Raw genomic sequence first — 72,089 nt, 5'->3', positions numbered from 1 at the left:
CCCCATGGAGGCACACCACCGCTCCACCCTACCAGCATCCATACCAGCACAGACTTAAACACACAACCCATTGGTTCAATGCTCAGGGCAATCACACAGCATCCAAAGGAATCAATTCCAGATGAGCCCCCACAATTTTAACCCTCAGGTTCGGCCAGAATGTGTTTGTCTCGGGGAAGACAGCCTCTGGGCCAGCCAAACTGAGCAATCTCGTTTGTGTGGATGCTGTGTTATGTGTTGCCCGGTTACAAATGTGAACTGCAAAGTATCAGACAGTACACCATACGCGATTTAATGATTGAACTTTACAAATCTTAATCTGACTATAGGGTTAGTAAAGAAAATAAAAAGAAAAAGGGCCCATTTTAATGAAACAGTGTAATGTGCACGTTGGAGCTCACAAATTCATCCATTCATTCTCCATCGACTTCCTCCCTATGTCACTGACCGTTAGACCCTCGCTCCGGGTCTACTTAGTCTGCTGGTCTACCAACTCATTCCATTCGCCTCTTCGCTTTTCATCTCTCGCTGACAAAAGACCATGAAATCCCTGGCTCTCAGACCCACAAGACCAATATGTCTCTCATTGGATTGCCCACATTCCAAAGCCCCATTATTTTTAGTTATAACCCAAACATTGCTGCTACACAGAAACCATTACCTTAGCAGTGTAACAGTACAGAGAGGCCATTACATTAGCAGTGAAACCTCACAGCGTGTCACACATGGTAACAAAAGTGAGTGGGAACTGGGATGATTGGGACGCTTTTAAAACCCAACAAATAGCAACTAAAAAAGCTATAAGAAGGGAAAAGATGAAATATAAGGACAGACTAGCCAATAATATAATGCAAGATACCAAAAGTTTTTTCACTTATATAGAGAATAAAAGGGAGGTGAGAGTTGATATTGAACCACTGGAAAATGATGCTGGTGAGGTAGTGATGGGGAACAAAGAAATAGCAGATGAACTTAATAAGTTCTTTCCATCAGATTCACTTGATTCTGGCATAGTACTGGAGAACTGGAAGATTGCAAATTTCACTCCACTCTTTAAGGAAGGAAGGCAAAAGAAAGCAATTTATAGGCCAGTTGGCCTAACCTCAGTGGCTGGGAAAGTGTTGGAATCCATTATTAGCAACGAGGTTTTGGGGTACTTGGAGACTAATGGTAAAATATGTCAAAGCCCAGCATGGTTCCTGTTAAGGGAAATTTTGCTGACAAGTCTGTTAGAGTTCTTCGAGGAAGTAACAAGCAGGATGGACCAATGAGAGGCAGTGGATGTAATTTACTTTGATTTTCAGAAGTTATTTGCTAAGGTGCCTCACGAGGCTGCTTAACAAGATAAAATCCTATTGTGTTACACGAAATATACTGACATGGGTAGAGGATTGTCAGGCAATGAGTGGGAATAAAGGGGGCCTTTACTGGTTGGCTCAGGGGTCAGTATTGTGACTGCTACTTTTCACATTGTCAATAATTCAGATAATGGAATTGATGGCTTTGTGGCAAAGGTTGCAGATGATACAAGGACTGGTGGAGGGGTAGGTAGTGCTGAGGAAGCAATGTGATTGCAGTAGGACTCAGATGAATCGAAAGAATGGGCAAAAAAGTGGCAGGTGGAATACAGTGTTGGGAAATGTATGATAATACATTTTGGTAAAGGGAACAATAGTGCAGACTGTTATCTAAATGAGGAGAAACTTGAAACATCAGATGTGCAAAGGGACTTAACAGTCCTCGTGCAAGACTCCCAGAAAGTTAATTCACAGGTTTGGGTTCCATAACTGAGTGGAAAAGTAAATTGTGCTAAAAATACAGAGACACTGCAGGGAGGTCAATTCCGTAGGTATATTCAAAGTAGAAGCTGATAGATTCCTGATTGCTCAGGGCATCAAGGGATATGGTGAGAGGGCAGGTGTAAGGGGAGGCTACAACAGGAGGAGGGAGGATTTGGCTAGTGTAGATTGGGAACACAGGTTTTTTGGTGTGATGGTTGAGGAACAGTGGAAGACTTTCAAAGAGATAGGTTAAGTGAGTGGGCACAGGTCAGGCAGATGGAGTACAATGTTGGTAGGTGCAAGGTCATAGGTTATCCACTTTGGAAGGAAAAGTGAAAGAGCAGGTTATTATTTAAATGGTAAAAAATTGCAGCACGCTGCTGTGCAGAGGGACTTGGGAGTGTTTGTGCATGAATCAGAAAAGCTGGGTTTGCAGGTACAGCAGGCTATCAAGAAGGCAAATGGAATGTTGGCCTTCAATGCTAGAGGGATCAGGGAGGTTATGCTGCAACTGTACAGGGTACTGGTGAGGCCACACCTGGAGTACTTCATGCAGTTCTGGTCTCCTACCTTGAGGAAGGATATACTGGCTTTGGACACAGTGTAGAGGAGGTTCACCAGGTTGATTCCAGAGATGAGGGGGTTAGACTATGAGGAGAGATTGAGTCGCCTGGGACTATACGCGATGGAATTCAGAAGAATGAAAGGAGATCATATAGAAACATATAAAATCATGAAAGGGATAAGATAGAGGCAGGAAAGTTGTTTCCAATGGTAAATTAGACTAGAACTAGGGGACATTGCCTCAAGATTCGAGGGGGTAGATTTAGGATGGAGATGAGGAGGAACTGCTTTTCCCAGAGAGTGTTGAATCTGTGGAATTCTCTGCCCAATTAAGCAGCAGAGGCTACCTCAGTAGATATATTTAAGACAGGTTGGATAGATTTTTGCATAGTAGGGGAATTAAGGGTTATGGGGAAAAGGCAGGTGGGTGGAGATGAGTCCATGGCCAGATCAGCCATGATCTTATTGAATGGCAGAGCAGGCTCGACGGGCCAGATAGCACAACAAGATCATTCACCTTATTCCTTATGCTTTGTGCATTGAGATAACACACTTTGAGTACTGTATTTGCTACCCTTTTTGATTCTGCATCCCTAATGCACTGATAATTACCCTGCAGGCTGCAAATTTGTCCTGTCATCTGCCTGCCCTTCCCGATAGTCTGACTGCTCATGACCTTTGCTTTTTTACCATCCGTTCCATCCCAAGTCCCTCACTCCAGCTTCCACCACCCCTGCCAAACTAGTTCAAACCCTCCCGAACAGCTCTAACAAACCTGCCCGCAAGAATATTGGTCACCCCAATAGGTACGAGAGGTCACTGTGTATGTTTACAGAACCCTGTGATAATTTTTTTAAACTATGTTGTCTCTTAATAGTTTAATTAATTCAAATGGACTTTTTGTTTCTCTGAAAAAGACATGAGCCCCATGACATCTGTGTTTTTTCAACTACATCTGTATGCTCTAAGCCTGAGCAGTTTACAACACCTCCAGCACGCAGACTGCACACCAATAAGTGTTTGAACTGAAGGTGGAGGTGTCTCCTCATCCTGTGAGAATTTGGAATTTACTTTACTCCAAAAGCTTGAACACTCGAGGTTTTTATTTCAGGCAGGCTCTGTTGATTTCAATATGTTATAACGGTTTTGTTTTCCTTTACAAACTCCACAGAGGAAATCAGGAGCAGCATGTTCACGAAAGCAGCTGGGAATCATCTTACTCGCTCCTTTTATTGGTAAGAAAAGAAAACAAGTGGTTTATACAATGCCAGCAGAATTTTCGATTGTCGGGCTTATCCACTATACCTGGTGCAGTCTCCTCTACACCAGTGAGACCCGGTGTAGTTTGGGCGACTGCTTCATCGAGCACTTTCACTCCATCCACCACAACATCTGGGACTTCCTGATGGCCAGCCACTTCAATTTGCTTCCCGTTCCCATCCTGACATGTCAATCCATGGCTTCCCCTTCTGCAGGGGTTCCCACCCTAAGGTCCCCGCACCCCTTGGTTAGTGGCATAACAACGGTTGGGAACCCCTGCTCTGCTGTCCAGGTGAGGAGACACCGGAAGCGGTGTAGCGTGGCACCCCTGGTCGGTTGGGAAGGTGGCCTCTCCTGGCAGTGCTGCCCTCCAGTGTTGGATCTGTAGAACTACAGGCTAGACTGCCGGGAACCATCAATTTGCAGGACCTTGCTCAGGGTCTTAGACAAAGAAATGTGTTTTCTTGCATGACTCTGTATTTTTTTTCTCTTTCTCATTATTTTGAATGCGAGTGTATGATTTTGCACCTTGGCCCCACAGGAATACTGTCTCGTTCAGCTGTATCCATTTATGGATTGAATGATAATTAAGCTCGATTTGATTACTGTCACAACGTAGCCAAACTCAAGTTGGAGGAACAACACCTCACATTCTGTCTGTGTACTATACCCTCCAACCTGATGGCATGAACATCAATTTAGACCATAAGACAATAAGACACAGGAGCAGAATTAGGCCATTTGGCCCATCGAGTCTTATCGTTTTGTATTGCACTGTACTGCTGCTGCAAAACAACAAATTTCACAACATATGTCAGTGATATTAAACCTGATTCTGATTATGTGTATGGTGACATAAATGTACTATGATAATAAATTTACTTTGAACTTTTGAATAGTTGAATGGTGTTTGTTTTTGCTGCATGTCACACCAACACACCACAGCAAATTCCTAATACGTGTAAATGTATCTGGTGAATAGAGATTATCCCTAAACTTTGAACCTTGATCCTAGGATACTGTCTTCACATTAGTACAATTGAGGAAAAGCTACGGGTCCACACTCAGTGATTCAGAAACAGCGTCTTCCCCTCTGACACCAGATCAAAGTTCAAGGTAAATTTATTATCAAAGTTCATGTATGTCACCATATACAACCCTGAGATTTGTTTCCTTGCGAGCACACTCAGTAAATCCAAGAACTATTTCAATAACTATGGTTTGATGTTTTATATTCTGTGTTTTCACTCTTTTTTTGTCATTTGTGTGAATTTTTTGCACATTGGGCATTTGATCATTTCTTTGAATGGGTTCCATGGTTTTTGATTTGTGGCTATCTAGGAAGGTGAATCTCAGGGCTATATACTGCATGCATACTTTGATAATAAATGTACTTTGAATCTTTGAAACACAACGGAGTCAATGAAAGACAGCACCCAACAGGACAAAAGGCTAAAAGTCCATGAATCCATGAACACTACCTTCTTATTCCATTTTTAAATGCTGGTTATATATTTGATGGTAATTTTTATGTATTTGCACTGTGTTGATGCTGTAAAACTACAAATTTCACATCATTTGTGACAATGATAATAAACCTGAATCTAACATACATTTTAGAGCATTTACAGTGATACACACTGAAGTGTGGTAATATGCCTTTTGCCAATGCTCCAGGCTGACCTGGCAATAGGTATCATCGGTTTTGAAGTAATTTATCATTTCAGATACCTTCTTAGGGAAATAGAACTTCATAGGAGGGGCATTGAGGCAAATGGAAGTGTTAGACTTCCTTCATGAAAACCATTACCACCTTTGAATTAACAATGCATTCGACCACCACCAACTACATCTGAGGCAGCATCTGAAAGGCAGTCTAAATTACAAGGTTATTAGATAAACTGTAATAGTAAATCAGCGAGTCAGACAATGGTCTCTCTCTTTCTGGGACCTGGAACAATTCCAACCCACGCTGACAAATGGAATCTCATAGAATTCAAAAGGAAATTAGTTTTAACAATTTCACTTCAGCCCCTACTTGGAGTGAATACACAGGACAAGCCTTACTGGTAATTAAACACTAAGTGACATTCCATTGAGAGAAACCACAAGAAAGGACGGCTGCAAAGTGGAAACGTCAATCTGCCACAATCGGGTTTAGTCTTCTGAGATTGGAGTCATGTCACATGGTTGAAACGGAGTGGAAGATTCTTTACTTTTCATTTAACCCATAATATTCCACAGGACTGCTCCCACAGATTATCTCCTTTAAGCTTTGCTGGCTCTATTAATCCATCACTTAACAGAGGGGATGAACTGTAGCACAGCGGTTAGTGTAATGGCATTACAGCGCTGATGATCTGGGTTCAATTCCCAACGTTGCCTGCACGTCCTCCTCGTGCCCTGTGGGTCTCCTCAGCTTTCTCTAGATTCCTCCCACGAGGTACCATTTGTTGCAGGGGGGAGAGAACAGCGAGGGCTAATACCTGGTAAATAGGGATGGGCAGTGAGACATGGAATGCAGCAGCAATGACACCAAAGAATTTCAGGAACGTGATAATTATGTTACAGTGTGCGCCCATTGTTTTAATAGAAAACTGGATTTACTGTTAGACCTGTAGACAACCATTTTATTCTGTAACCAGGACCTAGTCAGTTACTAAATTAATTCTTCCTGTAGCGACCATTTTATTATCCAAATGTAGTTTTACTGGTAATCTCTTCAACTGAGAATGTAAAAGCCATACCGAATTCACACTCAGGTAGATCAGTCCTGACTGGTCTCCTGGTGCACATCAGTATTTAAATAAATCATCTATCTTACTCCCCACTCACCTGTTCTCTTTTGCTCACCTGTCCATCATCTCCCCATCGTGCCTCTCCTCCTTCCCTTTCTCCCATGGTCCACTCTCCTCTCCAATCAGATTCCATCTTCTTCAGCCCTTTAGCTCTTCCACCTATCACCTTCATTCCGCCTCCCCCACCCACCTGGTCTTACCTATCACCTGGCAGCTTGTACGCCTGCCCTTTCCCAACCTTCTTATCCTGGGTACTTCCTTTCCAGTCCTGGTGAGGGTCTGTGGCTCGAAATGTCGACTGTTTATAGACGCCGGCTGACCGGCTGAGTTCCTCCAGCACCATAGAGACAGAGAGCTCTACAGCACAGAAACGGGACCTTCTATTCAGAGGCAGTGGCCTCTGGTTCTAAAGAACCCCACCCCACCATAGGAAATTATCTCTCTCCACATGTCCTCTGGTCCTAGACTCCCTCACTACAGGAAACTGTCTCTCCACATGTCCTCTGGTCCTAGACTCCCTCACTACAGGAAACATTCTCTCCACGTGTCCTCTGGTCCAAGACTCCCTCAATACAGGAAACATTTTCTCCATGTGTCCTCTGGTCCTAAACTCCCTCACTACAGGAAACTTTCTCTCCACGTGTCCTCTGGTCCTAGACTCCCTCACTACAGGAAATTATCTCTCCACGTGTCCTCTGGTCCGAGACTCCCTCACTACAGGAAACTGTCTCTCCACGTGTCCTCTGGTCCGAGACTCCCTCACTACAGGAAACTGTCTCTCCACGTGTCCTCTAGTCCTAAACTCCCTCACTACAGGAAACAGATGTCCACTACATGTCCAGCAAGGAAAAGTAAGAACATTGAAACTGACCATGAAGTCATGGAGTCATAGACCATGACTGCACAGACTGGCCCTTCATCCCATCTAGTCCATGTCAAATTATTGTTCTGCCTGGTCCCATTGACCTGCACTTGGGCCATCGCCATCCACACCCCTCTCATTCATGCACCTATCCAAACTCCTCTCAAACATTGAAATCAAAATCGCATCCACTGCTTCCACTGGCAGCTCATTACACACTCACCATCCTCTGAGTGAAGAAGTTTCCACTCATGTTCCCCTTAAACATTTCACCTTTCACCCTTAACCCATGACCTCTAGTTGCAGTCCCACCCAACCTGCCTTCTTGCATGTACCCTACCAATACCCATCATAATTTTGTATACTGCTAAAAAAATCTCCCTGCATTTTCCTACGTGCTAACCTATTCAACCCTTCCCAACTGAGATGCTCAAGTTCCGGCAACATCCTAGTGAACTTTATGATTCTGAGTCTCTTTTTCCTGAGAATACCTGGAAGAAAATGACTCTCAGGGATGTATATGGTGACATATATGTACTTTGATAATAAATTTACTTTGAACTTTGAACGTACCACAGGATTCGGGTCAGGAGCACCAGGCCATTGTAGAATATTTCACAATGAGTACAAGTTCTGGGAATGGTAAATGAACTATAACATTTTATTGATGGTAGTGTATCGGTTAGCATAACGCTGTTACAGTGGCAGCGGTAAGATCGGCATTCACAATTCCCACCGCTGTCTCTGCGTTCTCCCCATGAACACAGGGGTTTCCTCCAGGTGCTCCAGTTCCCGCCCACAGTCCAAAGATAAGGTACAGGGTAGGATCAGGAAGGTGTGGACATGCAATGCCCCGCCAGTCACATGGAAACACTGTGGGCTCACTGGTTTGATTTGATGCAAAGACGCATCTCGCTATATGCTGCGATGTGTGATAGTTATTTTACTGAGACGCAGTGCAGAACAGGTCCTTCTGGTCCTTCGAGCCACCCCACCCAGCAGCTCCCTGATCTGAGCCTGATTACCAAGCAGTTTGTAATGAGTAATTAACCTACTCACCGGTACACCTTTGGACTGGGAGGAAACCGCACCACCTGGAGAAAACCCAAGCAGTCACGGGGAGAACGTCCAGTCTCCTTACAGGCAGCAGTGGGAATTGAACCCAGGTCACCTGTACTGCAAAGCATTGTGCTAACCACTACGCTACTGTGCCATCCCACGTGAAAGCTGATCTGTAATCTATTAAATATTAATTCTTATAAGGGTTAGACCCTGCCCTTTGTCTTGCAAAATATGAGCTGGCTTACAATTCATTTCATTTTGAGAGCAACAGATGAGAAAAGATTCCTTCCATCGAACTTGCAGCTCCTCCCGTGGAGGGTCAGACACCCTGAGCCAATAGACTGGTCCTGGACTTATTTTTCTATCTGGTATAGTTTGCATTTTGTTGTCTGATTGTTTGTGGTTTTTGTATTGGTACATTTATGCTCTATTCTTGGTTGGTGCGGCTGTAACGAAACCCAATTTCCCTCGGGATCAATAAAGTATCTATCTATCTACCTATAACCGAATTCTACACTCAGTAGCCACGTTATTTGGTATCTCCTGTACCTCCTGTACCTAATAAAGTGGCCAATGATTGCATATTCGTGGTCTTCTGCTGCTGTAGCCTATCCACTTCCAGATTCGATGTGTTGTACATTCAGAGATGTTCTGCACACCACTCTTGCAACGCTGGGTTCTCTGAGTTACTGTCACCTTCCTGTCAGCTTGAACTAGTCTGACCATTCTCCTCTGAACTCTCTCATGTTTTCACCCACAGAACTGCTGCTCACTGCATGTTTTTTTGTTTTTCGCACCAGTCTCTGTAAACACTAGAGATTGTGGCGAGTGGAAATCCCAGGAGATCAGCAGTTTCTGAGATATTCAAACCAACAATCATTCCACAGGCAAAGTCACTTTGATCACATTTCTTCCCCATTCTGATGTTGGTTTTGAACAAGAACTGAACCTCTTGACCATGTCTGTATGCTTTTATGTATTGAGTTGCTGCCACGTGACTGGCTGATTAACAAGCAGGTGTTCAGGTGTACCTATTAAAGTGGGCCTGAGTGTATAAATCTGTCTGGCTTGCCCTTCAGGAATTCAGGCACACCAGGTCTGATGTGTAGCTATCAATCTGCTATTCCAGGGAGGTTCCTTCATTGATCTGTATTCCACTACCAATTTTTACAGAAACTCATTATCATAGTGACAGAAGCTATTAGAACTCTCCTGGTTTCCTTTGTGATAACACAAAGGACATTTATTATCACATATAGTACTGGCCTCTCATCTTTAATTAAATGCATTCAACTATTGTGTTCTTGCTGAGATGTCTACCTGAGGGTCCCTCTAAAATCCTTTCTTCAGAATTGGATTGTTTAACTGAAAACAGAATGGAAAGGTTAAACTGGCAGTGAGTAGCTTCAAAATGCAATTAAAAAAACAACTTGTCTACTCACAACGCGGTCGCCCTCAGTGAACTGGAGATGGGGTTAGGTATGTGGCTGGGATCACAGCAAGTAGTCTAAAATGCACAAACAAAATAGCTTCAAGCAATGCTCAAGAAGGTAGTGTCCAACATTAAGGACCCCCATCACCCAGGATACGCCCCCTTCTCATGGCTACCATCAAGGAGGTGGTACAGGAGCCTGAAGACACACACTCAGTGATTCAGGAACAGCTTCTTCCCCTCCACCGTCAGATTCCTGAATCGACAATAAACCGATGAACACTACCTCACTATTTCTGCTCTACTTATTTAATTCAAATAAATTAATATATATATACCTGCTTGGAAACTCTAGGAAGGGTGTGTAGATTATGTGCAGTCTAGTGTGACATCTCTTTAGAAATGCATTGCAGAACGTGCCTTTCCAGCCCACCCATTTAACCCTAGCATGCCAAGGATTAGTGGTGTCCTGCAGGACCTGTGTTAGGGTCGCTTCTTTTCATAAGACCATAAGACCTACAATACTGTGCAAAAGTCTTAGACACCCTAATTTTTTTGCATGGTTTCAGATGGACTGGCCTCCACAGAGCCCTGATCTCAACAACATCGAGGCTGTCTGGGATTACCTGGAGAGACAGAAGCAAGCTAAATAGCCAAAGTCTGCAGACGAACTGTGGCAAGTTCTCCAAGATGTTTGGAACAACCTGCCAGCCAGTTTTCGTATAGAACTGCATGGCAGCAGACACAAGAGAATTGATGCAGTTTTAAAGGCAAAGGGTAGTCGCACCAAATCTAGATTTGATTTCATTTTTTACTGTTTACTGCCCTCTACAGTAAATTTTTTGATATTTAGAAACATTTCATTTAATTTTTTTTTGAAAGCATCTTTGCTTTACATAATTGATTTTATACGTGCCTAAGACTTTTGCACAGTGCTGTCGGAGCAGAATTAGGTCAATTGGCTCAACCTGCTCTACCATTCCATCATGGCTGATTCATTATCCCTCTCAACTCCATTCTCCTGCCTTCTCACAGAAACCTTTGACACCCTGATTAACCAAGAACCTATCAAACTCATGCCCAATAACATGGTCTGCACAGACATCTGTAGCAAAAGTTTCCATTGATTCACCACCCTCTGGCTGGTAACCTCCTCATCTCTGTTCAATTGGATGCCCCTCCATTTGAGGCTGTGCCCTCTGGTCCCAGACTGCCCCACTATACCTCACATTCACTCTATCCAGACCTTTCAACATGCAATCGGTTTCAATGAAATCTCCCCTCAGTCTTCTGAATTCCAGCAAGTACAGGCCCAGTGCCATCAAACACTTCTCATGTGTTAACCCTTTCATTCCTGGGATCATTCTCATGAACCTCCTTTGAAACCTCTTCAATGCCAGGTCCTCTCTCATGCCTCTGTAATCCCCTTTACTCCATCATGTAAATGGTACATCTGAATTAGCTTCTTCTCAAACTTCAGAATGAATTCTATCATATTATGATCACTGTCCTTCTAAGGGTTCCTTTACCTGAAGTGTCCTAATCCAGTCTGGTTCATTCCATAACATCCAATCCAGAATTGCTATTCCCCCAGTGGGTACAAATTCCTTCTCTTGGGATCCAGCACCAACCTGATTTTCCCCAATCTATCTGCATATTGAGATCCCCACGATTATCACAACGTTGCTCTTTTCACCTGCTTGTTATCTCTTCAAAGAATTCCAACAGATTTGTCAGGCAAGATTTCCCCAATAGAAAACCACGCTGCCTGCCTTTCCCCACTGTCTCATTTCACACTGCCTCTGCTTGTAAACAACTGCCCATCCTCAGCCCTATCACTCTGATTCCCATCCCCCTGCCAAATTAATTTAAATCCTCCCCAACAGCTCTAGCAAACCTGCCCACAAGGATATTGATCCCACACTCCCCCCTGCCCCCCCCCCCCAGGATTCAGGTGTCACCTGCCCTTTTCGTACAGGTGATACCTTCCCCAAAAGAGAACCCAATGATCCAGAAATCTGAAGCCCTGCTCCCTGGACCAGTTCCTCATCTGCACATTCATCTGCTGAATCATTCTACTCTTACCCTCACTAGCAGCAATCCTGAGATTACGACCCCAGTGGTCCTGCTTTCCAATTTACTGCCGAATTCCCTAGCCAGGGGGTGGTGAGACTATGGAATTCATTGCCTCAGATATTTAAAGCAGAGGTTGTTAGGTTCCTGCTTAGTCTGGGTGTCAAAGGTCATGGGGGAAGGCAGGAGAATGAGGTCAAGAGGGAAATTACATCAGCCATGATGGATTAGTGGAGCAGACTCAAAGGGTTGAATGGCCTCATTCTGCTCCTTTGTCTAACGATCTCATTGCCTTATGAAACATCAAAACGTGGAGTGAAATGTGTTGTTTGCGTCAATGACCAACACGGTCCAATTATATACTGGGGGTAGTATGCGAGTGTCTCCACGCTTCCAGTACCAACACAGCACGCCCACACCTCACTGACCCTAATCCAAACGCGGGAGGAAGCTGGAGCGCCCAGAGGAAACTCATGCTACCTCCAGGAGAACACACAAACTCTTTACAGACAGCGGCAGGAACTGGAGCATGAAACATTACAGCACGGTACTGACCGTCCGGCCCCCTGTCGGACACGGTACTGACCGTCCGGCCCCCTGTCGCACACGGTACTGACCGTCCGGCCCCCTGTCGCACACGGTACTGACCGTCAGACCCCGTCGGACACGGTACTGACCGTCAGGCCCCCTGTCGCACACGGTACTGACCGTCAGGCCCCCTGTCGCACACGGTACTGACCGTCAGGCCCACTGTCGCACACGGTACTGACCGTCAGGCCCACTGTCGCACACGGTACTGACCGTCTGGCCCCCTGTCGCACACGGTACTGACCGTCAGGCCCCCTGTCGCACACGGTACTGACCGTCAGGCCCACTGTCGCACACGGTACTGACCGTCAGGCCCCCTGTCGCACACGGTACTGACCGTCAGGCCCACTGTCGCACACGGTACTGACCGTCAGGCCCCCTGTCGCACACGGTACTGACCGTCAGGCCCACTGTCGCACACGGTACTGACCGTCAGGCCCCCTGTCGGACACGGTACTGACCGTCAGACCCCGTCGGACACGGTACTGACCGTCAGGCCCCCTGTCGGACACGGTACTGACCGTCAGGCCCCCTGTCGCACACGGTACTGACCGTCAGGCCCACTGTCGCACACGGTACTGACCGTCAGGCCCCCTGTCGGACACGGTACTGACCGTCAGACCCCGTCGGACACGGTACTGACCATCAGGCCCCCTGTCGGACACGGTACTGACCGTCAGACCCCGTCGGACACGGTACTGACCGTCAGACCCCGTCGGACTGACCTTTTAACCAATCTGACTATTTCCTCCTACAGATGCCTCCATCTTTCTATCATCCATGTGTCTATCCAAGAGTCTGCCAAACGCCCCTCATGTCTCTGCCTCTACCATCACTCCTGGCAGGGTGTTCCACACACCCACCACCCCCTGTGTAATAAAGCTTCCTCTGCTATTCCACCCTAAACTTTCCTCCGGTCACCTTAAAATTATGCCTACCAGTCCTGGACACTTCCACCCTGGGGAAGAGTGTCCATGCGTTCTGCGCCTCTTATCATCTTGCACACCTCTGTCAATTGAATCCCGATTGCGGGTGCTGCAATGCGTTACACTGGCTGGTCCGCTATCATGCAGCACATGATATTGAAACTGGTTTTGCAATTGGTTTATCACTGTTGCATGTACCTTGATACAGTGAAGAGCTTGTCTTGCACACAGTTCATATGGTGGACTTCAGAAAGAAGAGACACCAATCCTCAGAGAGGGATCCGAAGTGGAGGGGATGAGCTATTTCAAGTTCCAGGGTGTCAATATCTGAGGACTTAATCTGGCACAACACATTGATGCAGCTATAAAGAGGGCAAGACTGTGGCTATATTTCATTAGGAGTTTGAGCAGATACCGTATGGTAGCTCACTTAAAACACTCACAAACTTCTACAGATGTACCGTAGTGAGCGTTCTGACTGGCTGCATCACCGTCTGGTATGGGGTGAGGGTGGCTACAGCACAGGATCGAAGTCAGCTGCAGAGAGTTGTAAAATTAGTCAGTTCCATCACGGGTACTGGCCTCTGAAGACACCTTCAAGATGACCAAGGAGCAGGTCTCGTTGGCGGCTCTCCTCGGGGGTTCAGTCCTATCAACCTCGAATCAAGTGTAAACAACATTTAACTCGTCCGGGAGCGAGGCAGCAATATTGGCTGTACTGCTGCGTTTCCTCTTGGAGTCCATGATGGTGTGCAGTCATAGTCATACTTTATTGATCCTGAGGGAAATTGGTTTTCGTTACAGTTGCACCATAAATAATTAAATAGTAATAAAATCATAAATAATTAAATAGTAATATGTAAATTATGCCAGGAAATTAGTCCAGGACTAGCCTATTGGCTCAGGGTGTCTGACCCTCCAAGGGAGGAGTTGTAAAGTTTGATGGCCACAGGCAGGAATGACCTCCTATGACACTCTGTGTTGCATCTCGGTGGAATGAGTCTCTGGCTGAATGTGCTCTTGTATCCAACCAGTACATTATGCAGTGGATGGGAGACATTGTCCAAGATGGCATGCAACTTGGACAGCATCCTCTTTTCAGACACCACCGTCAGAGAGTCCAGTTCCATCCCCACAACAACACTGGCTTTACGAATGAGTTTGTTGATTCTGTTGGTGTCTGCTACCCTCAGCCTGCTCCCCCAGCACACAAGAGCAAACATGATAGCACTGGCCACCACAGACTCATAGAACATCCTCAGCATTGTCCGGCAGATGTTAAAGGACCTCAGTCTCCTCAGGAAATAGAGACGGCTCTGACCCTTCTTGTAGACAGCCTCAGTGTTCTTTGACCAGTCCAGTTTATTGTCAATTCGTATCCCCAGGTATTTGTAATCTTCCACCATGTCCACACTGACCCCCTGGATGGAAACAGGGGTCAGCGGTACCTTAGCTCTCCTCAGGTCTACCACCAGCTCCTTAGTCTTTTTCACATTAAGCTGCAGATAATTCTGCTCACACCATGTGACAAAGTTTCCTACAGTAGCCCTGTACTCAGCCTCATCTCCCTTGCTGATGCATCCAACTATGGCAGAGTCGTCAGAAAAGTCCTTGTCATACTCTGCGTGTGTCATTGTCACAGAACTGTGACTGGATTATGTCCGTATTGCCGTTTTGCCAAGTTAGTGGCTCTACGTAAATCATAGTGGCATCTCTTGAGCTCCTGTTGGTCTGCGGAGAAGAAGGCTTTATCCCTTGTGCTGAGAGCCACACACTGAACTACTTATCCAAGGATTCTGGTTTGGGTAGACCCGAACCGTTTTTGGGAAATGATGTCTTCAATCCACTTCTGAATGAAGCTTGAGACCACCTCCGTGTATTCGGAGATGTTCTCAGCTGAAAAAACCTCCCAGGTGACGCTATCAAAGCTATCTTGTCACATTGAGTCAGTGGATGGTTTTCACTATGGCTGCTTCCAGCTTCAATGTCTGCCTGTAGGCGGTAGAAGCAAGCTGGAGCAATGGTCAGACTTTCCACACAGACAGTGGAGGTGTGCTTTGTAGGCATTGCGGAAGGGAGAGTAGCAGTAGTCAAGTATGCTTTCTCCTCGTGTGCTCGCCTACTTAATAGATATATACTTTCAGTAATCCAGTTTTTTACTATATTATCATGTATTGCATTGTACTAAAGCTGCAAAGTTAACGAATTTCGTGACATATGCTTGTGATATTAAACCTGATTCTGATTAGGCATCAATTTAAAGCCAAGATTCTCGGAATACTTGCATCAAATTTCTGCCCAGAGAAGGTCACAACCACCAGAATCAGCCTGTGCCTCTCAAACAAAACATGGTACTCTTATCTGTATGGCTTTTTGTAGACTTTGGTTATTGGATGTGTCAACAGCTCTGTAACATCCACCATGAGCTTCTGGCGTGTTATATCAGATACAGTACCAGGCAGTCATCGGGTAGCACATCAGTCAAACTGTGGTCTGCAGCATCACCCAGTGGCCGCATGTAAAACTGCTCCTCATTTCACTGAGTCGGGGTTAATTAGATAGAATGATTAGAAACTTGCCAGGACAGCCACCTCGATGTGACCACAATTCCTATTGAAATGTTATCCCCATCGTCAGTGCAGACATAGATCATTTGAATAACCAAATGACGACAACACCAACATATATTTATTTGGACCTCGAAGGCCCTCCAGAAGAGTTTCATTAACCAAAATTTGTCTCAGAGCTACAGAAGGACACAACAGGAAGGCAAGACAAAACCTTCATAAAGACACTGGGTTTGTAACGCTTCTCAGAGAAGGAGAGATAGAATGAGAGAACGAGAGAGGAAGATAGAAATAGAGAGAGGAGTAATAGAGAAGGAGGGATAGAATGTGAGAGAGCAAGAGAGAGATATAGAGTGAGGGAAAGGTAGAGGGTGTGAGAGAGAGGTAGAGTCAGGGAGACAGAGAGGTAGACAGTGAGAGAAAGAGTGACAGGAAGACAGAGTTTAGACAGGAATTCCAGAAATTGGGGTCAAAGCCATGGTCAGAAAATATAAAGCAATTCAAAGCAGGGATGGGTACGGTAACATAAGGGAACGACGGAGATCTCAAGAGCTAACAGTGCTGATGGGTTTATCAGAGATAGTACAACGGACACTGCAAGATTTTTCATTGTAGTTCAGTACATGTGACAATAACACTGGACTCAGCAAATTTAAGATGTATTTACCTTTAAAACACTGGTCAGCAGTTGTGACTGATAATTGCCAGTGTAATACTAAAATATCAGGCGTGAAATTCATTCAGTTCCTCGGCTGAAGTTGGCCTAGAATACAAATGGCCAAGGAAAAGAAAACTGCAGATGCTGAAAGTTTGAAATAAAACTGAAATGACTGTAAATACTCTTCAGTTCAGGCAGCATCAGTGGAGAGGGAATCAGAATTAACTAGAAATGCTAATATCATTTCTCCACAGACACTTAGCTGGCTGCCGGACACCTCCAGTGTTTCCTGCTTTCATTCATTGTGGATTTCTCCTAGACTCAGTGAGGATGGGGATAGAGCAGGTGGGTAGATTGTCCTTAGAGGACCCCCACACCCCGCCAGTCACCATTTGATGAAGCTCGATGTTGGACAATGCTGGATATCAAAGGCTCCGACACAATTAGTGCAGTGACTGGAACTCAGTGACGGTCCAAGTCCAGAGGGAGAGACAGACAGACACATGATGAACAGTTCACTGAGTTTTAATACCAACTGTGCAAAAGATAATCACCAATGTGTTAGAAAAATTATAACTATGTGTTTGATTATGTTAAATTCACAATGGAAACAGAAGCTGAGGGGAAACCTGCTTGTCAGTAGAAACACACACAGTATTTGGGAAACTTGTGTTTATTGTAAGGGAACACATACAGATCAGAATCGAAACTATCACAGCAACCACCCAAATGCACACAAGAGGAGCTGTATCAAAACTTTGTTCCAAAGAGCAGAGACACACTGCAACATTGCAGAGCTGAAGGATAAAAAGGAGAAACATTTCTTTAAAGTATTTGCATGAAACTGATACCCATGGAACTTCATACGAAGATGAACACACCAAGCAAGAAGCAACCAAACAGGTTGTTCTTCATTACGCTCAAAATACCTCAGAAATGACGGCCAGGCTGCTCCAAGAATATAGAATTTCAGTCACGCGTCAGCCAACAGCGACGTTGAGGAGAGGACTTTACAGACCAAAAGAACAAACGAAGATATTAAACAGGACCAGTGTTGTCTACAAAATCCAGTGGGGAGACTGCAGCAAATGTTACGTTGGACAATGTCACAACCACGGATTCGGCAGCGCAGTGGATACAGCAATTGTGCTTGTGAATATGCACATGTTAGGTAATTAGTGATAGTATTTAACACCATATTTGTCATCTTAGTGCTTGTTGAGACTTGGACAGAGCACAGCAATGCATCGCTGCCTGTTTGCATTCGACCTTCCCTGAGAAATCGGACTGTTAAGTCAACTGACTCTGAAGACTAGCGGTATTCATTTAAATGTTTAGATGTTCTTTTCAGCTGCAGCGTAGGCTTCATTTGCCATTTGAGAGTTTTAGTTAACGGCCCTGTTTGGCCTTGCGTTTATTGTTTTATTTTCCCTTTAACACTGTTCTCATTAAAGTCTGTGAACTATCGACCTGCTTCATTGTCTCTCACTCTGCACTTGGGCCATATCCGAACCTGGTAACAGCAAGTCTCGACCACACAAAGGTGGACCCAGCAGAGAGAGAGAGCAGCTGACCTTGGCCATGAGATTCATTGGTCAGGTAGGAGACAAGTTACAGGCAATGGAATCTGTTCTCAGTGAAGTTACGGAGGCAATGAGGCAGATAACCTCATGCCAACAAGCTCAGTCTCACTTGGAGGAACAGGTATCGTCCCAGGCAGCAACTGTACAACAGCTCACCACAGACAATCGGACTCGAGTGTCTGTGATTTCCACACTCACGGCTGCCATCCACAAACTCACTGTGAACAGCCAGCATCAGCTGACAGCCATTAACGTTCCAGCCAGTTCAATTCAGCAGCTTCAGGCCGCCTCAGTTCCACTCCCAGCATCTCGCAGGTCCTCCTTTTCTGCTGCCTCGACAATCTCTGCTACGAACGTTCCCGCCCAGACCAGATCCAACTCCCACAACCGCTCAGGAACTGAGTATTCCACCACCAGGCAGATATTCTGGTGATCCCGATGGTTGCAGGAATTTTATTACCCAATGCGAGCTGACATTCCAAGCCCAGCCTGGTCGTTTTGGTGATGATGAGCAAAAATTGGCGTACATGTTCTTGACGGACCTCCACTCAGCCTGTTCAATGCTTTATGGGAGCAAGGATACCCAGTCATTCCAACATTTCGTGGCGGACTTAAGGAGGGTTTTTGATCTTCCTGTACGGGGTCAGGAGGCTGCCCACCGACTCTTGGACCTGCGCCAAGGCAGAGGAACGGTGAGAGCCTATGCAGTCAAATTCCGTACCCTTGCAGTAGAGACGGATGGAATGAGAGATCTCTCATCACTGCCTTCCAGCGTGGACTGAACACAGGGGTCCGGCATGAGATCACTGTCTGGGACGAGCAGGATAGTCTGGATGACCTGATTAATCTGGCTATTGGAGTTGACGACTGGGTAACTGAGTGGCACAGGGAAAGAATGTTTCAAACTTCCTACACACCACCAGATCACTGTCTTTCCTCGCCCTCTCTCCCCCTCACCTGAACACTGTCTTTCCTCGCCCTCTCCCCCTCCCTCACCACCCAGCACCCGGAGGAGCCTATGCAAGTGGAGTGCATGCGCCTGTCTCCAGAGGAACGAGAGCGGTGCTGGAGAACAGGTTCCTGCCTCTGCTGTGGTGATCCAGGACACTTCCAGTCGGCATGTTCCAAGCGTCCAGTAAAAGAGAATACCCATCAGCAGGGAGGGGAATCCTGACAGGTCGGTTCTCTCTTCAGTCAGCTTCCCCTACTTCTGTAATGCTCACAGCTTCCTTGTCGTAGAGGTCTCAGACCCATGAACTTAAGGCATTTATCGACTCTCGTGCAGCCGGGAATCTTATGGACATCTCTCTCGCTCAAAGATGGAGTTCCAACTCAGGAATTAAGAGAAAAGGTCAACGTCAAAGCGCTGGACGGTCGACCTCTGGGAACTGGCCAGATCCACCTTTCCACCCAAACCCTCCAACTGGTGCTCGAAGACAACCATCATGAAGAAATATCTTTCTATCTGGTTAATTCACCTGAACTGCCACTGGTACTCGGTCTCCCCTGGTTATCCCGACATAACCCACGGATCGATTAGTCTCTGAAGGTACTCCAAGAGTGGGGACTGGCTACCTGTCTACCTGTCTGGGTCCAGCTCAGGCTCCATCCCATGAATCCCCTCCTGTGTCAGCTAAGGATGTGGACCTGTCTGGGATTCCGGCTGAATATGAGGATCTCCTTGAGGTTTTCAGTGAAAGAAAGGCCGCCACCCTGCCCCACACTGGCTACGACTGCCATAGATCTCCTCCCTGGCACTAGTCCTCTCCAGGAGCGAGCTCTTTTCCCTCTCTCATCCTGAAACGGTGGCCATGGAGATCGCCGTAGGAGTTCCTGCTGCTGAACAGCTGATCCAGCGCTACAAGCGCACCTGGAGACGAGGCAGGTCTTCTCTGCTGCGCGCCCACAAACAGCATTCTGGGCAGGCTGATCAGCGCCGTCGACAGGTAAGGCCATTCAAGCCAGGAGAGGAGGTCTGGTTGGCATCAAGGGACCTTCCCCTGAAAGTTGAGAACCGGAAATTGGCACTGCGCTACGTGGCACCATTTGTAGTGGAAACAGCTGTCAACAAGGTGTCCTATAGATTGCGTCTACCAGCATCACTGAAGATCCACCCAATATTCCATGTTTCTGAGCTCAAGCCGGTTACTACCTCTCTCCTGGCCCCAGTCACCCCTCCTCCCCCTCCTCCCTGCCTGGTAGATGGTTCCCTTGTCTATAAGGTGCGTCGCCTCCTGGCATCTCGCTGAGTACGTGGTAAGGTCCAGTACCTTGTGGACTGGGAAGGGTATGGCCCAAAATAACGTACTTCGATCCTGGCGAAGGACATCTCGGACAAGTCGCTGATCCGGGACTTCCAGAGGACACAGATGTGTGGCGCCTCAGGGACTACGCCTGGAGAGGGGGGCCGTGTTACCAGGACGGATTTGGCAGCGCAGTAGATACAGTAATTGCGCTTGTCAATTTGCACATGTCAGCTAATTATTTAATCGTGATAGTATTTAACTCCATGCTTGTCGTCATAGTGCTTGTCGAGACTTGGACAGAGCACAGAAACGCTTCACTGCCTGTTTGCATTCAGCCTTCCCTGAGAGATCGGACTGTCAAGTCAACTGACTCTGAAGTCTAGCGGTATTCGTTTAATGTTTAGATGTTCTTTGCAGCTGCAGTGTCAGCTTCGTTTCCCATTTGAGAGTTTTACTTTGAGTTTTGGTCTAGCGTTTATTTTATTTTCCCTTTAACATTCTTCGCATTAAAGTCTGTGAACTATCGACCTGCTTGAGTTTCTCACTCCGCACTTGAACCTGGTAACAAACGGGGAGACAAATATCCACAAGGATCCAAGAACATGAACTGGCTGTAAAGCAGAGTGACCAACCCCCCCCTCATCACTACCCATGAACTGGCTGTAAAAGAGTGACCAACCCCGCCTCATCATCACCCATGAACTGGCTGTAAAACAGTGACCAACTCCCCCTCATCACTACCCTTGAACTGGCTGTAAAACAGTGACCAACACTCCCTCATCACTACCCATGAAGATCGAGAGGGGCACAAATGCGACTGGGTATCAGTGAAAGTCATGGCATAAGCAAACACAAGGCAGGCAAGAGAATTCCTAGAAGTGTGGTTTTCCACAAACAATTCTGTAAACAAGCACGTCAACCTCAATCCCATCTAGGGGAATACTACTTTAAAAAACTGATTTTCTAAAAAGCTAGAAATGGAATAAATTATTTATTGAGATGCAGCACGAAGTAGGCCTCTCCAGCCCTTCAACCCCCACCACCAGCAAGCCCCCATGTCATAGGACAATTTACACTGGCCAATTATCCTACCAACCAGTACATGTTTGGACTGTGGGAGGAAACGCATGTTGTCATGGAGAGAATGTACAAACTCATTACAGACAGCAATGGGAATGGAATCCTGATCATTGGCAAAGTGTTGTGCTTGTTAGTGGGTGGAGGTATTGATCAGTCTTTACTGCTTGGGGAAAGTAAGGTAGTAATGGGGGACAATGGAATGGTGGATGAATTGAATAAATATTTTGTATCAGTCTTCACTGTGGAAGACACTAGCAGTCTGGCAGAAGTTCCAGGTGTCAGGGGGCATGAGGTCTGTGAAGCTACCTTTACTGGAGAGAAGGTTCTTCAGACACTGGAAAGTTTGAAGGTGGCTAAGTCACTTGGACCAGATGGTGTACACACCAGAGTTCTGAAAGAGGTGGCTGAAGAGAGCGTGGTGTCATTAGTAATGATCTTTCAAGAGTCACTAAATTCTGGAATCATTCCAGAAGCCTGGAAAATTGCAAATGTCTCTCCACACTTCAAGAAGAGAGAGAGGCAGAATAATGTAACCTATAGGCCAGTTAGTCTGGCCTCAGTGGTTGGGAAGATGGTGGAGTCGATTATTAAGGATGAGGTCTCAGGGTACTTGGAGGCACATCAAGGAAAAATCTTGCTTGACAGATCTGTTGGAATTCTTTAAAGAAATAAGAAGGAGGATAGACAAAGGAGAATCGGTTGATGTTGTGCACTTGGATTTTCAGAAGGCCTTTGACAAGATGACATATCAAGGCAGCTTAACAAGTGACGAGCCCATGGTATTACAGGAAAGATTCCAGCAGTGGTTGATTTGCAGGAGGCAAAGAGCTGGAATAAAGGGAGCTTTTTCTGGTTGTCCTTTTTACGTTATATGTCAATGATTTGGATAATGGAATTAAATGGCTTTGTTGCAAAGTTTGCAGACGATAAAAGGATAGGTAGAGGGGCAGGTAGTTTTGAGGAAGCAGAGATGCTACAGAGGACTTAGGCAAATTAGGAGAATAAGCAAAGAAATGGCAGTTGGAATACAATGTCGGGAAGTGTATGGACATGCACTTTGGTGAAAGAAATGAAAAGGTTGACTACTTTCTAAATGTTCAGAAAATACAAAAATAAACTGAGGAGCAAAGGGACTTGGGAGCTCTTGTGCAGGATTCACTAAAGGTTAATTTGCAGGTTGAGTCTGTGGTGAGGAAGGCAAACACAACGTTACCATTCATTTCAAGAGGACTAGAATATAACGGCAAGGATGAAATGTTGAAACTTTATAAAGCACTGGTGATGTCATGGTCCGGTCCATGAAGACCGCATTCTGGTTCACGGTCCGGTCCGTGGACTCAGGACTCCGGGTCTTCCAGCTGTCCCTCGTTTGATTGAGTTAAGCATAGGCACCTGATTCCCATCTTGGGGCTTGGAATATAAGTAGCCTTGGGGTTGAGTGTGGGCTGCTGGTTTGTCTTGTCAAGATCCCCTGGGAGCTAGAGTGGCCATTTGTCATCTTTAGGCTGTGTTGGAGAACCACCACTTCATGAAGCCTTGCTGTCAGTAGTTGGAGCTGTCTTTGCGGTATGGATTTGGCTGTTTCCTGGGCCAGCTGAGTGGCTGCCAGCCACTCTGAGATAGGTAGGGATCTGGCTGTTTCTGTAGCCAGCTGAGGCTGCTGACTGAACTGTGACTTGGAGATACCCTGGAGCAGAGATGGAACTGTCTGAGGCTCTTTGGTGTTTGCCTCTTCTTGTCTTTGCCTCTGTGGGGTAAGTCAGGCCATTTTACTGTTACCCTGCAAGGGGATCTGTCTTGTCTTGGCCTTGCCTCTGTTGGGTAAGTCTGGCTGTTCTGCTGTTACCCAACAGGTGGACCTGTCCCACCTTGGTGTGGAGATAAAGTTGAGTCCTGGCTTGTCTATGGATGAGTCTCAGCTCTGTCTATGTATTGTCCAGTCTCATGTTAGTGTTGAGTTAAAGATGAGTGCTGGCTTTTCGAAGGATAAGTCCCTGCTCTGTTTGATGTTCAGTTCTCAGTCAGTTTCTCAGCTCCAGCCTCTGAGTTACCAGCCTCCGCATTTCAAGACGAAGATCCTGCAGCCAAACTCCAGGAACCCAAGCCTCGAGGATCCACCAGCCAAGGTCCAGGAACCCAAGCCTCGAGGATCTGGCCAGCCGAGCTCCAGGAACCCAAGCCTCGAGGATCCGGCCAGCCGAGCTCCAGGAACCCAAGCCTCGAGGATCCGGCCAGCCGAGCTCCAGGAACCCAAGCCTCGAGGATCCGGCCAGCCGAGCTCCAGGAACCCAAGCCTCGAGGATCCGGCCAGCCGAGCTCCAGGAACCCAAGCCTCGAGGATCCGGCCAGCCGAGCTCCAGGAACCCAAGCCTCGAGGATCCGGCCAGCCGAGCTCCAGGAACCCAAGCCTCGAGGATCCGGCCAGCCGAGCTCCAGGAACCCAAGCCTCGAGGATCCGGCCAGCCGAGCTCCAGGAACCCAAGCCTCGAGGATCCGGCCAGCCGAGCTCCAGGAACCCAAGCCTCGAGGATCCGGCCAGCCGAGCTCCAGGAACCCAAGCCTCGAGGATCCGGACAGCCGAGCTCCAGGAACCCAAGCCTCGAGGATCCGGCCAGCCGAGCTCCAGGAACCCAAGCCTCGAGGATCCGGCCAGCCGAGCTCCAGGAACCCAAGCCTCGAGGATCCGGCCAGCCGAGCTCCAGGAACCCAAGCCTCGAGGATCCGGCCAGCCGAGCTCCAGGAACCCAAGCCTCGAGGATCCGGCCAGCCGAGCTCCAGGAACCCAAGCCTCGAGGATCCGGCCAGCCGAGCTCCAGGAACCCAAGCCTCGAGGATCCGGCCAGCCGAGCTCCAGGAACCCAAGCCTCGAGGATCCGGCCAGCCGAGCTCCAGGAACCCAAGCCTCGAGGATCCGGCCAGCCGAGCTCCAGGAGCCCAAGCCTCGAGGATCCGGCCAGCCGAGCTCCAGGAGCCCAAGCCTCGAGGATCCGCCGGCCGAGCTCCAGGAGCCCAAGCCTCGAGGATCCACCGGCCGAGCTCAAGACCCAAGACGCCAGCCTGCAGCCAAGCTCCAGACTCAAGACTCAAGACCCCAGCCTCAAGAACAAAGACCCCAGCCTGTCTCCAAGCTCAGGCCTCTAGTCCCCTGCCACGTCCTGTCCTGAAGCCATGTCATGTCCTTGCCTGGTTCTGGGGTCCGAGCCCAAGGCAAGACCCAGGTTTTGGGTCCTTGTCCAGTCTCGGGCTCGGTGTCGATGCCTTGTCTCCTAGCCCATGGTTTCTAGTCCTGGTTCCGCTTTTCCTTGCCCAAGTCTGCGTTCTTGTCCCTGCTCCTGGTCTGTATCCTGTCACGTCCCTACTGTAGTCAAGTCCTGTTCCTTGTGCTTCAGTGTCTGTGTCTTGCATTGGGGTCTGTTCCCAGCACCCTATTGTGACAGGTGAGGCCTCACTTGGAGTATTGTGAGCAGGTCTGGGTGCCTTATCTTAGAAAGGATGTGCTCAAACTAGAGAGGGTTCAAAGGGGGTTCACGAAAATGATTCCAGGATTGAATAGTTTGGTATATGAAGAGCATTTGATAGAATTCAGAAAATTGGGGGGTGACCTCATTGAAACCTATCGTAAGGTGAAAGGTCTTAATAGAATGGATGTGGAGAGGATGTTCCCTGTGCTAAGTCCAGTGGACACAGCCTCAGAATAGAGCAGAGTCCTTTTGGAATGAAGATGAGGAAGAATTTCTGCAGCCAGAGAGTGGGAAACCCATGGAATTCTTTGCCACTGGCAGCTGTGGAGGCCAAGTCTTTATGGACATGTAAGACAGAGCTTGATAGATTCTTGACTGGTCAGGGCATGAAGGGATACGGGGTGAAGGCAAGAGATCAGGACTGAGTGGAAAATTGGATCGGCCATGATGAAATGGTGGAGCAGACTCGATGGGCCGAATGGCCTAATTCTGCTCCTATATCTTACGGTCTAATAGCCGGATAACAAAGTTAACCCTAACGTCCACTAAGTTGCCAAATTTACTCCGAACAGAAAGGTACCAAAGTTACCCTTATTGGCCAGGCACAAAGTTACCGCTAATGTCAAAGTACAAAAGTTGTCCCTAATCGACAGGTACTGAAGTTACCACTCTTCGGCGGGTACCAAAGCTACACCGAACGGCGAACTCCATGGTGAAATATGTTTTGTGGAGACCAGTATTTGGTCGTGGAACCCAATGCACTGTGAAGTGCTGTACAATAATCATCGAATAGATTCCAACCGATCTTCGCGGCTTGCGGGGTGTCTTGCTGACTGACAGCTGCGGATATCCAGACACCAGCCCCGTCCCTCGCGAAGAAATACTTCCGCGTTTCACAGGCTCTGACGTAAAATCTGATACCAAGTAAACGAATTGAGAAAGAAAAGGGAGAATCGAAACCGAAGGTTGTTTGTAATTACAGCACTTCGCGGGACTATCGCCGTCTCGGCAGGACAGGGTCTCCTGGTGCCCGGCAGGGCTTTCATCCCCTGTCCCGACGGGTGTCTGTTCCCTGAGCCGGTTTGTACCGCTACCGGACGATGCAGAGTGCCGGAGAAGGACCAGGTGAGCCTTGCGCCTCCTTTATATGACAGAGATTAGCTCAAATGTCTTTCAGTCTCACTTCCTTGGTTATCAAAACACCGGAAATATGGAAGAGCTTCGGACACGACTGCAGGTAGCTGTCAGTGTTTAAAAACGGTGCGTTATGTATGGCAGGGTGAGAGAAGGAGCGTGTACATTACTGTTCATCGTCTCCCTAGTGTAGGAGTGATGAGAATTGTGCGCAGGATGTGGGCTCTTTCCAAAAGGACTTGCACCAAATATCCGAGGGCAGGCAGCGACGGCACTGAACTTGGCTTAACACTGTAGTTCCGTCACTTCCATTGGACCAGGCTTCTCGACTTTATTTTGCTTTCAGTTCCCAAATGGATATGTTTAAGGATGTTTTTAATCCAGTTGTCACATTGAGACCATTAACCATAAAACATAGGAATAGAATTGGGCCATTTAGCCCATTATTTTTGCTCCATCACATCATGGTTGATTTATTTACACACAAAGAACTAGATCATTATAGCACACTACAGCCCCTTGGCCTAGGATATTGTGCCAACTTTTAACTTTCTCCAAGATCAATCTAACCCTTCTCTCCCACATAAACCACCCCCCAATGTTCTACCATCCAGATGCCTATCTAATAGTCTCTAAAATTGTCCCTAATCAATCTGTGTGTGCCACCACCCCAGTAGGATCACAAGCAAAAGAAAATCTGCGGATGCTGGAAATCCGAGCAACACACACAAAATGCTGGAGCAACTCAGCAGGTCAGGCAGCATCTATGTACTCTTTTCCGAGATGCTGCCTGGCCTGCTGAGTTCCTCCAGCACTGTGTGTGTTACCCCTGGCAGGATGTTCTATGCATGCACCGCAAACCGTCTGGAGAGGCGAAGGTTGAGGGGAGCTTTGATTTGACTTTATAAGGTTATGTGAGGCATCAATAGAACAGACAGACATCATTTTCCCAGTGTGGATAGTCAGAGGCTTTTTCTCACGGCTGAGATGGCTAGCACGAGAGGGCACAGTTTTAAGGTGCTTGGAAGTAGGTACAGAGGAGATGTCAGGGGTAAGTTTTTTTACGCAGAGAGTGGTGAGTACGAGGAATGGGCTGCCGGCGAGGGGGGGGTGGAGGCGGATACGATAGGGTCTTTTAAAAGACTTCTGGATAGGTACATGGGGCTCAGAAAAATAGAGGGCTATGGGTAACCCTAGGTAATCTCTAAGGTAAGGACATGTTCAGCACACCTTTGTGGGCCGAAGGGCCTGTATTGTGCTGTAGGTTTCCTATGATTCTATGAAATGTCTAATACCAGAGGACATACATTTAAGATGAGAAGGGGTAATTTTAAAGGAAACGTGAGGAGCAAGTTGTTTTACACTGAGTGGAGGGTGCCTGAACTGTGCTGCCCGGGGAGGTGGTAGAGGCTTGGATTCTTTGAGGTGAGGACATGACGAGGCTTGGGTTCTTTGAGGCGAGGACACGATGAGGCTTGGGTTCAGACTCCAAGCCGGAGACTGGACAAGGACCCAGAACCTGGGTCTAGACTCGGGCTTGGACTCCAGAACCAGGCAAAAGTGGCCTTGGGAGACTGGACTAGGCGAGGCTACAGGACTGAACGAGAGACTCCTGGGCAAGATGAAGGAACTCCAGTACAGGATGAGGGAACTCCAGCACACGACAAAGCACATGGACAGGATGAGAACACAAAGCCTTGACTTGGTACTCAGGAACAGCTGAGCCTTGGAATTGGTACGATAGGATCGCAGAACACATAGCCTTGGTCTTGGGGAGGACAGGAGCACAGAGCCTTGGTCTAGAGCACAGGAACACGGAGCCTTGGACTTGAGAGACAGGAACACAGGGACATGGAACACAGAGCCGGGACCCCTCCTTGGGAGCAGGACTTGGGGCTAGGACTCGTACACAGAACACAGAGCCAGGACCCTCCTTGGAAACAGGACTTGGGGCTGGGGCTCTACATAGAATGCTGAACACGACGAGACAGTTCCCAACACTAGGTAGTGGCAAGCACCCAGACCTACCTAGCAAAGACGTGAACACAGAGACGATTCCCAACACTAGGTAGCGGCAAACAGCCGGACCTACCTCACAAAGGTGTGGACACAGACAGTTCCAACTCAACAATAGACAATTCCTTACCTTGACACAGCGAGGTTCCGGTCTTGTTCCAGTGGTAGAACTTGACAAGGTTGCGGGCAAGTCTCCAGAAGGAAGGGGAAGGGAAGGGAACAGTCCAGCCTCAGGGTAACAGCAAAGACAGCCTGACTTACCCAATCAGAGGCAAGGACAAGATACTGACTAGACAAACCAGCAAGCACACACAAACCCAGAGCCACTTATATTCCCAGCCCCAAGACGAGCGTCGGGTGCCTATGATTAAGCCCAAATGAAACAAGGGACAGCCGGAAGACCCGGAGTCCGCAATCCACGGACCGGACCGTAAACCGGAACGCGGACTTCAGGGACCGGACCATGACAGTTCCTGTGCTGGACTGTTCTGCATTCTAAACCCATGGGCTGGGATTTGCAGGCTCAAGCCAACAGTGTTGAGTATGTTCAGTGACTCATTGTCTGAACTTGGCAAATTCAGAGATTCAGCACTAGCTAGGCACAGTGGAAGTCCTGACTTACAAAGTAATTCACTGATAAATTTTGCTGAAGTTCTCCAGACTTTATGCTGAGGAATTGGCACCTGAATCCACTATACATTTAGTCCAGGCATAAAATATAACAACATGCTGATTTATTCCAGCTGGGATAAGAGGCTTCAGGTTAAATAAAAGTGGGTGGGGCATGCTATATTTAGTTTTAAACACATTCAGTAAATGCTGGAAATCCATAGCAACTCAAACAAAATGCTGGAGGAATTCACTGGGTCAGGTTGCATCAGGAAATGAATAAACAATCAATGATTCGGGCTGAGTCCCGACATCAGAATGGAAAGGAAGACAGAGGAGAGCCAGAATAAGAAGGGAGGTGGGACAAAGAAAGAAGCTGGGAGGTAATAGGTGAAAAAGGTAAAGGGCTGGTCTCCCTTCCCTCTTCTTCCATACCCCACCATGAAACTCCTCTCATCTTTCCTCTTCTACTCACCTCCCCCGGTTCCCCACCTCCTTCCCTTTCTCCCATGGTCCACCTCCTCTCCTATCAGATTCCTTCTTCTTCAGCCCTTTACCCTTTCCACCTATCACCTTCCTGCTTCTTACTTCTTTTCCCCCTCCCCAGCCCTTTACCCTTTCCACCTATCACCTTTGAGCTTGTCCTCGTTTCCCCACCCCTCAACTTTTTATCCCGGCATCTTTCCCCCTTCCTTCCCAGTCCCGATGAAGGAACTTGACCAGAAATATTGACTGTTTATTCCCCTCCATAGATGCTGCCTGACCTGCAGATTTCTTTCACAATCTTGTGTGTGTCGCATTTAAATAGTTTGTTCAGTTTAATGTGTTCATTACTTTTAAGTATATTTGTTTTGGAATGAAGATGATCTTCATTTCTTAAAAAAAATTCACTTACAACGGTATTAACTTTCCCTGAGTGGCAGTGACCTTTAAAAGCACTTGAAAGTCCCAAGCTGCATTAACAGCTGGCAAAACTGTGGGAGGATGCTTAGACTGTAAGGTATAGGAACAGAATTAGGCCGTTCAGCCCATCAAGACTGCTCCGCCATATCATCATGGCTGATCCACTTTCCTCTCAACCCCATTCTCCTGCCTTCTCCCCGTAACCTTTCATGTCCTGACTAATCAAGAATCTATCATTCTCTACCTTAAGTACACCCAGTGACCTGTGTGCATTTAAGGCGGAGCTTGATAAATTCTTGATTTGTCAGTTGTCTGTTATTTGGTGTCTGTCAATCAGGAGGTGTAGGATGGGGCCTTCAAAACAGCCACCTCTGAGCTCATATTAGAAAGTGCTGGAGTCTCAAGTTATAAGTCAAGATATTTTTTGCTGAAGTGAAGAGAATTTTCTTCAATGTGATAATAATCATGTGGAATTTGCTGCCACAGAGTGCTAAAAATATATTTGTTGTAGTGGTTAAGAATTGTGAGGGTTAGTAACTAGTAAATAGGGATGTAGGTTGAGCTAATGTGGTAACAGAGAACCACAAAGCTTAGGACTGTAGACATGGAATGTAGCAGCAACAATACCCAATCAGGAACATGATAATTATGTTACATGTGCCCATTGTTATAATAGAAAATTTGACTTACTGTTAGACCTGTGGACAATCATTTTATTCTGTAATCAGGACCAAGTCTGTTACTTAATTAAGTCTCCTGTAGCCAGCATTTTATTATCCAAATGTAGTTTTACTGGTAATCTCTTCAACTGAGAATGTAAAAGCCATACCAAATTCACACTCAGGTAGATCAGCTTTCGCTGGTCTCTGGGTGCACACCAGATTTCAATAAATTGACAGTTACTTTGACAACTCTGTCTGGCCCTTCTGTTTGCTCTCACAAACCCTTTCAGCAGGAGTTGGAGAAATTTCAAAGATCATCACAGAGAATAGGGACAGAACAGGAATATAGACGCAGTAGCCACTTTATTAGGTACACCAGTACACCTGCTCGTTAATGCAAATATCTAAATCTGCCAACCATGTGGTAGCAACTCAATCCATAACAGCATACAGACGTGGTCAAGACATTCAATTGTTGTTCAGATTAGACATCAGAATGGGGAAGAAGTGTGATCTAAGTGACCTTGACCGTGGAGTGATTGTTGGTGCCAGATGGGGTGGTTTGAGTATCTCAGAATCTGATGATCTCCTGGGATTTTCACACAGAACAATCTCTAGAACAGGGGTTCCCAACCTGGGGTTAATGGTAGGGGTCCATGGCATAAAAATGTTAGAAACCCCTGCTCTAGGGTTTATAGAGAATAATGCGAAAAATAGTGAGCAGCTTTTCTGTGCGAGAAAACACCTTGTTAGTGAGAGAGGTCAGAGGAGAAAAGCCAGACTGGCCTCAAGCTGACAGGAAGGTGACAGTAACTTAAATAACCACACATTACAACAGTGGTGTGCAGAGGAGCATCTCTGAGCAGACAAGATACCGAACCTTGAAGTGGATGGGCTACAGCAGCAGAAGACTCTCTGAAGTTTACTTCAATCCTGTGCAGCAGACCCCAGCCCCATACCAGACAGTGATGTGGCCAGTTAGATTGCTCTCCATGGTACATCCGTAGAAATCTGCATTTTTGGTGACATATCAAATTCCTCAAACTCCTAATAAAATATAGCTGCTGTCTTGCCTCCTCTTAGATGCATTGATATGTTGGGTCCAGGTTAGATCCTCAGCGAAGTCTACAATCAGTTCTTTGGTCTTACTGACATTGTCCAAGGTTGTTGCTGCAACACCATTTAATTAGCTGGTATATCTCACTCCTGTATGCCCTCTCATCACCACCTGAGATTCTGCCAAAATGGTTGTATTATCAGCAAATTTACAGATGGCATTTGAGCTGTGCCTAGCCACATATTCATGGTTGAAATTGGGCTGTTTGGCCCATCGAGTCTGCTCTGCCATTCAATCATGGCTGATCCCTTTTTTTACTCCTCCTCAACCCCAGTTCAGGCCTTCTGCCCATAACCTTTGATGGTGTGTCCAATCAGGAAACTATCAATCTCTGCCTTAAATATACCCAACAACCTGGCCTCCACAGCTGCCTGTGGCAACAAATTCACCACCCTTTGGCTAAAGAAATTTCTCCGCATTTCTGAAAGGGCACCCCTCTATCCTGAGGCTCCGTCCTCTTGTCCTAGACTCTCCCACCATGGGAAACATCCAATTAAAGTTGGAGATATCTTTAATTGTATTAAATCTTGAGTGTTTAGAGCAGTGGGTGAAACATATATCCCTGAGCTGCACCAGTGTTGATTGTCAGGAAGTTGGAGATATCTTTAATTGTTTTAAATATAATAGCCTTCATGTTTCTAATACTTAATGATTTTTTTTTTGAACACAAAGATTGTAAACATAAGAGATTCTGCAGATGCTGGTAATCCTGAGTGATACACACAAAATGCTGGAGGAACTCAGCAGGTCTATGGAGAGGACTTCTGGCTGGGTCCCTTCATCAGGACTGGAAAGGAAGGAGATAGAAGGCAGAATAAAAAGGTGAGGCAGGAGTGCAAGCTGGCAAGCGATAGGTGAGACCTGGTGGGTGGGGGAGGGATGAGGTGAGAAACTGAGAGATAATAGATGGAAAAGGTATAGAGCTGAAGAAGAAGGGATCTGAAAGCAGAGGAGAGTAGACCATGGGAGAAAGGGAAGCAAGGGAGCAGCAGAGGGAGGTGATGGGAAGGTGAGAGGAAGATGGGAAGGGGTGAGAGGGGAACCAGAATGGGGTGTGGAAAAAGAGAGAAAGGGAGTGGAAGAAATGACCAGAAGTTGGAGAAATTAATGTTCACGTTATCAGGTTGGAGATCACCCAACCAGAATATGAGATACTGTTCCTCCAACCTAAGAGTGGCCTTATTGTGGAAGTAGGGAATGCCATGGACTGACTTGTCAGAATGGGAATAGGAAGTAAAATTAAAATGGGTGGCCACTGGGAGATCTAGCTTGTTGTGCCAGGTGGAACAAATATACTCGACGTAGTGGTCACCACTTTGTCAGGTCTCACCAATGTAGAGGAGCTGCCTTTGGCCCATAATGTGTGTGGGGGTCAAAAAAGAGCTATCAACCTAATCCCACCTTCCCACAAAGGTTCCATAACTGCTGCAGATCATTGAAGTTCAAGCATTACTGAGTTATAACATCAATTCATTCCCAAGCACTGAGAGGTATTGCCTGATTTTTCAGCGGTGAGCATGGGCTGCAGTTGAACTGCAGTGTTCGCATCTACAGTGGCGCCCACAGTACCTCCTATGCATAAAGTGGCCACTGAGTGTATGATCGTGGTCTTCTGCTGCTGTAGCCCATCCGTTTCAAGGTTCGACATGTTGTGCATTCGAAGATGCTCCTCTACAAACCACTGTTGAAACACAAGATTATTTGAACCAGTCTGGCCATTCTCCTCTGACCTCTCTCATTAATGAGGTGTTTTTGCCCACAGAACTGCCACTCACTGAATGTTTTTTTTTCCTCACACTATTCTCTGTAAACTCCAGATATTGCTGTATGTGAAAATCCCAGATTAGCAGTTTCTGAGATACTCAAACCATCCCGTCAGGTACCAACAGCTATTCCACAGTTGAAGTCACTTAGATAACATATCTTCTCCATTCTGATCTTTGGTCTGAAGAACATGGTCTCTTGACCATGTCTGCATGCTTTTATGTGTTAAATTCCTGCCACTTAATTGGCTGATTAATTGAATTGAATTGAACTGAATTGACTTACATCCTTCATATTCCTGAGGTGTAAAAATCTTTACCATAAGACATAGACCATAGGACAAAGGAGCAGAAGTCGGCCATTCGGCCCATCAAGCCTGCTCTGCCATTTTATCATGAGCTGGTCCATTCTCCCATTTAGTCCCACTCCCCCGCCTTCTCACCATAACCTTTGATGCCCTGGCTACTCAGATACCTATCAATCTCTGCCTTAAATACACCCAATGACTTGGCCTCCACTGCGGCCCATGGCAACAAATTCCATAGATTCACCACCCTCTGGTTAAAAAAATTTCTTCGCATCTCTGTTCTGAATGGGCGCCCTTCAATCCTTAAGTCATGCCCTCTCGTACTAGACTCCCCCACTACGGGAGACAACTTTGCCACATCCACTCTGTCCATGCCTTTCAACATTCGAAATGTTTCTATTCCTCCCTCATTCTTCTAAACTCCAAGGAATACAGTCCAAGAGCAGACAAATGTTCCTCATATGTTACCCCTCTCATTCCCAGAATCATTCGGGTGAATCTTCTCTGTACCCTCTCCAACGTCTGCACATCCCTTCTTAAATAAGGAGACCAAAACTGCCCATAGTACTCCAAGTGAGGTCTTACCAGCGCCTTATAGAGCCTCAACATCACATCCCTGCTCCTATACTCCATTCCTCTAGAAATGAATGCCAACATTGCATTCGCCTTCTTCACTACTGACTCAACCTGGAGGTTAACCTTAAGGGTATCCTGCACAAGGACTCCCAAGTCCTGTTGCATCTCAGAACTTTGAATTCTGTCTCCATTTAAATAATAGTCTGCCCGTTTATTTCTTCTGCCAAGGTGCCTAACCATACACTTTCCATCATTGTATTTCATTTACCACTTCTTTGCCCATTCTCCCAATCTATCCAAGTCTCTCTGCAGACTCTCTGTTTCCTCAGCACTACCGTTTCCGTCTAAAAGTGCAATGTGCAATTTATAGCAATTTATAATAAATATTATGTTCAACAAGATAGTCAGTATATAACATAGAAATACAGTTGCGTCAGCAGGAATTAATCAGTCTGATGGCCTGGTGGAAGAAGCTGTCCCGGAGCCTGCTGGTCCTGGATTTTATGCTGCGGTACCGTTTCCCAGATGGTAGCAGCTGGAACAGTTTGTGGTTGGGGTGACTTGGGTCCCCAGTGATCCTTCGGGCCCTTTTTACACTCCTGTCTTTGTAAATGTCCTGAATCGTAGGAAGTTCACAACTACAGATGCTCTGGGCTGTCTGCACCACTCTCTGCAGAGTCCTGCGATTGAGGGAAGTACAGTTCCCATACCAGACAGTGATGCAGCCAGTCAGGATGCTCTCAATTGTGCCCCTGTAGACGTTCTTAGGACTTGAGGGCCCATACCGAACTTGCTCAACCGTCTGAGGTGAAAGAGGTGCTGTTGTGCCTTTGTCACCACATAGCTGGTATGTACAGATCACGTGAGATCCTCAGTGATGTTTATGCCAAGGAACTTAAAACTATTCATCCTCTCAACCCCAGATCCATTGATGTCAATAGGGTCTCGCACATCTCTATTCCTCCTGTGGTCCACAACCAGCTCCTTCATTTTTGCAACATTAGGTAGAGGTTGTTTTCTTAAATATAAGACCATAAGACGTAGGAGCAGAATTAGGCCATTCAGCCCATCCAGTCTCACTGCCATTTCATCACGGCTGATCCTGGATCTCACTCAACGTCATACACCTGTCCTTTCACCATATCCCTCCAGGAATATCCTCCAACCAATCAGGAATCTATCTATTTTTGCTTTAAATATACCCATGGACTTGGCTCATCCGTAGTCTGTGACAGAGCATTCCACAGATTCGCCACTCTTCAGCTAAAAAAATTCCTCCTTACTTCTGCTCTGAAAGGTCACCCTTCAGTTTTGAGGCTGTGTCCTCTAGTTACAGATCTGGTTCTTCCCCCGCTCCCCAGAGTGACCATCCGCCCCACGTCCACCCTATCTAGTTCTTTCAGTGAGATTTCCACACATTCTTCTAAATTCTAGTGAGTACAGGCCCAAAGCTGCCAAACGCTCCACATAACTTAACCCTTTCATTCCCAAAATCATCCTTGTGAACCTCCTCTGGACTCTGTCCAATGACAACACATCCTTTCTGAGAGATGGGACCCAAAACTGTTGACAATACTCCAAGTGTGGCCTGAGTAGCGTCTTATAAAGGCTCAGCATTGTGTCCTTGATTTTATATTCTACTCCCCTTGAAATAAATACAAACCTTGCTTTTGCCTTCTTTACCACAGACTCAACCTGTAAATTAACCTTCTGGGAGTCTTGCATGAGGACTCCTAAGTCCCTCTGCACCTCTGAAGTTTGAACCTTCTCCCTATTTAGATAATAGTCCACACTATTGTTCCTTTAACCAAAATGCATTATCATACATTTCCCAACACTGTATTCCATCTGCCACTGTTTTGCCCATTCTTCTAATTTTTCTAATTCCTACTACAATCATATTGCTTCCTCAGCACTACCTACCCCTCCACCCATCTTCGGAGCAGAATTAGGCCATTCAACCTATTGAGTCTACTCCGCCATGGCTGATCCTGGATCCCACAACCTTATACACCTGCTTTCTCACCATATCCTTTGATGCCCTGACCAATCAGGAAACGATCAACTTCTGTCTTAAGTATACCCACGGACTTGGCCTCCACTGCAGTTTGTGGCAAAGCATTTCACAGATTCACTACAGTCTGGCTAGAAAAAAAACCTCCTCACCCCTGTTCTAAAAGGTTCCCCCTCAATTCTGAGGTTGTGCCCTCTAGTTCTGAATACCCCCACCGTAGGAAACATCCTCTTCACATCCACCGTATCTCGTCCTTTCAACATTCAGTAGGTTTCAATGAGATCCTCGCGCATCCTTCTAAATTCCAGTGAGTACAGGCCCAAAGCTGCCAATGCTCGTCATATGTTAACCCCTTCATTCCCGAAATCATCCTCGTGAACCTCCTCTGCAATTTCTCTGATGACAACACACCCTTTCTGAGATATGGGGCCCAAAACTGTTGACAATACTCCAAGTGCAGCTTGATTTGTGTCTTATAAAGGCTCAGCATTATCTCCTTGATTTTATATTCTATTCCCCTTGAAATAAATACAAACCTTGCATTTGTCTTCTTTACCACGGACTCAACCTGTAAATTAACCTTCTGGGAGTCTTGCATGAGGACTCCTAAGTCCCTCTGCACCTCTGATGTTTGAACCTTCTCCCTATTTAGATAATAGTCCGCACTATTGTTCCTTTTACCAAAATGCATTATCATACCCTTCCCAACACAGTATTCCATCTGCCACTTTTTTGCCCATTTTTCCAATTAGTCGAAAACCTGCTGCAATTGCATTGCTTCCTCAGCACTACCTACCCCTCCACCTGTCTTTTTATCATCCACAAAGCCATCAATTCCATTATCTAAATCATTGACAACCAATGTGCAAAGTAGCAGTCCCAATACTGACCCCTGAGGAACACCACTAGTCACTGGCTGCCAACCAGAAAAGGCCCCTTTTATTCCCACTCACTGCCTCCTGCCTGTCAGCCATTCCTCTATCCATGCCAGTATCTTTCTTGTAACAACATAGGATTTTAAGCAGCCTCATGTGTGGCACCTTATCAAACACTTACTGAAAATCCAAGTAAATGACATCAACTGCCTCCCTTTTGCTAACCCTGCTTTCTCGAAGAAGTCCAATAGATTTGTCAGGCAAGATTTTCCTTTACAGAAACCATGTGGACTTTGACTTATTTTATCATTAGTCTCCAAGTACCCTAAAACATTGTCCTTAATAATGGACTCCAACACTTTCCCAATCACTGAGGTTAGGCTAACTAGCCTATAATTTCCTTTCTTTTGCCTTCCTCCCTTCTCAAAGAGTGGAATGACATTTGCAATTTCTCAGTCCTCCGAGACCATACCAGAATCAAGTGATTCTTGAAAGGTCATGACCAATGCATCCTTTATCTCTTCAGCAACTTTTCTTAGAACTCTGAGATGTAGTCCATCTGGTTCAGGTGACTTATCCCCCTTAAGACATTCCAGTTGCCTCGCACTTTTCCTTTTGTAATAGCAATGACACTCACTCCTGCTCCCTGACACTCAGGAACCTCTGGCATACACCTAGTGTCTTCCACAGTAAAGACTGAAGCAAAGTATTTGCATTAGCAAGCAGGTGTACGGGTGTACCTAATAAAGTGGCCACTGAGTGTATGTTGATGTACTTATGACAAATAGTAAAGTTGATGCGAAAGGTTTAATGTGTTCAACATAAATAATTTGACAAATTGTGATTCCATTAAAGGTGAAGAACCAAAGGTGAACAAATCCTGCTGTTTACCCAGTGACTTAACTGAATGGACCAAAGAGCATGTGAAATCCTGGGTGACTGGTGAACTGAAACTGGGTCAGCAATGTGGTGAGATATTGTACAATGAAGATGTCAGTGGAGTGGTATTGGAAGGACTTACTAAAGCAGACATAACTGGAATGGGCATAAAGGCTGGACCAGCAGCTCTGATAATAAATAAACGTGATGAATACATCAAACTTTCAAAGAGTTCCACAAAGCAAACAACTGACGAAAGCTCCCTTTGCAAAGGGTCAAATGCTTCGGATTCTGAAGCGCCTGAGTTACTCAACGCAGAAGGTCAGGGGAGTAAATCAGCTTCCTCGGATCTCAACAAGAACCCCTCGGCACAGAAACACAGTAAGAAGAGAAGGACGGGAGATCGAGTCACACAACCCAACTCAAGCCCCACAAATTCAGAGGAAAGTGGGACAAACGGACAGGAATATCAACAAGAGAGGATTGTTCCTGTTGCAAAGGCACAGTCTGCCTCAGAATCTGAGGCAAGGAAAAACAAACAGCAGTTTGAAGAAAATGCCCCAAAACCAAGATGTGAGCCATATCCATTTGACCAGCGTCACATAGGTTCAAGGTATATACAGAACTATGTCCTTCCTCCCGAAACAGGACCCTCCAATCTCCTCGACCCAGTGCATGAGTTCAAACTTTTTAATGTGCCTGGGAATGAAACGAGGGCAGACGTAATGGAAGATATGATGAAGAAGTTCAGTAATGAAGTTTTCAGATTCTCAGCAGCATGTCTTAACAGCAGAACAAATGGGACCATCCATTTTGGGGTAGGAGACACAAAAAGTGGATACAAACATGGTGAGATTATAGGTGTGTCTGTGGAGAACACTGACAAGTACGTTGATTGTTTGTATAACAGCTTTTCTACTTACTTTGATGAGAGAGATGTTGCACATGCAAAATCCTGCATTCGACCGCCCCGATTCGTGGAGGTTTTGAACTCAGATCAAACACTGTCACAAAGATTCGTTATTGAAGTTGACATTGTGCCAAGCTCCGACATTTGTGACTCTAAATTGTACTATATCCACCTGCTGAATAAAACCGGCAAGAAGTGGATGAAGGTCAAGGAGAAGCAGTTGTTCATACGTGATGGAACCAGTTCCAGAGATATTCTGGGAAATAAAAACATCTCAGAGAGAGATGCAGAGCACAAAAAATTTCTCACCGAGACTTTAGAGGGCTTGGTCAAGATACGACGAAAGGCTGAAGCTAAACCACAAAGGGTGACAAAGACACAAGAAGGATACAATCTGATCCGGATGATTACAGGTGGCTCAGACATGATCGACACTTCCTATTATCAGTGGTATATTTTGGTGACGAATAAAGCACAGCAGAATCAAATTCAACATTTAGAGTTCCTGAACGAATTGAACTGGTTTTGTGTGCTAGAATATGACCCTGAGTCTGTAAGCAGTGGGCTATGTCATTCTTATCGTAAAGAGAGAACAGCAAACCTTCACTTCCCGGGACAGTTCCAGGATATTGATACATCAATTATTGAAAACATTGAGAAACTAAAATTGTACAAACAACCAAGCTGGATATTCTGCAATGGAAGATCAGATCTTGAAGGCCAAGAATACAAGCCACTACAACCCAATCAGTGGTATAAAGAACGAGCTGCTGACGTCAGGAGGCTGGTTTCATTCCTGTGCCGACCAGACATCATGCCTAAAGGGAAATTTCTGGTAGTGTTTTTGCTGCTGGCTAAAGTAGATGATCAAAGAGATCCCTTTCTTGAAACCTTCTGTTCATTTTACCAGGAACTGCGAGGGGTCAAAGACATGATGTGCATCTGTGGAAATGAGCAGACTTACTTGCGTTGGAAAGATCTTATGCAATTCAGGTGTGATTCAGAGGAAGTTATCCGGAGATGTGTTTCTGCCTTAAGCCTGGAAGAAGTCAATGACACCGTTCTGAAGATAAAATCGGTCACTCGGTCCACAAGGCGATTCTTGCCCTCAGCATCTGCCTCATCTGTTGTTCTTAAGAAGAAAGATGAGGAACTTATGACAGCACTTGAAATCTTGGGTGAAAATGAATGTGAGGATACTGACATAGAAAAGGATCAAAATAAGTTTAAGGAATTTCAAAAATCCAAGGAAGAACAGTTTTACAGAGGTGGTAAAGCATCGTGGTGGAATTTTTATTTTTCCACAAAAGTTCCCTTTATCAAACGGCAAGGCTACGACTGTCTTGTTGAGTTAATTAATGTAAAATCAACTTCTGCAACGTGTGTGATTATCAGTTTATTTCATCATCCAGGCTGTGGTGGCACAACTTTGGCCATGCATGTTTTATGGGATTTAAGGAAAAAGTTTAGATGTGCTGTGTTGAAGAACAATAAAGAAGATCCCTTAGAAGTTGGAAGACAAATTGTTGAGTTGGTGACCTATGGGACTTCCTGTCATCCTGTCTTACTTTTGGTAGATGACCTTGAAGAATTTGAAAATGTTCATGTGTTACAGCACTCAATTCAAAATGCAGTTGCTGAGAAAGGACTCCAATTTGATACACCATTGGTAATCCTTTTGAACTGCATGAGGTCACAGGATCCAGTTGGGAGGTCAAAGATGATGGTGTTGGAAAGTATTGCGTTGAAGCATCAACTGACTGATGCTGAGCAGCTTTTATTTGAGTCAAAACTTAAGGAAATTGAAGAGCAACACACAAAACCTGAAGATTTCTACTCATTCATGATCATGAAGCATAATTTTGATAAAAAGTACATTGAAAATGTGGTCCATAATTTATTAAAGGATTTGGATATTGCAAGCAGGCAAATACAGCTGATCTCATTCCTAGCTTTACTGAACTGCTTTGTTAAAGATTCCTCCATATCAGTTTCAAAATGTGAAGAATTCTTGGGATTAGGACAAGTGAAAACCACATTTTGGGGTCCTAAGAAGTTTGAAGACTTGATAGGCCCTTGCAATGTCCTACTTATCCGCATGGAAGTGGAAGAGTGTGGGAGGTACCAGGGAATTCGGATCATCCATCCACTGATTGCAAGTGGCTGCTTAGAAGAACTTAAGCAATCTTACAGTCTTCCCAAGAGTGACATTGTCTTGACATTTCTCACTAATAACATTTTCCTCCAACGCGGTATTGGAAGAGAAAAACTCCTACAAGACACGTACAGTATGTTAATTACCAGACAGCGGAAAGAACATGGAGATGAGGCCAATACTCTGTTCTCTCCTTTAATTGAAGCAGTACAGAATGAGGAAGGAAGTGATAAAGTCATAAACATTTTGACTGAGGCATCAAACAAGTTTGACCAAAATCCTTTCATTTCACAGGCCTTGGCAAGACACTTCTATCTGGTTAGAAAAGATTTTGATTCAGCACTCAAATGGGCTTTAAAGGCTAAAGATCAGGCAAAAGACAATTCCTACATAAGAGATACACTAGGCCAAGTTTTCAAAAGCAAATTAAAATACAAGTTGGAATCAGTTGAAATTGACAAAACAACGGTGGTGACTCCTACCCAACTGAAGGAGTTCTTGGATCTTGCGCAGTCTGCTTCAGAGGCTTTCAAACAATCACAGCAACTGACAGAACAGAAAGAAGATAGAGCTGGCTGGCATGAATGGGAGACCAGATCAAAACCTGACATTTACAATACCTCTGGATATCTGGGAGAGATTGAAGTTGCGCTGTATGTTATAGATATTGTCAGAATGGTCCCTTTCTTCAGTGGGAAGAAAGAAAGAAATGCAGGGGATTTACCATCTTTCCTGTCAGGTAACATGAATCTTCAGCATATTGAAAAAAATAATAATATCGATGCAGAATTGTGTTCAATACTTGATGAATACAATCGATATCTTATTAATATCAAAACAAACATGAAGACAGCTTTTGACTTCTTTGAAGACTACTTTGTCCATTTCAAAACAAAGAACATTGAGAGAGAAGCTGCTGAAGTTAGGGTTCGGAAAAAAGTTTCAGATTGTTTTAAAAAATACTGCAAAGTATTTTGTCAGTCACAGATAGAAACCATCTCAGCAAAGAGAAGGAATCCAAAACTCAGCCTGTCATTACAGTTGGAGGAACACAAGAAGTTCTTGGAGCCTCAAAAAGCAGACCGGTTTGCCGGTTTGCTTGAGTTCCTGACAAATAATTCTGAAACTGGGGATAAAATGGAAGAAATTGTCAATAGTCACAGATTTATCCTCAAGAATGAAACAGCAAGATTACCTCAGCAGAAACAGAATTTTATCTTGGCCAACATTGTGCTTAACTGTGTTAAACCAAATTCAAAGAACATCGAATCTTACACTAAACTTCAAGATCTTTTGAAGGAAGTGCTGCGTGATGTGGAGTTTAACTGTGGTTACGTTGAACCGTATTTCTTGGGTTCCCTGTTATTCTGGCCAACAAAAAGAAATGAAACTGAAGAAGATTTCAGACTTCTTCTGAAATGCATAACAGCAATCCGACAGTCATTCAGAGGGCGCTACAGACGAATGAGTCATTCCAAACATCCTGTTGCACACTTCTATCTCTGCAAAGAACAAGGTTTGAGGAGATTCACACACAAAGCAAAAATAGATCAAATTTTCAGAAAGGTGCCAAACCTCAATTCCTTATGGCAATCTGGAGAAATCTGGAAGACACTTGATGTCAGAAATCTTCTTGTCCGCATGAAGGGCAGAACAGGGGAGGATAACAAGCTGTACGCAGAGTTTGGCAATGTTAAAATTCCTGTGAGACCAGTATATTTGGGCAAGCTGAGAAGTGGTCTAAGCATCGAGAATGTATCCTTCTATTTGGGGTTCTCTATGGATGGACCAATTGCATATGACATTGAGACTACTGTTTAAGAGTTACAGATATAGGCTGTGAGATAACACTGATACACAGCCTTGTACATAACTTTCCTTCAGACTTCAAAATAGAACACAGACCTTAGAAATTTACGGAGCAATACTGGCCCGTCAGACTATGATATTGTGCCAACCTTTTAAGACCATAAGATATAGAAGCAGAATTAGGCCATTCAGCCCATCGAGTCTGTACGGCCATTCCATCATGACTAATCCCAGATCCCACTCAACCCCATACACCTGCCTTCTCACCATATCCTGTGATGCCCTGACCAATTGGGAAACTATCGACTTCTGCCTTAAATATACCCACAGACTTGGCCTCCACCGCAGTCTGTGGCAGAGAATTTCACAGAATAACTACTCTCTGGTTTAAAAAAAATTCCACCTTATCTCTGTTCTAAACGGTCGCCCCACAATTTTGAGGCTGTGCCGTCAAGTTGTGGATACCCCTACTAGAGGAAACAGCCTCTCCACATCCACCTTATCTTGTCCTTTCAACATTCAGCAGCTTCCAATGAGATCCCCCCACATCTTTCTAAATTCCAGTGAGTACCGGCCCAAAGCTGCCAAACACTCCACATGTGTTAACCCCTTCATTCCTGGGATCATCCCTATGAGCCTCCCCTGGACACTCTCCAATGATAACACATCCTTTCTGAGATATGGAGCCCAAAACTGTTGACAATACTCCAAGTGCAGCCTGACTAGTGTCTTATAAGGGCTCAGCATTATCTCCTTTCTGAGCCTGCTCTAAAATCAATCTAACCTTTCCCTCCTGTCTACCTAAAAGTTTTTTATATGCCCCTAATGTATCTGCCTCTATCACCACCACATTCCACACCTACCACTCTCTGTGTAAAGAAACTTACTTTTGATACACCTCCTCCCCCCCAAATACTTTCCTCCAAACACTTAAAATAATGCCCTTTGTACTTACCATTTCCACCCCAGTAAGAACTCTCTAGCTGCTCACACAATCTACGCCTTTTATCGTCTTATACACCTCTGTCGAGTCACCTCTCATCCTCCTTCTCTCCAAAGAGAAAAGCCCTAACTCACTCAACCTATCCTAATCAGACTTGCTCTCTAATCCAGGCAGCATCTCCTCTGAACCCTCTTTAAAGCTTCCACGTCCTTTCCATAATGAGGTGATCAGAAATGAACACAATACTCCAGGTCTGCTCTAGCCAGGGTCCTATAGAGCTATTTTGTAATTTATTTTGCTGCTCTTAGGGTCATAAGACCATCTTATGAAGGGCTGAGCTACCACAGCCATCCATGGCAATGAATTCCACAAAATTATCACCATCTGCCTAAAGAAAATCTTCCTCATCTCTCTTCTAAAGAGATGTCCTTCTATTCAGAGGCTGTGCCCTCTGGTCCTAGACTCATCCACTATAGGAAATGCCCTCTTCACATACACTCTATCTAGGCCTTTCAATATTTGATAGTTTTCAATGAGATCCTCCCTCATTCTTCTGAACTCCGGGGAATACAAGCCCAGAGTCATCAATCACTCCTCAGACGTTAACACTCTCAGTCATTGGGTCAGTGTCATAAACCTTCTCTGAACCCTCTCCAATACCAACACACCCTTTCTTAGATAAGGGGCCCAAAACTGCTCACAGTACTCCAAGTACAATGATGATCACTCTTTCTATCTCCTTCAGATCACTTCAGGTTTTCAAGAGAAAAAGCATTTGGCAAATTTCTGCACATCTCTTTACCACTTCATCTAATGCAAAGCCCAAAATTTTAGCCTGTATTTTCAGCATCTGTATTTTATTTCCTGGATTCTATTTTGTTAATTCAGCTTTTTGTTAAATACCAGCAGAATAATCCTCTATTTCAATTAGATTTTCTGATCAGCATTACCTTTTTTTTATTGAAAGTAGTAGAAGGCATACCTCAAGTTCCAAAGCACAAAGCATCAAGGCTAGCTACATTTACACAGCACTCAGAATCCAGCAGTTAAAGGCAGCCTCTAATATCGAATTAGGAAATACTAATAACCTGTCTTGGTTCTTTGGGGGGGAAGGAGAGGCAGTGTGGGGATAAATTCCCACTATCTATTCCTAATGGCATGCACCTCAAATAGCCTCTGACAACCAAGTCCAGCTCCTAACCCTTCACATATGGCTTTGATTTGGTAAGATGGGGCTCATCAGCTATGGTTGGCAGCTCATCGAGGAGAAGGAAAACTCTGATCTCAAACCTGCACTGCCTTGTGGCTGTATCCACTCATGGGGAAGGCTTCAGGATTAAATCCAGAGGAAAATTCCAGAGCTGGAGTCTCTAAGACAGTCCTGCATTGAGTTCAATGTTGACAGACAACTGCTACGATGCCACTGGTGCCAAATACTGTCGATCTCTGGTGTTCCTTTGGATTCATCAGCTGTGTGGAGATGGGGAGTCTGTTACATGGACAGCAGCTTGCTCTCCATATCATATTGCCCTGGCTTACATATCATGTTGACAGGGGTCCCCAACCTTTTTTGCACCGCAGACCGGTTTAATATTGACGATATTCTTGCGGACCAGCCAATGGGGGGGGCGCGCGGGGGGGGGGGTACTGTTCTAGTTCAACAGTGCGTGACAGGGAATGAGGAAAGGTGCAGCTGACTCATATCATTTCATATCGCCAAATCATATCGTTTCCTCGCGGCCCGGCAGCACATGCTTTGTGGCCTGGTGGTTGGGGACCACTGATATAGACAGCTGGGATGCAGTATCTATGGTTGACCCTGACCAATGGAGGCCGCAGTAATATTAACCTGACTTAAAGCCTGGATTGGGCACAATTACTTTGACTAATTGCGGTGGTAGGAAGAGCTTATGGGGTCAGAATCAGGATCAGGTTTATTATCACTGAGGAATGTCATGAAACTTGCACAGTGAAATGCATAAACATTACTATATATTGCAATAAGAAATGCAAAAAGAAGGGAAAATAATGAAAAAATGTTCATGGGTTCAAGGACCATTGAGAAATCTGATGGCAGAGGAGAAGCGGTTCCTGAATGATTGAGTGTGGGTCCTCAGGTTCCTGTACCTCCTCCCTGATGGTAGTAATGAGAAGAGTTGGACTCACCATCCTCCCTATCCCTACTGTCATGGGCAGATTCCTCCCAATGCCCTGTCTTCCAAAATAAGCAATCGTCCTGTTTAGTGCTGGTTATCTTCAGTGCTCCTGGTACTAAAATTCTGCAAACTGCATATTTGGTGAATGCTGGGACCAAGCAAGATATATCTAGAAAACTTTGTGCACAGTCCATTACTTTTGTAGAGACTATATTATCTGCCTCTATGCCTGATGATTCAAATGTACTTTTGATAACTTCTTTTATAAACAAAGCTTAAGCAACTTACTGGACTCTGCAATTTGTCTTTTTAATAAATGCATTATTTGCGAAGGTGGTGTTTGTCTTTTTTTCCTTCTCATAGAGTCATAGAGCACTAGAGCACAGAAACAGGCCCTTCAACCCACCTAGTCCATGCCAAACTATAATTCTGCCTCATCCCATCAGCCTGCACCCGAACCATAACCTTCTATACCTCTCTCATCCATCTACCTATCCAAATTTCTGTGAAATGTTTGTTGCATAAAATAACCAGAGGCTATTTCCAAATGCTGCTTTCTTATTTGAAGATTGAAGTCAAACATATCAGGAGTTGAACTGTGCCTCATCATTTACCGGGAACGCGAGCAGAAGAGGCAATTTCCCTTGGGTTTGCAGCTGAAGATTAAAAAAGGCAGCACTTCATGGCAGTTTTTGGAGTTGGACTGTGCCCAATCAGTGAACAGGATTCATGAGGATGTACAAAACTATGGCAAGGGCAAAGGGAATGGCCATTACGTAAGTGGGCCAGTGTTGAAGTGGCTTTGGCTCATCAGCCTTGGGCGAGGTAAATATCTTGTAAGTTTCTCCATTATTGTTTGTTCCTCATCTGTTGGGGCACAGTTAGTGCGGTGAGAATGGCCACAGGGCACAGTTTGTCAGTGAGAATGGCCACAGGGCACAGTTAGTGTGAATGGCCCCAGGGCACAGTCAGTCAGTGAGAATGGCCCCAGGACACCATTAGTGTGGTGAGAACGGCCCCAGGACACAGTTAGTTCAGTGAGAATGGCCTCAGGGCACAGTTAGTCAGTGAGAATGGCCCCAGGACACAGTTAGTCAGTGAGAATGGCCTCAGGGCACAGTTAGTCAGTGGGAATGGCCCCAGGACACAGATAGTTCAGTGAGAATGACCCCAGGGTACAGTTAGTGTGGTGAGAATGGCCACAGGGCACAGTTAGTCAGTGAGAATGACCCCAGGGTACAGTTTGTCAGTGGGAATGACCCCAGGGTATAGTAAGTCAGTGAGAATGGCCCCAGGACACAGTTCAGTGAGAATGGCCCCTGGACACAGTTCAGTGAGAATAGCCCCAGGACACAGTTAGTCAGTGAGAATGGCCCCAGGACACAGATAGTCAGTGAGAATAGCCCCAGGACACAGTTCAGTGAGAATAGCCCCAGGACACAGTCAGTTCAGTGAGAATGGCCTCAGGACACAGTCAGTTCAGTGAGAATGGCCTCAGGACACAGTTAGTGTGGTGAGAATTGCCCCAGGACACAGTTAGTGTGGTGAGAATGGCCCCAGGACACAGATAGTCAGTGAGAATGGCCCCAGGACACAGATAGTCAGTGAGAATGGCCTCAGGACACAGTTAGTGTGGTGAGAATGGCCCCAGGACACAGTTAGTGTGGTGAGAATGGCCCCAGGACACAGATAGTCAGTGAGAATGGCCTCAGGACACAGTTAGTGTGGTGAGAATTGCCCCAGGACACAGTTAGTGTGGTGAGAATGGCCCCAGGACACAGATAGTCAGTGAGAATGGCCCCAGGACACAGATAGTCAGTGAGAATGGCCTCAGGACACAGTTAGTGTGGTGAGAATGGCCCCAGGACACAGATAGTCAGTGAGAATGGCCTCAGGACACAGTTAGTGCGGTGAGAATGGCCCCAGGACACAGTTAGTGTGGTGAGAATGGCCCCAGGACACAGATAGTCAGTGAGAATGGCCTCAGGACACAGTTAGTGCGGTGAGAATGGCCCCAGGACACAGTCAGTGTGGTGAGAATGGCCGCAGGACACAGATAGTCAGTGAGAATGGCCTCAGGACACAGTTCAGTGAAAATAGCCCCAGGACACAGTCAGTTCAGTGAGAATGGCCTCAGGATACAGTTAGTGTGGTGAGAATGGCCCCAGGACACAGATAGTCAGTGAGAATGGCCCCAGGACACAGTTAGTCAGTGAGAATAGCCCCAGGACACAGTCAGTTCAGTGAGAATGGCCTCAGGACACAGTTAGTGTGGTGAGAATGGCCCCAGGACACAGATAGTCAGTGAGAATGGCCTCAGGACACAGTTAGTGTGGTGAGAATGGCCCCAGGACACAGTTAGTGTGGTGAGAATGGCCCCAGGACACAGATAGTCGGTGAGAATGGCCTCAGGACACAGTTAGTGTGGTGAGAATGGCCCCAGGACACAGTTAGTGTGGTGAGAATGGCCCCAGGACACAGATAGTCGGTGAGAATGGCCTCAGGACACAGGTAGTGTGGTGAGAATGGCCCCAGGACACAGTTAGTGTGGTGAGAATGGCCCCAGGACACAGATAGTCAGTGAGAATGGCCCCAGGACACAGTTAGTCAGTGAGAATAGCCCCAGGACACAGTCAGTTCAGTGAGAATGGCCTCAGGACACAGTTAGTGTGGTGAGAATGGCCCCAGGACACAGATAGTCAGTGAGAATGGCCTCAGGACACAGTTAGTGTGGTGAGAATGGCCCCAGGACACAGTTAGTGTGGTGAGAATGGCCCCAGGACACAGATAGTCGGTGAGAATGGCCTCAGGACACAGTTAGTGTGGTGAGAATGGCCCCAGGACACAGTTAGTGTGGTGAGAATGGCCCCAGGACACAGATAGTCGGTGAGAATGGCCTCAGGACACAGGTAGTGTGGTGAGAATGGCCCCAGGACACAGTTAGTGTGGTGAGAATGGCCCCAGGACACAGATAGTCAGTGAGAATGGCCTCAGGACACAGTGTGGTGAGAATGGCCCCAGGACACAGTTAGTTTAGTGAGAATGGCCCCAGGACACAGATAATCAGTGAGAATGGCCTCAGGACACAGTTAGTGTGGTGAGAATGGCCCCAGGACACAGATAGTCAGTGAGAATGGCCCCAGGACACAGATAGTCGGTGAGAATGGCCTCAGGACACAGTTAGTGTGGTGAGAATGGCCCCAGGACACAGTTAGTGTGGTGAGAATGGCCCCAGGACACAGATAGTCAGTGAGAATGGCCTCAGGACACAGTTAGTGTGGTGAGAATGGCCCCAGGACACAGATAGTCAGTGAGAATGGCCTCAGGACAAAGTTAGTGCGGTGAGAATGGCCCCAGGACACAGTTAGTGTGGTGAGAATGGCCCCAGGACACAGTCAGTGTGGTGAGAATGGCCCCAGGACACAGATAGTCAGTGAGAATGGCCTCAGGACACAGTTCAGTGAAAATAGCCCCAGGACACAGTCAGTTCAGTGAGAATGGCCTCAGGACACAGTTAGTGTGGTGAGAATGGCCCCAGGACACAGATAGTCAGTGAGAATGGCCTCAGGACACAGTTAGTGTGGTGAGAATGGCCCCAGGACACAGTCAGTGTGGTGAGAATGGCCCCAGGACACAGATAGTCAGTGAGAATGGCCTCAGGACACAGTTAGTGTGTTGAGAATGGCCCCAGGACACAGTTAGTGTGGTGAGAATGGCCCCAGGACACAGATAGTCAGTGAGAATGGCCTCAGGACACAGTTAGTGTGGTGAGAATGGCCCCAGGACACAGTCAGTGTGGTGAGAATGGCCCCAGGACACAGATAGTCAGTGAGAATGGCCTCAGGACACAGTTAGTGTGGTGAGAATGGCCCCAGGACACAGTTAGTGTGGTGAGAATGGCCCCAGGACACAGATAGTCAGTGAGAATGGCCTCAGGACACAGTTAGTGTGGTGAGAATGGCCCCAGGACACAGTTAGTGTGGTGAGAATAGCCCCAGGACACAGTTAGTCAGTGAGAATGGCCTCAGGACACAGTTCAGTGAGAATAGCCCCAGGACACATTTAATGTGGTGAGAATAGCCTCAGGACACAGTTAGTGTGGTGAGAATGGCCCCAGGACACAGATAGTCAGTGAGAATGGCCTCAGGACACAGTTAGTGTGGTGAGAATGGCCCCAGGACACAGATAGTCAGTGAGAATGGCCCCAGGACACAGTTAGTGTGGTGTGAATGGCCCCAGGACACAGATAGTCAGTGAGAATGGCCTCAGGACACAGTTAGTGTGTTGAGAATGGCCCCAGGACACAGTTAGTGTGGTGAGAATGGCCCCAGGACACAGATAGTCAGTGAGAATGGCCTCAGGACACAGTTAGTGTGGTGAGAATGGCCCCAGGACACAGTCAGTGTGGTGAGAATGGCCCCAGGACACAGATAGTCAGTGAGAATGGCCTCAGGACACAGTTAGTGTGGTGAGAATGGCCCCAGGACACAGTTAGTGTGGTGAGAATGGCCCCAGGACACAGATAGTCAGTGAGAATGGCCTCAGGACACAGTTAGTGTGGTGAGAATGGCCCCAGGACACAGTTAGTGTGGTGAGAATAGCCCCAGGACACAGTTAGTCAGTGAGAATGGCCTCAGGACACAGTTCAGTGAGAATAGCCCCAGGACACATTTAATGTGGTGAGAATAGCCTCAGGACACAGTTAGTGTGGTGAGAATGGCCCCAGGACACAGATAGTCAGTGAGAATGGCCTCAGGACACAGTTAGTGTGGTGAGAATGGCCCCAGGACACAGATAGTCAGTGAGAATGGCCCCAGGACACAGTTAGTGTGGTGAGAATGGCCCCAGGACACAGATAGTCAGTGAGAATGGCCTCAGGACACAGTTAGTGTGATGAGAATGGCCCCAGGACACAGATAGTCAGTGAGAATGGCCCCAGGACACAGTTAGTGTGGTGAGAATGGCCCCAGGACACAGATAGTCAGTGAGAATGGCCCCAGGACACAGATAGTCAGTGAGAATGGGCCCAGGACACAGATAGTCAGTGAGAATGGCCCCAGGACACAGTTAGTGTGGTGAGAATGGCCCCAGGACACAGTTAGTGTGGTGAGAATAGCCCCAGGACACAGTTAGTCAGTGAGAATGGCCTCAGGACACAGTTAGTGTGGTGAGAATGGCCCCAGGACACAGATAGTCAGTGAGAATGGCCCCAGGACACAGATAGTCAGTGAGAATGGGCCCAGGACACAGATAGTCAGTGAGAATGGCCCCAGGACACAGTTAGTGTGGTGAGAATGGCCCCAGGACACAGATAGTCAGTGAGAATGGCCCCAGGACACAGATAGTCAGTGAGAATTGGTCCACGGAGGTTCCGGTGACATCATCGTTCAGAATGGCAGCTTAAATCAATAGCTCTTCTGGAAAAACACATATTTTGCCCTGTTAATCCATCAAATATAAGCTCTTTCGAAAATATCTGAATTGATAAGGGGGGGGCAAGAATGGGGAAAAAGAATGGAGATTTTGAAAAGCATCACTGCCGAGCCGATGGAAGCGCGCGGCTCTCCTACACGTGCGCTTGGCGGCCAGGCTGACGCGGGGCCTGGTTCACAAAGCGGCAAATATGATAAAGATTCTGGAAGAGAGAAGGGAAGTCCAGAAAGATATAAAACAGCAACTCAGTGATAGAAATCAGAGCTCGCCAACGTCAATCGGAAAATAGCGGTGGCAGAGACTCGAACTGAGAAGGTGGAAGATCGCGTGCAAAACGTGGAACAGATACTAAGTAAGACAATAAAAATATTAAATCAACAGGAAAGTAATTTGCTTGACCAGGAGGGAAGATCGAGACAGAAAAATATCAGGATTTATAATGTTCCCGGAGGAGCGGAGGGAGTGTCGATGATAGACTTTGTAGAAAAGCTGCTGCGGGAAGCGCTGGAGATTTCCCCCGACTATGGAGATTGAAATTGAGAGGACGCATCGTTCGCTTGTCCCGCGGCCTCCCGGAGACAGAGAAAGTAAGCCGTGTTCAATAGTACTTAGATTCCTTCGATTCAAGAGCAAAGGCGGAGTTTCTATAAAGGGCCTAGGGTAAGAAGAGAGTGTTTTGGAATGGGAAGTTAATATACTTTGATCATGATTTATTTGTTCATTCCTTTTCCCCCACCTAAATGAGGATATATACATGGGAGGAATACACAGTGAAATCATTTCTGTGTACTGGACATAGATTGTTTTACTTACTTTTATAGGTATTGCAGCAGGGGCCCTCAACTCACAGGTAGGAGGGGCTATCCCCTACAGCTAGACGTTTCTTCTAGCTCAACCCAGGGTCATCTAGAGACCCCAGCCTTGGAATCACACCTTTGTTACCTTTTTTTAAATTATTCGCGTTTCCTGGCTCTTATTTGTTCAGGGAGTAGATCGATTAAGCTATATTCTGCAAATTTCAATGGTATGCTAACAGATAAATACACATGGCTAAGGACAAAGTAAAACTCATTTCTTTTAATGTCAATAGGCTGTTGAATCAAGTCAAACGCAGTAAAATTGTATTAAAAATGAAAAAAGAACAAGCCCATGCAGTATATTTACAGGAAACTCACTTGTGATAATGAGCATGGAAAATTAAAGAGAATGGGCTTCACTAATTTGTTTTTCTCCTCATATAAATCAGGACGTAGAAGAGAAGTTGCTATTCTCATCTCAAGCAAGCTAAATTTTGAAAAAGTATTTGAAATGGGAGATAAGGAGGGCAGATATATTCTGGTAAGGGGGAAATATAGTTGCAAATCCAGTTACTTTATTGAATATATATGCACCCCGAGGAAGTGATATTAGTTTCTTCCAGAAAATTACTAATATTATGGTAATAGAAACAGAAGGTCTCTTGTTTGTCAAATGTGTGCAAGATGGTTTTTTGCAGCAATACATAGAGGTACCAACTAGAGAAAGGGCAGTGTTGGATCTCCTGTTAGGGAATGAGATAGGGCAGGAGACGGAGGTATGTGTTGGGGAGCACTTCGGGTCCAGTGATCACAACACCATTAGTTTAAATATAATTATGGAGAAGGATAGGACTGGACCCGGGTTGAGATTTTTGATAGGAGAAAGGCTAACTTTGAGGAGATGCGAAGGGATTTAGAAGGAGTGGATTGGGACAATTTGTTTTATGGGAAGGATGAAATGGAGGTCAGTTAAAGGTGAAATTTTGAGGGTACAGGATCTTTATGTTCCTGTTAGGTTGAAAGGAAAGGTTAAAAGTTTGAGAGAGCCATGGTTTTCAAGGGATATAGGAAACTTGGTTCAGAAAAAGAGAGGGATTTACAATAAATATAGGTAGCTTGGAGCTAATGAGGTGCTCGAGGAATATAAAGAATGTAAAAAGAATCTTAAGAAAGAATTAAGAAAGAAATTAGAAAAGCTAAAAGAAGATACGAGGCAGCTTTAGCAAGTAAGGTGAAAATAAATCCAAAGGGTTTCTACAGTTATATAAATAGTAAAAGGATAGTGAGGGATAAAATTGGTCCCTTAGAGAATCAGAGTGGACGGCTATGTGCGGAGCCAAAAGACATGGGGGAGATTTTGAACAATTTCTTTTCTTCGGTATTCACTAAGGAGAAGGATATTGAATTGTGTAAGGTAAAGGAAACAAGAAGGGTAGTTATGGAAAGTATGATGATTAAAGAAGAGGAACTACTAGCGCTTTTAAGGAATATGAAAGTAGATAAGTCTCTGGGTCCGGACAAGATATTCCCTAGGACCTTGAGGGAAGTTAGTGTGGAAATAGCAGGGGCTCTGACAGAAATATTTCAAATGTCATTAGAAACAGGGATGGTGCTGGAGGATTGACATATTGCTCATGTGGTTCCATTGTTTAAAAAGGGTTCTAAGAGTAAACCTAGCAATTATCGACCTGTGAGTTTGACATCAGTGGTGGGTAAATTGATGGAAAGTATTCTTAGAGATGGTATATATAATTATCTGGATAGACAGGGTCTGATTAGGAACAGTCAACATGGACTTGTGCGTGGAAGGTCATGTTTGACAAATCTTATTGAATTTTTTGATGAGGTTACTAGGAAAGTTGACGAGGGTAAAGCGGTGGATGTTGTCTATATGGACTTCAGTAAGGCCTTTGACAAGGTTCCACACTGAAGGTTAGTTAGAAAGGTTCAATCGTTAGACATTAATATTGAAGTAGTAAAATGGATTCAGCAGGGGCTGGATGGGAGACGCCAGAGAGTAGTGGTGGATAACTGTGTGTCAGATTGGAGGACGGTGTGTAGCGGTGTGCCTCAGGGATCAGTACTGGGTCCAATGTTGTTTGTCATATATATTAATGATCTGAATGATGGGGTGGTAAATTGGGTTAGTAAGTATGCAGATGATACTAAGATAGGTGGCATTGTGGATAATGAAGTAGGTTTTCAAAGCTTGCAGAGAGATTTAGGCCAGTTAGAAGAGTGGGCTGAAAGATGGCAGATGGAGTTTAATGCTGAAAAATGTGAGATGCTACATTTTGGTAGGACTAATCAAAATAGGACATACATGGTAAATGGTAGGGTATTGAAGAATGCAGTAGAACAGAGTGATCTAGGAATAATGGTGCATAGTTCCCTGAAGGTGGAATCTCATGTGAATAGGGTGGTGAAGAAAGCTTTTGGTATGCTGGCCTTTATTAATCAGAGCATTGAGTATAGGAGTTGGGATGTAATGTTGAAATTGTATAAGGCATTGGTAAGGCCAAATTTGGAGTATTGTGTACAGTTCTTGTCACCGAATTATAGGAAATATGTCAATAAAATTGAGAGAGTACAGAGGAGGTTTACTAAAATGTTGCCTGGGTTTCAGCACCTAAGTTACAGAGAAAGGTTGAACAAGTTAGGTCTTTATTCTTTGGAGCATAGAAGGTCGAGAGGGGACTTGATAGAGGTGTTTAAAATTATGAGGGGGATTGATAGAGTTGACGTGGATAGGCTTTTTCCATTGAGAATAGGGGAGATTCAAACAGGAGGACATGAGTTGAGAGTTAAAGGGCAAAAGTTTAGGGGTAACATGAGGGGGAACTTCTTTACTCAGAGAGTGGTAGCTGTGTGGAATGAGCTTCCAGCAGAAGTGGTTGAGGCAGGTTTGATGTTGTTGTTTAAAGTTAAATTGGATAGATATATGGACAGGAAAGGAATGGAGGGTTATGGGCTGAGTGCAGGTCGGTGGGACTAGGTGAGAGTAGGAGTTCGGTATGGACTAGAAGGGCCAAGATGGCCTGTTTCTGTGCTGTAATTGTTATATGGTTATATGTGGGGGAGACTTAAATTTACAATTACAACCAAAGTTAGACTCTTCCAATAGAAAACCTTATGAAACGAAGTCCTTACATAAGAAAGTTAACACTCTTTTTGAGGATGTTGGTCTAATTGATATATGGAGGGACCTTTTCCCCGACAGAAGGGATTACACTCATTATTCCGCCCCCCCCCCCCCCATTCCGTATATACAAGAATAGGCTATTTCATAACATTTGGAAAAAGTAGAGACAAAATAATCACCTCTGGAGTTGGGACAATAGATGTAAGTGACCATGCACCTATATATTTATCTGTTGATTTTGACCTACAACCAAAGAATACTGTTTGGAAACTAAATTCAAGTCTACTCAATGATCCCTATTTTAAGGAACAAATTTAAAAAAGAAGTTGGTCTTTACTTAGAATTCAATGATAATGGAGAGGTTTCACCTCCCATTCTATGGGATACTCTGAAGGCTGTCTTAAGAGGGAAAATTATAGCGATATCTTCATATAAGAAAAAAAATAAGGAATAAAACATTAGAGGAGTTACAAAATAAGCTGAAGAAACTAGGAAAAAATACACGTTGAGTTTGGCACAGGATACACTAGAGGAAATTTTAAAAGTTAGGAATGAAATTAATAGTTTGGCTACACAAGAAATTAGAAAAAATTTAATGTTTCTGAAACAGAGACACTATGAAAGTGGATCTAAACCTGTGAAAATACTGGCGTGGAAACAGGGAAAAAAAATAGCAGAAAATACAATTCGTAGAATAAGGGATCCAAGAACAAAAGTGATAAAAAAATAAGCTAAGTGAAATTCAAGAAGCTTTTGAAATGTTTTACGAAACTCTGTATTCCAAAGTTCCAGGGGGAAGCATAACCCAAATTGACACCTTCCTGAATCCTTTGGCATTTACCCACTTTAAGCAGAGAACAAAATAGAACACTGACTGCTGACATAACTGAAGCTGAACTAAAAACTGCAATTAGTCGGCTTAAATTAAGCAAGTCACCAGGATCAGATGGATATACGGCAGAGTGGTATAAAGAGTTTAGAAGTGAGGTAATTCCTGTTTTACTCCCCACACTGAACTGGACCCTAAGAAAGGTGCAAATGCCACCCAGCTGGAAGGAGGCGATAATCTCAGCTATACCGAAAGAAGGCAAGGATAAAATGGAATGTGGGTCATTTAGACCAATATCTGTTCTTAATGTGGATTATAGAATATCAACCTCCATCATGGCCAAACGATTAGAAGAGTTTCTACCCACACTGATACATAATGATCAGACAGATTTTATACAACAACGCCAAACACGAGACAATATACAAAGACACTTCACATTATGGATCATATAAAAAAAATGAAATTGAAGCAATAATGATAAGCGTGGATGCTGAAAAGGCATTTGGTTCAGTTAATTGGAATTTTCTTTACAGAGTTTTGGTCTATGTGACACAAGTATTAAAACTATACAGGCACTATATGACAACCCTACTGCTAGGATTAAAATCAATGGATATTTATTAAATAGTTTTACCCTAGAAAGGGGCACAAGACAGGATTGTGCATGGTCACCGCTACTCTTCGCATTATATCTGGAACCATTAGCTCAATACATCAGACAAAATGGAGATATCAGGGGAATTACTACTAAAGGGACAGAGCGTAAATTGTCCTGTTACGCGGATGACATTTTGATCTATCTAGGGCAACCAACATACTCTTTACCTAAATTGATGCAATATGGCCAATTATCAGGATACAAGATCAACATAAATAAAACCCAACTACTTTCATATAACTATAGCCCACCAAGAGAAATTGAAAGTAGATATCCTTGGGCATGGCAAACAGAGTCCGTTAAATATTTGGGCATCATTATGCCAAACGATTTGGCAAAATTATCAGAATGCAATTATCAGCCTATATATAAAAAAATTAAGGAAGATATAACAAGATGGAACCTAATTCCTTTTCTTGGTCTCAGTTCAAGGATTGAATCTGTTAAAATGAATATACTGCCCAGACTACTATATCTCTTTCAGACCCTACGAATAGAGATTAACCAAAATCAATTCAGTGAATGGGATAAGATGCTATCAAGATATATGTGGCAAGGTAAAAGGCCTAGGGTTCGTCTCAACACTTTGCAATTAGCCAAGGAAAAGGGGAGAATGGGGCCTACCTTCTCTTAGAGATTATTATTTTGCAGCACAGTTGAGAGCTGTGATATGCTGGTGCAACCCATCATATGACACTCAGTGGAAAAACATTGAAGGGAGGATACTTTCCATCCCCATACAGGCAATTTTGGCTGATAACAACCTACAAAGTTACATAAATAATATTGACAACCTGTGGGTAAAATGGACTCTTAAAATATGGAAAACTATTATAAAAGAATATAAACTAGAGAAAGACATTGCAATTCTTAAATGGTGTGCATATGACTCGGATTTTATGCCAAATAAACTGGGTGCTAGATTTAAGGACTGGACAGCTAAAGGAATAACAGCTATTTGCAATATACTGAAAGAAGGAACACTGTTCAGTTTTGAAATGCTCAAAGAGAAACACTTATTAGAAAAACAAGACTTTTATCGGTATTTTCAGATACGACAGTATGTTAATAGGACGGTTAAAAATGTAACCAAGGCAAGTACATGTCTGATAGAGCTATTTAGAAAAACATATAATTCAGACAATGGTAGTAGAATAATTTCAAACGTGTATAAGGATTTGTCAAATCTTAAAACACATTCGACTTCATACATTAAAACAAAATGGGAGAAGGAAGGAGAGATAATAATATCTGAGGAAGAATGGACAAGAATATGGAGGTATCAATGGAAATGTACCAGTTCACAGAAATGGAGGGAGTTCAGGTGGAAAAACTTGATGAGGTACTTTACCACACCCTCTCAGAAATCCCATTGTGATAGTAACCTCCCTGTTTGCTGGAGAAATTGTGGAAATCAAAATGCAAACCATTATCGTATTTACATCAAAGTTGCTGGTGAACGCAGCAGGCCAAGCAGCATCTATAGGAAGAGGCGCAGTCGACGTTTCAGGCCGAGACCCTTCATCAGGACGAAGGGTCTCGGCCTGAAACGTCGACTGCGCCTCTTCCTATAGATGCTGCTTGGCCTGCTGCGTTCACCAGCAACTTTGATGTATGTTGCTTGAATTTCCAGCATCTGCAGAATTCCTGTTGTTTCCATTATCGTATTTTCTGGGAATGCCCCGTTATCAAAGACTATTGGAGTGGTATACATAATGCCCTACAAGACATCTTTAAATGTGAAATACCCTTAGAGAGTAAGACCATATATTTTGGGTATTTTCCTTACATAATGGTTGACAAGAGATAAATATTTAATGAATGTACTGCTGGTAGCTGGTAAAAAAGACCCTTACCAGGAAATGGTTATCACAGGAGAGTCCAGCTTTAAATGTATGGGTGGAAATTACAATGGACATTTACAAAATGGAGAAGATAACAGCATCTGTTAATCATAAGATGGAACAATTTGATTCATACTGGGAAAAATGGTTTAACTACATAACACCACATAGGCCTGATTTTATTCTCACAAGTCAATGAATATGTTGTAAAAAAAAAGATCACTCCCTACTCTGTACATAGTTTTCTTCTTTCGATTGTTCTTTCTCTCTTCTCCTTTTTATAAGTGTACACCTCAGATAAATATTATGTGGAGATTTCTGACAAATATGATTATAACATATATGTACAGTATCTGAAATACATCTTATGGAAATGTTTGATGATGAAATTCAATGAAAAAATAAATTACAAAAAAAAGATAATGGCTCCAGGACACAGTTAGTCGGCGAGAATGGCCCCAGGAAACAGTTAGTCGGTGAGAATTGCCCCAGGGTACAGTTAGTCAGTGAGAATGGCCCCAGGACACAGTTAGTCAGTGAGAAAGGCAGACATCCCACCCTGCAAAAACTCATTTCAGGGAGGTAGCACCCCCACCCCCCTCCGCAACACCATTCCCCCCCACACCGTCCATCGACCTCCAAGGGTGTATGTAATACTTTGTTTAGTGATTTTGTCTAATCTGTAAACCAAATTGGGTATATGCAGCAAATGTGACATTAAAATATGTGCTTATATTATATTATCACGTTTATTCTATTACAACTTAAAGCAAATCTGCAGGGAGTTTGGCCTCATCACGTAGGACATCAATAGCGTAGCTCCTTAGCAGCTAGCCAGCTAGTTTAAATAACGTTAGCTAAGCTGTAATGACACCTGTTAAACTCACCTCAACATGTCTTTTACATTTTAACCCACCATGGGCAATAGAAAAGTCACTGTTGCAAACAGTGCAGCGAGCAACACTGTCATTATTTTCGAGGTCAACTGTAAAGCCTGCCCACAGAGAAAACTGATAGGTCTACTTATCAGGGGTCCCCAACGTTATTTTGCACCACGGACCTGTTTAATATTGACAATATTCTTGCGGACCGGCCGACCGGGGTGGGGGTGGGGTGTGTTAATCACCACCGGAATATAGGTGATAAGTCAATAGCATCATAATATTTTAAGTAACATTTTGAAATTAAACACACAGCGCATATTTCCCTGTATGAACATATAAAATTATTGCAACACACCAATATTGCTGAATCAGTGCGAGCCCTGGGCTTGTTTTCCTGCAACAAGACAGTCCTATCGAGGGGTGATGGGAGAAGCGATACTCAAAGGGAGTTCCTTATGTCCAGTCTATTCCGCAGTGTAGTTTTCGTTGCATTCATTGCAGAAAACTCCGCTTCACAGCGATATGATGTTGGAACTGGAAGCAACGTTTACAGTGCTTTCGTGGCTGTCTCAGGATATTTAGCCTTGACTTTGATCCAGAATGCTGGCAGAGATGTTATGTCAAACATACTTTTCAGCCCACAATCATTTGCAAGCTCGAGGAGTTGATCTACTTCCCGCGCTGACGTGGATGACGTGCGGGTAATGATCTCGCGCACGTTCTAGCTCAACAGTGCGTGACAGAGAATGAGGAAAGGTGCAAATGACTCATATCGTTTCATATCGCCAAATCATATTGTTTTCTCACGGCCCGGTGGTTGGGGACCACTCTTAGCACAAAGGGAGACCAATCAGGATGCTCGCTCTCCCTCTCCCTCTCAAAAAAAGCTATTTCCGGAATATTGCATATAATTTCCAGGCGTCAGGGAGCCACTATCGACATGTGAGAGACTCCCGGATCTTCCGGGAGAGGTGGGATGTTTGGAAAGGCCCCAAGGCACTGTCAGTCAGTGAGAATGGCCCCAGGACACGGTTAGTGTGGTGAGAATGGCCCCAGGACACAGTTAGTGCAGTGCGAATGGCCCCAGGGTACAGTCAGTCAGTGAGAATGGCCCCAGGGTACAGTTAGTGTGGTGAGCATGGCCCCAGGGCACAGTTAGTCGGTGAGAATGGCCCCAGGGCACAGTTAGTGGTAAGAATGGCCTCAGGACACAGTCAGTGAGAGTGGCCCCAGGGTACATTTAGTGTGGTGAGAATGGCCCCAGGACACAGTGAGAATGGCCCCAGGGTACAGTTAGTCAGCGAGAACGGCCCAAGGGCACAGTTAGTCAGTTAGAATGGCCCCAGGACACAGTCAGTGGCAATGGCCCCAGGACACAGTGAGAATGGCCCCAGGACACAGTGAGAATGGCCCCAGGGTACAGTTAGTGTGGTGAGAACGGCCCCAGGGCACAGTTAGGGCAGTGTGAATGGCCCCAGGACACAATTAGTCAGTGAGAATGGCCCCAGGGCACAGTTAGTCGGTGAGAATGGCCCCAGTACACAGTCAGTGAGAATGGCCCCAGGGCACAGTTACGGCAGTGAGAATGGCCCCAGGGTACAGTTAGTCTGTGAGAATAGCCCCAGGGCACAGTCAGTCAGTTAGAATGGCCCCAGGACACAGTGAGAATGGCCCCAATGCACAGTTAGTCAGTGAGAGTGGCCCCAGGGCACAGTTAGTCAGTGCGAATGGTCCCAGGACACAGTTAGTCAGTGAGAATGGCCCCAGGACACAGTTAGTCAGTGCGAATGGCCCCAGGACACAGTTAGTCAGTGAGAATGGCCCCAGGACACAGTTAATCTGTGAGAATGGCCCCATAACACAGTTAGTCTGTGAGAATGGCCCCAGGGCACAGTTAGTCGGTGAGAATGGCCCCAGGGCACAGTTATGGCAGTGAGAATGGCCCCAGGATACAGTTAGTCTGTGAGAATGGCCCCAGGGCACAGTCAGTGAGAATGGTCCCAGGACACAATTAGTCAGTGAGAATGTCCCCAGGGTACAGTTAGTCAGTGAGAACGGCCCCAGGGCACAGTTAGTCAGTTAGAATGGCCCCAGGACACAGTGAGAATGGCCTCAATGCACAATTAGTCAGTGAGAATGGCCCCAGGGCACATGTAGTGTGGTGAGAATGGCCCCAGGACACAGTTAGTGCAGTGAGAATGGCCCCAGAGCACAGTTAGTCAGTCAGAATGGCCCCAGGACACAGTTAGTCAGTGGCAATGGCCCCAGGACACAGTGAGAATGGCCCCAGGGTACAGTTAGTGTGGTGAGAATGGCCCCAGGGCACAGTTAGTCGGTGCGAATGGCCCCAGGACACAGTTAGTGAGAATGGCCCCAGGGCACAGTTAGTCAGTGAGAATGGCCCCAGGACACAGTCAGTGAGAATGGCCCCAGGGCACAGTTACGGCAGTGAGAATGGTCCCAGGATACAGTTAGTCAGTGAGAATGGCCCCAGGACACAATTAGTCAGTGAGAATGTCCCCAGGGTACAGTTAGTCAGTGAGAATGGCTCCAGGGCACAGTTAGTCAGTGAGAATGTCCCCAGGGTACAGTTAGTCAGTGAGGATGGCCCCAGGGCACAGTTGGTCAGTTAAAATGGCCCCAGGACACAGTTAGTGTGGTGAGAACGGCCCCAGGGCACAGTTAATCTGTGAGAATGGCCCCATAACACAGTTAGTCTGTGAGAATGGCCCCAGGACACAGTTAGTCGGTGAGAATGGCCCCAGGGCACAGTTACGGCAGTGAGAATGGCCCCAGGATACAGTTAGTCTGTGAGAATGGCCCCAGGGCACAGTCAGTGAGAATGGTCCCAGGACACAATTAGTCAGTGAGAATGTCCCCAGGGTACAGTTAGTCAGTGAGAACGGCCCCAGGGCACAGTTAGTCAGAATGGCCCCAGGACACAGTGAGAATGGCCTCAATGCACAATTAGTCAGTGAGAATGGCCCCAGGGCACATGTAGTGTGGTGAGAATGGCCCCAGGACACAGTTAGTGCAGTGAGAATGGCCCCAGAGCACAGTTAGTCAGTCAGAATGGCCCCAGGACACAGTTAGTCAGTGGCAATGGCTCCAGGACACAGTGAGAATGGCCCCAGGGTACAGTTAGTGTGGTGAGAATGGCCCCAGGGCACAGTTAGTCGGTGCGAATGGCCCCAGGACACAGTTAGTCAGTGAGAATGGCCCCAGGGCACAGTTAGTCAGTGAGAATGGCCCCAGGACACAGTCAGTGAGAATGGCCCCAGGGCACAGTTACGGCAGTGAGAATGGTCCCAGGATACAGTTAGTCAGTGAGAATGGCCCCAGGACACAATTAGTCAGTGAGAATGTCCCCAGGGTACAGTTAGTCAGTGAGAATGTCCCCAGGGCACAGTTAGTCAGTGAGAATGTCCCCAGGGTACAGTTAGTCAGTGAGGATGGCCCCAGGGCACAGTTAGTCAGTTAAAATGGCCCCAGCACACAGTGAGAATGGCCCCAATGCACAGTTAGTCAGTGAGAGTGGCCCCAGGGCACATTTAGTGTGGTGAAAATGGCCCCAGGGCACAGTTAGTCAGTGAGAATGGCCCCAGGACACAGTGAGAATGGCCTCAATGCACAATTAGTCAGTGAGAATGGCCCCAGGGCACATGTAGTGTGGTGAGAATGGCCCCAGGACACAGTTAGTGCAGTGAGAATGGCCCCAGAGCACAGTTAGTCAGTCAGAATGGCCCCAGGACACAGTTAGTCAGTGGCAATGGCCCCAGGACACAGTGAGAATGGCCCCAGGGTACAGTTAGTGTGGTGAGAATGGCCCCAGGGCACAGTTAGTCGGTGCGAATGGCCCCAGGACACAGTTAGTTAGTGAGAATGGCCCCAGGGCACAGTTAGTCAGTGAGAATGGCCCTAGGACACAGTCAGTGAGAATGGCCCCAGGGCACAGTTAGTCAGTGAGAATGGCCCCAGGGTACAGTTAGTCAGTGAGAATGGCCCCAGGGCACAGTTAGTCAGTGAGAATGTCCCCAGGGTACAGTTAGTCAGTGAGGATGGCCCCAGGGCACAGTTAGTCAGTTAAAATGGTCCCAGGATACAGTTAGTCAGTGAGAATGGCCCCAGGACACAATTAGTCAGTGAGAATGGCCCCAGGGTACAGTTAGTCAGTGAGAATGGCCCCAGGGCACAGTTAGTCAGTGAGAATGTCCCCAGGGTACAGTTAGTCAGTGAGGATGGCCCCAGGGCACAGTTAGTCAGTTAAAATGGCCCCAGGACACAGTTAGTGTGGTGAGAACGGCCCCAGGGCACAGTTAATCTGTGAGAATGGCCCCATAACACAGTTAGTCTGTGAGAATGGCCCCAGGACACAGTTAGTCGGTGAGAATGGCCCCAGGGCACAGTTACGGCAGTGAGAATGGCCCCAGGATACAGTTAGTCTGTGAGAATGGCCCCAGGGCACAGTCAGTGAGAATGGTCCCAGGACACAATTAGTCAGTGAGAATGTCCCCAGGGTACAGTTAGTCAGTGAGAACGGCCCCAGGGCACAGTTAGTCAGTTAGAATGGCCCCAGGACACAGTGAGAATGGCCTCAATGCACAATTAGTCAGTGAGAATGGCCCCAGGGCACATGTAGTGTGGTGAGAATGGCCCCAGGACACAGTTAGTGCAGTGAGAATGGCCCCAGAGCACAGTTAGTCAGTCAGAATGGCCCCAGGACACAGTTAGTCAGTGGCAATGGCCCCAGGACACAGTGAGAATGGCCCCAGGGTACAGTTAGTGTGGTGAGAATGGCCCCAGGGCACAGTTAGTCGGTGCGAATGGCCCCAGGACACAGTTAGTCAGTGAGAATGGCCCCAGGACACAGTCAGTGAGAATGGCCCCAGGGCACAGTTACGGCAGTGAGAATGGTCCCAGGATACAGTTAGTCAGTGAGAATGGCCCCAGGACACAATTAGTCAGTGAGAATGTCCCCAGGGTACAGTTAGTCAGTGAGAATGTCCCCAGGGCACAGTTAGTCAGTGAGAATGTCCCCAGGGTACAGTTAGTCAGTGAGGATGGCCCCAGGGCACAGTTAGTCAGTTAAAATGGCCCCAGCACACAGTGAGAATGGCCCCAATGCACAGTTAGTCAGTGAGAGTGGCCCCAGGGCACATTTAGTGTGGTGAAAATGGCCCCAGGACACAGTGCAGAGAGAATGGCCCCAGGGCACAGTTAGTCAGTGAGAATGGCCCCAGGACACAATGAGAATGGCCCCAGGGTACAGTTAGTGTGGTGAGAACGGCCCCAGGGCACAGTTAGTCAGTGAGAATGGCCCAAGGGTACAGTTAGTCAGTGAGAATGGCCTCAGGACACAGTTAGGGCAGTGTGAATGGCCCCAGGACACAGTTAGACTGTGAGAATCGCCCCAGGGCACAGTTAGTCTGTGACAATGGCCCCAGGGCACAATTAGTGAGAATGGCCCCAGGACACAGTGAGAATGGCCCCAGGGCACCGTTTGTCAGTGAGAATGGCCCCAGGACACAGTCAGTGAGAGTGGCCCCAGGGCACATTTAGTGTGGTGAGAATGTCCCCAGGACACAGTTACTCCAGTGAGAATAGTCCCAGTGCACAGTTAGTCAGTGAGAATGGCCCCAGGACACAGGTAGTCTGTGACAATGGCCCCAGGGCACAATTAGTGAGAATGGCCCCAGGACACAGTGAGAATGGCCCCAATGCACAGTTAGTCAGTGAGAATGCCCCAGGACACAGTCAGTGAGAATCACCCCAGGACACAGTCAGTGAGAATCGCCCCAGGACACAGTCAGTGAGAGTGGCCCCAGGGCACATTTAGTGTGGTGAGAATGTCCCCAGGACGCAGTCCAGTGAGAATAGTCCCAGTGCACAGTTAGTCAGTGAGAATGGCCCCAGGACACAGTTAGTCTGTGAGAATTGCCCCAGGGCACAGTTAGTCGGTGAGAATTGCCCCAGGGCACAGTTAGTCAGTGGGAATGGCCCCAGGACACAGTTAATCAGTGAGAACAGCCCCAGGGCAAAGTTAGTCAGTGAGAATTGCCCCAGGGTACAGTTAGTCAGTGAGAACGGCCCCAGGGCACAGTTAGTCAGTGAGAATAGCCCCAAGGTACAGTTAGTGAGAACGGCCCCAGGGCACAGTTAGTCAGTGAGAATGGCCCCAGGGTACAGTTAGTGTGGTGAGAACGGCCCCAGGACACAGTTAGTGCAGTGAGAATGGCCTCAGGGCACAGTTAGTCAGTGAGAATGGCCCAAGGACACAGTAAGAATGGCCCCAGGGTACAATTAGTGTGGTGAGAACGGCCCCAGGGCACAGTTAGTCAGTGAGAACGGCCCCAGGGCACAGATAGTCAGTGAGAATGGCCCCAGGGTACAGGTAGTGTGGTGAGAACGGCCCCAGGGCACAGTTAGTCAGTGAGAATGGCCCCAGGACACAGTTAGTGCAGTGAGAATCGCCCCAAGACACATTTGGTCAGTGGGAATGGTCCCAGGACACATTTAGTCAGTGGGAATGGCCCCCGGACACATTTAGTCAGTGAGAACAGTCCCAGGGCACAGTTAGTCAGTGAGAAAGGCCCCAGGACACAGTTAGTCAGTGAGAACGGCCCCAGGACACATTTAGTCAGTGAGAACAGCCCCAGGGCACAGTTAGTCAGTGAGAATGGCCCCAGGGCACAGTTAGTCAGTGAGAATGGCCCCAGGACACAGTCAGTGCAGTGAGAATGGCCCCAGGACACAATTAGTCAGTGAGAATGTCCCCAGGGTACAGTTAGTCAGGGGGAATGGCCCCAGGAGAGAGTGAGAATGGCCCCAGGGCACAGTTAGTCAGTGTGAATGGCCCCAGGACACAATTAGTCAATGAGAATGGCCCCAGGGCACAGTTAGGGCAGTGTGAATGGCCCCAGGACACAATTAGTCAGTGAGAATGTCCCCAGGGCACAGTTAGTCAGTGAGAATGGCCCCAGGACACAGTCAGTGAGAATGGCCCCAGGGCACCGTTAGTCAGTGAGAATGGCCCCAGGGCACATTTACTGTGGTGAGAATGGCCCCAGGACACAGTTAGTCAGTGAGAATGGCCCCAGAGCACAATTAGTCAGTGAGAATGTCCCCAGGGTACAGTTAGTCAGTGAGAATGTCCCCAGGGCACAGTTAGTCAGTGAGAATGTCCCCAGGGTACAGTTAGTCAGTGAGGATGGCCCCAGGGCACAGTTAGTCAGTTAAAATGGCCCCAGCACACAGTGAGAATGGCCCCAATGCACAGTTAGTCAGTGAGAGTGGCCCCAGGGCACATTTAGTGTGGTGAAAATGGCCCCAGGACACAGTGCAGAGAGAATGGCCCCAGGGCACAGTTAGTCAGTGAGAATGGCCCCAGACACAATGAGAATGGCCCCAGGGTACAGTTAGTGTGGTGAGAACGGCCCCAGGGCACAGTTAGTCAGTGAGAATGGCCCAAGGGTACAGTTAGTCAGTGAGAATGGCCTCAGGACACAGTTAGGGCAGTGTGAATGGCCCCAGGACACAGTTAGACTGTGAGAATCGCCCCAGGGCACAGTTAGTCTGTGACAATGGCCCCAGGGCACAATTAGTGAGAATGGCCCCAGGACACAGTGAGAATGGCCCCAGGGCACCGTTTGTCAGTGAGAATGGCCCCAGGACACAGTCAGTGAGAGTGGCCCCAGGGCACATTTAGTGTGGTGAGAATGTCCCCAGGACACAGTTACTCCAGTGAGAATAGTCCCAGTGCACAGTTAGTCAGTGAGAATGGCCCCAGGACACAGTTAGTCTGTGAGAATTGCCCCAGGGCACAGTTAGTCGGTGAGAATTGCCCCAGGGCACAGTTAGTCAGTGGGAATGGCCCCAGGACACAGTTAATCAGTGAGAACAGCCCCAGGGCAAAGTTAGTCAGTGAGAATTGCCCCAGGGTACAGTTAGTCAGTGAGAACGGCCCCAGGGCACAGTTAGTCAGTGAGAATAGCCCCAAGGTACAGTTAGTGAGAACGGCCCCAGGGCACAGTTAGTCAGTGAGAATGGCCCCAGGGTACAGTTAGTGTGGTGAGAACGGCCCCAGGACACAGTTAGTGCAGTGAGAATGGCCTCAGGGCACAGTTAGTCAGTGAGAATGGCCCAAGGACACAGTAAGAATGGCCCCAGGGTACAATTAGTGTGGTGAGAACGGCCCCAGGGCACAGTTAGTCAGTGAGAACGGCCCCAGGGCACAGATAGTCAGTGAGAATGGCCCCAGGGTACAGGTAGTGTGGTGAGAACGGCCCCAGGGCACAGTTAGTCAGTGAGAATGGCCCCAGGACACAGTTAGTGCAGTGAGAATCGCCCCAAGACACATTTGGTCAGTGGGAATGGTCCCAGGACACATTTAGTCAGTGGGAATGGCCCCCGGACACATTTAGTCAGTGAGAACAGTCCCAGGGCACAGTTAGTCAGTGAGAAAGGCCCCAGGACACAGTTAGTCAGTGAGAACGGCCCCAGGACACATTTAGTCAGTGAGAACAGCCCCAGGGCACAGTTAGTCAGTGAGAATGGCCCCAGGGCACAGTTAGTCAGTGAGAATGGCCCCAGGACACAGTCAGTGCAGTGAGAATGGCCCCAGGACACAATTAGTCAGTGAGAATGTCCCCAGGGTACAGTTAGTCAGGGGGAATGGCCCCAGGAGAGAGTGAGAATGGCCCCAGGGCACAGTTAGTCAGTGTGAATGGCCCCAGGACACAATTAGTCAATGAGAATGGCCCCAGGGCACAGTTAGGGCAGTGTGAATGGCCCCAGGACACAATTAGTCAGTGAGAATGTCCCCAGGGCACAGTTAGTCAGTGAGAATGGCCCCAGGACACAGTCAGTGAGAATGGCCCCAGGGCACCGTTAGTCAGTGAGAATGGCCCCAGGGCACATTTACTGTGGTGAGAATGGCCCCAGGACACAGTTAGTCAGTGAGAATGGCCCCAGAGCACAATTAGTCAGTGAGAATGTCCCCAGGGTACAGTTAGTCAGTGAGAATGTCCCCAGGGCACAGTTAGTCAGTGAGAATGTCCCCAGGGTACAGTTAGTCAGTGAGGATGGCCCCAGGGCACAGTTAGTCAGTTAAAATGGCCCCAGCACACAGTGAGAATGGCCCCAATGCACAGTTAGTCAGTGAGAGTGGCCCCAGGGCACATTTAGTGTGGTGAATATGGCCCCAGGACACAGTGCAGAGAGAATGGCCCCAGGGCACAGTTAGTCAGTGAGAATGGCCCCAGGACACAATGAGAATGGCCCCAGGGTACAGTTAGTGTGGTGAGAACGGCCCCAGGGCACAGTTAGTCAGTGAGAATGGCCCAAGGGTACAGTTAGTCAGTGAGAATGGCCTCAGGACACAGTTAGGGCAGTGTGAATGGCCCCAGGACACAGTTAGACTGTGAGAATCGCCCCAGGGCACAGTTAGTCTGTGACAATGGCCCCAGGGCACAATTAGTGAGAATGGCCCCAGGACACAGTGAGAATGGCCCCAGGGCACCGTTTGTCAGTGAGAATGGCCCCAGGACACAGTCAGTGAGAGTGGCCCCAGGGCACATTTAGTGTGGTGAGAATGTCCCCAGGACACAGTTACTCCAGTGAGAATAGTCCCAGTGCACAGTTAGTCAGTGAGAATGGCCCCAGGACACAGGTAGTCTGTGACAATGGCCCCAGGGCACAATTAGTGAGAATGGCCCCAGGACACAGTGAGAATGGCCCCAATGCACAGTTAGTCAGTGAGAATGCCCCAGGACACAGTCAGTGAGAATCACCCCAGGACACAGTCAGTGAGAATCGCCCCAGGACACAGTCAGTGAGAGTGGCCCCAGGGCACATTTAGTGTGGTGAGAATGTCCCCAGGACGCAGTCCAGTGAGAATAGTCCCAGTGCACAGTTAGTCAGTGAGAATGGCCCCAGGACACAGTTAGTCTGTGAGAATTGCCCCAGGGCACAGTTAGTCGGTGAGAATTGCCCCAGGGCACAGTTAGTCAGTGGGAATGGCCCCAGGACACAGTAAATCAGTGAGAACAGCCCCAGGGCAAAGTTAGTCAGTGAGAATTGCCCCAGGGTACAGTTAGTCAGTGAGAACGGCCCCAGGGCACAGTTAGTCAGTGAGAATAGCCCCAAGGTACAGTTAGTGAGAACGGCCCCAGGGCACAGTTAGTCAGTGAGAATGGCCCCAGGGTACAGTTAGTGTGGTGAGAACGGCCCCAGGACACAGTTAGTGCAGTGAGAATGGCCTCAGGGCACAGTTAGTCAGTGAGAATGGCCCAAGGACACAGTATGAATGGCCCCAGGGTACAATTAGTGTGGTGAGAACGGCCCCAGGGCACAGTTAGTCAGTGAGAACGGCCCCAGGGCACAGATAGTCAGTGAGAATGGCCCCAGGGTACAGGTAGTGTGGTGAGAACGGCCCCAGGGCACAGTTAGTCAGTGAGAATGGCCCCAGGACACAGTTAGTGCAGTGAGAATCGCCCCAAGACACATTTGGTCAGTGGGAATGGTCCCAGGACACATTTAGTCAGTGGGAATGGCCCCCGGACACATTTAGTCAGTGAGAACAGTCCCAGGGCACAGTTAGTCAGTGAGAAAGGCCCCAGGACACAGTTAGTCAGTGAGAACGGCCCCAGGACACATTTAGTCAGTGAGAACAGCCCCAGGGCACAGTTAGTCAGTGAGAATGGCCCCAGGGCACAGTTAGTCAGTGAGAATGGCCCCAGGACACAGTCAGTGCAGTGAGAATGGCCCCAGGACACAATTAGTCAGTGAGAATGTCCCCAGGGTACAGTTAGTCAGGGGGAATGGCCCCAGGAGAGAGTGAGAATGGCCCCAGGGCACAGTTAGTCAGTGTGAATGGCCCCAGGACACAATTAGTCAATGAGAATGGCCCCAGGGCACAGTTAGGGCAGTGTGAATGGCCCCAGGACACAATTAGTCAGTGAGAATGTCCCCAGGGCACAGTTAGTCAGTGAGAATGGCCCCAGGACACAGTCAGTGAGAATGGCCCCAGGGCACCGTTAGTCAGTGAGAATGGCCCCAGGGCACATTTACTGTGGTGAGAATGGCCCCAGGACACAGTTAGTCAGTGAGAATGGCCCCAGAGCACAATTAGTCAGTGAGAATGTCCCCAGGGTACAGTTAGTCAGGGAGAATGGCCCCAGGAGACAGTGAGAATGGCCCCAGGGCACAGTTAGTCAGTGTGAATGGCCCCAGGACACGATTAGTCAATGAGAATAGCCCCAGGGCACAGTTAGGGCAGTGTGAATGGCCCCAGGACACAATTAGTCAGTGAGAATGTCCCCAGGGCACAGTTAGTCAGTGAGAATGGCCCCAGGACACAGTCAGTGAGAATGGCCCCAGGGCACCGTTAGTCAGTGAGAATGGCCCCAGGGCACATTTACTGTGGTGAGAATGGCCCCAGGACACAGTTAGTCAGTGAGAATGGCCCCAGAGCACAGTTAGTCAGTGAGAATGGCCCCAGGGCACAGTTAGTCAGTGAGAACGGCACCAGGGCACAGTTAGTCAGTGGGAATGGCCCCAGGACACAGTTAGTGTGGCGAGAATGGCCCCAGAGCACAGTTAGTCAGTGAGAATGGCCCCGGGACACATTTAGTCAGTGGGAATTGCCCGAGGACACATATAGTCAGTGAGAACGGCCCCAGGACACATTTAGTCAGTGAGAACGGCCGCAGGGCAAAGTTAGTCAGTGAGAATGGCCCCAGGGCACAGTTAGGGCAGTGTGAATGGCCCCAGGACACAATTAGTCAGTGAGAATGGCCCCAGGGCACAGTTAGTGTGGCGAGAATGGCCCCAGAGCACAGTTAGTCAGTGAGAATGGCCACGGGACACATTTAGTCAGTGGGAAATGCCCGAGGACACATATAGTCAGTGAGAACGGCCGCAGGGCACAGTTTGTCAGTGAGAATAGCCCCAATGTACAGGTAGTCAGTGTGAGTGGCCCCAGGACATAGTTAGTCAGTGAGAATGGCCCCAGGGTACAATCAGTGTGGTGAGAACAGCACCAGGGCACAGTTAGTCAGTGAGAACGGCCCCAGGGCACAGTTAGGGCAGTGTGAATGGCCCCAGGACACAATTAGTCAGTGAGAATGGCCCCAGGGCACAGTTAGTCTGTGAGAATGGCCCCAGGATTCAGTTAGTCTGTGAGAATGGCCCCAGGGCACAGTTAGTCATTAAGAATGGCCCCAGGATACAGTTAGTCTGTGAGAATGGCCCCAGGGTACAGTTAGTAAGTGAGAATGGCCCCAGGGCACAGTCAGTGAGAATGGCCCCAGGGTACAGGTAGTGTGGTGAGAAGGGCCCCAGGGCACAGTTAGTCAGTGAGAATGGCCCCAGGACACAGTTAGTGCAGTGAGAATGGCCCCAAGAAACATTTGGTCAGGGGAATGGTCCCAGGACACATTTAGTCAGTGGGAATGGCCCCCGGACACATTTAGTCAGTGAGAACAGTCCCAGGGCACAGTTAATCAGTGAGAAAGGCCCCAGGACACAGTTAGTCAGTGTGAACGGCCCCAGGACACATTTAGTCAGTGAGAACAGCCCCAGGGCACAGTTAGTCAGTGAGAATGGCCCCAGGACACAGTTAGTCAGTGAGAATGGCCCCAGGACACAATTAGTCAATGCGAATGGCCCCAGGGCACAGTTAGGGCAGTGTGAATGGCCCCAGGACACAATTAGTCAGTGAGAATGTCCCCA

General features: G+C 46.7%; 1 protein-coding gene across 2 annotated transcripts; it reads left to right on the top strand.

Annotated features, from left to right (window-relative positions):
• Positions 1-25,887: 25,887 nt before the first annotated feature.
• On the top strand, positions 25,888-46,093 carry LOC134357789 (sterile alpha motif domain-containing protein 9-like). 2 transcript variants are annotated; one of them, XM_063069442.1, is made up of 3 exons: positions 25,888-26,066; positions 32,055-32,204; positions 37,774-46,093. In XM_063069442.1, exon 3 carries the CDS (start codon positions 37,959-37,961, stop codon positions 42,681-42,683), a length of 4,725 nt encoding a protein of 1,574 aa, XP_062925512.1. In that variant the 5' UTR covers positions 25,888-26,066; positions 32,055-32,204; positions 37,774-37,958; the 3' UTR covers positions 42,684-46,093. The 2 variants fall into 2 exon arrangements, with proteins under 2 accessions (XP_062925512.1, XP_062925511.1); XM_063069441.1 differs by lacking the exon at positions 32,055-32,204.
• The last annotated feature ends 25,996 nt before the right edge of the window (positions 46,094-72,089 follow it).

The sequence above is a fragment of the Mobula hypostoma genome, chromosome 17 (assembly GCF_963921235.1).
Source record: "Mobula hypostoma chromosome 17, sMobHyp1.1, whole genome shotgun sequence".
In the NCBI taxonomy this organism is placed as follows: domain Eukaryota; kingdom Metazoa; phylum Chordata; class Chondrichthyes; order Myliobatiformes; family Myliobatidae; genus Mobula; species Mobula hypostoma.
This window is presented reverse-complemented; position numbering and strand designations above follow the sequence as displayed.

Bases quoted from the DNA above. Each gene is read 5' to 3' on its own strand.
- LOC134357789 (XM_063069441.1), top strand. From the start codon at position 26,042: ATGCAGAGTGCCGGAGAAGGACCAG. The intron at 26,067-37,773 runs GTGAGCCTTGCG...ATTCCATTAAAG, and splicing joins GAGTGCCGGAGAAGGACCAG to GTGAAGAACCAAAGGTGAAC.